Raw genomic sequence first — 66,938 nt, 5'->3', positions numbered from 1 at the left:
TTTCTTCCCTAAATATCAATATTTACATGAACTGAACAGATCACGTTTGAAGTTGATCATACTTGACTCCAATTCTGAAAGAGGAAACATCATACCAACTAAGTTGCGTTCGTATTATGTTATCCATGGTTTCTTTTCTCAGTGTATACATGTTTTGAATTCATAATTAGAAAACCATGGCTCTGGTCCAATATATGACAAGTCTAACCACAAATTTTATTCTTCAACTAATCAAACACTCCTAATATCACAAATTTACACAATGAGGACTCAAACAAGGCTATATATCTTGCATCTTCAACACTTGCTCAGGGTTATTGAAAAGATGTTACCTGCATTCCATTTTGGCCGAAAACTCAGACCGAGATTGTATGTGACTCATCGACATAGATCACAGCTCATCGTGGCGGTGTCCATTACCAGTTGGATTTCCCGTCTGGCTCTCAAGAAGGTACCTAACAGCCAGTGATGCATGTAGGGCAGCGCCAACAGGAAGCGCGTCCTCGTTGAAATTGTAGTAAGGCGAGTGCAGCAGAGCTGGCCGTTCCTGTGCTGCCTCGTCTTTTGTTCCGAGTATAAAGAAGTAACCAGGTATCCTCTCCTGGTAAAAGGAGAAATCCTCTGCTCCCATCACAGGATTGTAATCTGTAACTTCGGAAATGCCAAGCATGTCGACTGCAACTCGTTGGAAGTGTTTGTGGAGCTCTTTGTCATTCACGGTAGGGGGATACATGGGCACGTCTTCGTTGTTGAAGGTGACGGTCGCGTTGCATCTTTGCACAGCAGCTTGCCCGACAATGACCTGCAATTTCAGACACGAACAATGACCGTGGAACGGATGGAGACAAAAAGAAATGCCTGACAGGTTACCTCCTCGATTCTCTGCTTCAGATACAGTAAGCTCTTCACTGTAAAGGCACGAAACGTGCCACCAATGGCAACTGAGTCCGGAATGACATTAAATGCGCCTCCTCCTTGGAATTTAGCAACTGTAACCACCTGTTGAAACGACTCTTGTGTTAAACGGGATCATAGAATCTGAAGCTGGCGTTTGAGAATGTTGGAAGCTGAAACCAAACATTCTATTCACGCACGTAGGAATCAGCTAGAGAGTACCTGAGAGTCGAGAGGATCAGATTCCCGGGAGACAAGCTGTTGTAAGCTGACTATCACATTCGAAGCAGCTAGTATGGGGTCGATTGCCTGCTGGGGAATGGCTGCGTGGCCGCCTTTTCCACTTATCTCAGCTTGAAACCTGCCACTGCCAGCAGCGATCGGACCAGGCCTGCACGCCACCTGACCGAGAGGCACAAGAGGGTCGTTATGCAGGCCGAATATTGCCTGGACATTATCGATAGATCCAGATTCGATCATCTTCTTTGCTCCTCCACCTCCTTCTTCAGCTGGTTGGAAAACAAGAACAACGGTTCCCTGTCGCCTCCAAGTAGATCAACAGAACGAATGAACATCAGAATGCCAGAAGCAAGAATTCGAGCTCAATTCATATACAGATACTAAAGTTCTTTACTCGATTAACCTTCAACTCATTACTCTCTTTCTATGTTATACAGATCATCTTAAGAACATGCAATAGCAAATGAACAAAGACGAGATATACATGGTTCGGTCAAAACCTACGTCCACGGGAAGAAGGTGACAATATATACTGATTCACACTCCAAGACTTTACAAGAAGAAAACAATCCACAAGATCAAGAAAGTAGAACTCTCAATATCTAACATACAAACCCCTCAAAATCTGACTGATGTCTCACGCTTATAGCTCACTGATCTAAGCTCGGTATATCGACGTTTCTATGTCTATTTGAACCACATCACAGTTCATAGATATAGATGTACATATAAGCTCTCTTAATTCACCACATCGAAAAGATGCATCCATAATTGATAGATTATAACAACTATCACAAAATGCATCCATAATTGATAGATTCAATTCATCTAGAAATAGATTCTTTTGACCTAATAAATACCCCACATAACAGAGAAAACCATTAAACTTCTAAATTCTAATCAGTCAAGGGGCAAAAACCTTCAACAAATGGTGATGCTCTTGTAGAATCCTCGCAGCTCCAAGAAGCATTGTAACATGACCATCATGCCCACAAGCATGCATCTTCCCATCATTTTTACTCTTATACTCAGATTCCACCATTTCCTACAAAAACAAATTACCAAAAATCCAATCTTTACCTGTGTGATCTCCCAAAAATTCAATTTACCAATTCAACCTAACATAATCCACCAAAAAAAAGTCAACCTGCAGAGCAAGTGCATCCATGTCTGCCCTAATTGCAACAAAAGGGGGCTGCCCTGAACCGACAAATCCAAGCAAACCAGTTCCAGCAACAGGGTGCTTACATGAAATCCCCATCTTCTCAAGCTCTTGCTTGATTAGATTACTGGTCTCGAATTCTTGATAGGCAAGCTCCGGATTCTGGTGTATTTTTCTCCTAATTCTCACCATCCAATCAAAGGTCTCGGCTTTTTTGGCGAGGTTGAGGAAATTTTGGGGGATTTCGGAGAGTTCTTTTGGAGTTGGATTCGAGTCTGCTGAAATGGGTTTGTAGTAAAACAAGGAAGCAATGCAAATCAAGAAAACCCATCTGGAGTAACTCATGGCTGTTTGATTCTTGTTTACGCCGTTTAACAATATGTAGAGAAGATAGGAGTGTGGAGTGCTCAACCGAACTTAAAATTGCTTGATTAAGCATTACCTGATGTTTTTTACTCTTCTTTCTTTCTGCCACTCCATCTTTGGCAACAAATCAATAAATATTGCACTACAGTGCGGTGTTGTAGCTTTCATCACTTTTTAAAATTAAAATATTTATTAAAACTCGTGTATATTTTGTACAGGGAACAAATATTTAATACTCAAATGTAATTTAATAATTTTAATTGAACAGTCTCAACAAAATCATGTGCATATATAGCTTTGCACGACAATTTATGCACGTGCGCCAAATAGTTCAATAAATTTAGAACCTAAAAAATTAGGCTAAGATTTGACTTAATTAACACTCCCTCTTTTCTTTGTTGATGACCACATATTAGAGTTATTTTTCATGTACATAATTAGTACTCCCTCTATTTCTTGTTAATAAATTATTTTTCTATTTCAGAAAATTCCAAGATAATTAACTATCAATCAAAAATTCCATTTTCCATTTTATCATTTGGAGTGCCCTCAATAAAAGTCTCACTTTTTTAAATAGAATTCACATTCCACAAAATCATTCAACTCACATTTTGTTACTACTATAGAAATAACTCATAATTCAACTAAATATGAGAAAATGTGATTTTAAAAGAATTTGTAAATTTGATAATCTTGAATCACACACTTATCTCAAGAATCAAGTATAGAGCATTAACGAAACAAATACTATTGAAATAAACACCATGATACAAATGACATACTTTTGGGGGGTTCAAAACTAGTAGGGCCTCTTAAAATATGTCGATACATAGTTCTAGTAACAGAAAAAACCACTCTCTTCACGTACCAAGTCGTGTCGTGTAGGCTTTGATCGAGACAAGTATAATTGTGCGGTAGGCCAAGGTTCCATCTCTTGCCAAGGCTAAAAACCATCTTTGTAGATTAGTTGCACGTTTAACGAGTTCAAGAAGCAAAGCCATTCATGCCAATCGAACCGTCTTTAGCTTAATTTTGTATCCTCTAAGATTCTGTTTTGTCAGCCAAGTAGTGCTCGATCAAATCATCTTCATCCACTGCAATCGTAAAATGCATGTCAAACCATTTTATAGAGGGATGGGAGATGGGGAGAATGATTAAAAGGATGACTCACCTTCGAAGTCATCATCATCAAAGTCAATATCTTCGTCGATATCTTCATCTTCTTCAGCAGCAGCTGCAGCACCTTTCTGGATGCAGCCAATTGATCCAAGAACAACTTGTTATTAATTCAATCTATGCATATGCCAACTAAAATGTATGCTTTACTGGTATTGTCTAGAACAAAAAATGCACACAAATACACTCACAGGTATAAATGTCTCGCATGTTTAGATAAATAAAAAAGTTGCATTGTTATATGATGTTGTCTGCAGAATATAGACAAATGTAATGGGCTGGAAGGAGAAAATACCGCGGATGCCCTTCCACTTTCAAACCACTGTCTGCCTGTAAGTCTCTTCTCCTTCGGGGCAGCAAGTGCAGAATCCGGGATTAGCCTAAAATGGTAAAAGGAAGAAAACATATTTACATAGCACGAATATCCTTCTTTTATGAGTGACTGCATTAGCAAATTACTAATTCCTCCGTCTTAAGTTATCTTGTGATCGAAGTTATAGCCTAAGGCCCCACCAACATCTTGCATCTGTATTTTCCTCTTAGGTGCAAGCATAGCGTACAAAAGTACAGCCTATTCACAGCCTTTATTAAATACTAAGCTAAACTAAAATCAAGAGATAATCATGTCTTGGTAGCTTGCCCTAGAAGGCATTCACAGGATTCGAACTCATGATCCAATCATGAGATTGACCATCCACCGACTAGACCACCCCAGTGGGGTCCCAAAATTCATGTTTTCATGGGATTAAAGATGTCAGATTATTAAACTCACTTGGCTCTTTCAAGAGCTAATTCTGCTTCAAATTTCTCCCGCCACACCAAAAATGAGTCAACAGTAACAGGTTCTCCATGAGGTATAATAACCTGAAAAGAATCAGCACTTAAATGTAAATCAAATTTAGTAAGCAGGAGCGGTTTGATAAAAATTCCCATGAGGTTATTATTTTTCAAATTTCGACAAATAATGATCCCTCTAACAAGAAATCCAACATATCCCTACTACATCAATTTTAAATGGTTTCTGTAGTCAACAGAAGATTATGTAATTTATGTCAATCCTCGAAACTGACACTATCGTGCTCAAAGAGCACAGAATGAACCGCCAGCTAGTGTAAATCCATTATTTCGACTTGTAGTTCCCTTTTGATGGAAGATGCAAAAATCTTTAGAAAATACAGAATGCATGAGACCACCCTTGCAGTATGGCATGGGGAAGTATGAATCATGAAAAATAATACGGCATGAATGGCATAAGTTTCTGAAAAGTAGAGCTGTTTACAGACACATTTAGCTCAGAAAACAAGAGTACCTCATCTTTTGCTGCCTCATCCTCCCCATCATCATCATCCCCAGCATCTTGGGCAAATCTTTCAGAAAGCCATTCCTTAGCTGACGTAACCAAAGTGTAAACCATTGCCATACCAAGATTTTCTGCCGCCTGTGAAATAAGCATTATAAAATACCTTGAGGTGTAGCCATGATGGGTAAGCGCAAGAGCTAAGACTCCAAAATATATGGAGATCAAGATAGCAGTTTTCATAATCGAATAGAGTAGAAACATTGTCACGTTAAATTCTTGCATTCACCCAGCACAGAGCTTCCACCTTTACTTTCATATAATCCATCTTGTCAAGTTCTATGCATAATACTTAAACTCATCCAGTCACTCGTAGCTGAATTGAATGAAACTCCAGAGAGCCATCTTGACATGTAATATTTTGTGACAAAAACATATCATAAACATACATTCAATGATGTTAAATGCAAGTTTAGGTCTCACCTCTTGTTCAAGCTTCTCTTTCAGAGCTCTAAGATCTGATGTTTGAATTCCTTTCAAACTGAAAAAATATCATTAGACTCTTCAGATATAGAGAATTTCATCAGAAATTGTTGGAAGTTTTGACAAAGTATGTCGATGTTGAAGGTATAGACTTAAGTTCTACCAAAATCTGAAATATGATTGGGCATTTACTGCTAAACAAGTGAATCAACACAGACATAAAAAAAACCACAAAATCAGATATAAGTGACCTTTTACAATTGAGAAGTGGAGGTTCATCAGGATAGTTTTCTGTGTGTGAGAAAATCAAGGCCAGCCGTACTGCCAAAAAAATGCCGGGAGTGTTTAGTTTCTAATGAAAAAGTAATCATCGAGTTACGAACACTAGCAAATCATCTTAACAAGAACAAAGTTGGCAAGGAAGTTTTAGAACCTGATGGGATATTTGAATCATCTGCCTCGTCATCCTGTTGAAATAAAGTAGCAAATAAGACCAAAGCAATGAGCGATACAACTTAAAGGTTGACTCATTAAGGTTAGCCAATCATTATGAATTATGATCTAGTGCATGCAAAGATATGTTTACCTGAGGACAGATGGTTATCTCAAAGCAACGATTTGAAGTGTTCAGACCACTTTCACTTGAATGAATTTCTGGTAGAAGCAATTCACTAGAACTGATTAAGTTATACTCCCTCCGTTCCATAGTAATAGAGTCATTTTGGTACGTTCCATAGTAATAGAATCATTTTCCTTTTTAGTAAAAGTCAACACATTTTTCCACACCTAATTTACCCTCTCTTACTTTTTTCTCTCTTCATCTCTCTACATTTTTCATTTTCTACTTTATTCTCCCTTTACTTAACTCACCTAACATAATTTTTCTTAATCTCCGTGCCGAAAAGAAACGTCTCCATTACTATGAAATGGAGGGAGTAGGATTTAGGTGCACTGGCTTACACATAACAAAAGGGAAATGAAAAGGACAGCACGAAAAAAGACCTTTAAACTCATCCATAAGGATTGCTTCCAAGGCTTCAATTTCCATGTCCTGCTCCTGCTTATAGTCTGCTAAAAACATTGCCAAAAATTAAACCAGAAAATTAGATGTTTTGCAAAGAAAAACAATCATGTTCACAAAACACAAAATCAGAAGCCTTTCTTCGGATGCATTGCTTTAGCTGTAAATATATATACACATATATGGATACATTTATTCCAACACAAGCACCATAACAGAGTAATAAACATATTCCATCAGAATCTACTGAAACCGATTCATATTTCACTATTTGATATTTTCTCCTCTATCGATGGCATTTACAGCATTTGTACCAGCTATCCATACCTCAAAAATTGGACAAATTCTGAAGTTTCGAATTCTCACGAAAGAGAAAACATTCAAAATTGAACAATAACGTATCCTGTCAGCTCGCTCCTCGACATAGAATGGATAGAACTATTAGCTAAAAGCCATTCCAAAACCTCATTGTATAAGAAAAAGTTGAAATCTTGGAAAACAAAAACTATGCCCGTAACATAGCGAGAAATCAGGGAGTGACTCGGTGCAGAAATCAGGACGAACCCTAACATTCAATCTCTGTAAGCAACAAAAGTTCGATTCAATTTCGACGAACAGTACCTGTCATGACTTCGTTGATAATTGCCCTTCCAATTGCTTCAATCACATAGAAAAATAACGAATAAAACTTCACGCACACAAAAATTTTGAGAGAGAGAAAAAAACCCTAATCAGAACAGGGGAAGGGAGGGGGCGGGACCCACACACTATCTTTCTAATCTGCTGTGGTCAGCTTCACAAAACCACGTACCAAATTCACCTGAAATCAATCACAGCCGTCCAAAAATATCTTGATGAGACAAATTTCTTGCATGTAAGACAGGTGTAGCGGAAGTAATATACAACTTGCCGTGCCTGATTACACCACTTCTCCTTTTCCTACTCCAAAATTAAAAATGTAAAAAAGTTTTTATTAGGATTTTCATCAAACACACTCTCTCTCTCTCGTCATGAGCACTGCTCTGTTTCATTGTACAAAGATACTAAAAAGGTAGCTGGCTGCGATTCCATTTTTCAAAACAGCACAAGTATCTTCTCTCTCTCTCCGCTATTGCATGTTTCATCACCCACGCTGCCGTCACACACAGAGAGACACACACTTCTCTCCCTTTTCCGGTTGTTTCTCAGCTTCTACAAAGCTAATTGTTTGATGATAAAATCCGAATCGCTTCGGAAAAGGAACAGCAGAGCTTTCTCTTTGAATGTGAGCTGAAACAGTTAATTGATTCCGGTTTTCCATGAAAACGAGTGAACAAACTTTTTTCCGGCGAATTTCCATCACCAGATCTAGCGCTCTCTTTCCTCTCCCGATTAGCCTGCGTTGTCGCTCTAATTATTGATTTAATTTTACCCAAATAGCCCTTCCAATCTTTTCTAGCTTTCATCTAATTTTTTGTTTCTGGTTCTGTTTTTCTCCCTTTAGTATTCTAGATATTAGAAGGGAATCGGGGTTTGAGATTACTCGAGGGCTTTTTTTATGGTGTTTTGCTAGTTTTTCAATTGGGTTTGAGTTGTGTAATTGTGTTGGGTATTGGTTTCTGAATGGGGAGCTCCAGCGAGGACCCTAGTAAGGCCATTGATATATCTGTGGGAGGGTTGGTTTGGGTTCGCCGGAGGAACGGTTCGTGGTGGCCTGGGCGTATTCTCGGCCCCGAAGAACTCCTCGAGGGCTGTGTGCCGACGCCCAGATCAGGGACCCCTGTAAAGCTCCTTGGTAGGGAGGATGCTAGTGTGTAAGTATCAAGTTGAACCCTAATTTATATTTCCTTGATTGAATTTTATGATATATTGAATGCTAATTGTGTGTTCAATCACATAAATGGTTCAGTCGTATAAAAGGGTCTCAAGAATGGCACATGGTTGGGATGATAGTTCGAGTTCTGGTGAAGTGATTTTATATGTGGCTTACTATTTCTGTTGATAATGGCAACCATGAAAGTTCCAAACTTTTTATTGACTGAGAAACAGACATTTTTCTCCATTTTCTCCAGAAATGGAAAAGAAAGAAAATTGGGTTATATATGATGTGGATTTCTCCCATTTGTTATTTTGTAAGTGTAGTTGAGGTATATTTATTCATGTGTCAATTCACATTGTTGTCTCTTTGGTTATTTGTTGCTACATCCTCATGTTTTCGGAGGGTATCTTAGCTAATGTGTTGTTAGAATTCTTGATTCAGTCACCAAAAGGTAATACTGTTCTTTAATGATTGTTTCACTCTATAATGAAGAAGATTATCTCGTGCTGTGTTAGTAGAGTTTTGGTCCCACAGATACATCCGTCGCTTTCATTTTATATAGCTTATATTATTAGATGGTCTGTTGTTAATGTTTTTGTTACTAACCACTAATTGAGAATTTAGAATGGACTATCTGTGCTACAATTTGCATGACTTATAAAGCACTGATTTTGCATTTCACAAACTCTCTAGTGTGTGCAAGTTCTTACATCAAACTTTTTCTTTGTGTGTTCAACGGTGCCAAAATTTGTTGTTCGCAACTTTTAATCAGAAACTGTAATTATCTTCATGTCTTTCATGCTGATTGTATATTGATCTAAATTCTTGTCAATTCTCTTGCAGGGATTGGTATAATCTAGAGAAATCAAAACGAGTGAAAGCTTTTCGATGTGGGGAGTATGATGATTGCATTGAGAAAGCTAAGGCGTCTGCTTCTCAGCTTTCCAAAAAGGCAGTCAAATATGCTCGAAGAGAAGATGCTATCTTGCACGCACTTGAACTGGAAAGTGCTCGTCTTGGGCAAAGTTTGCCTTATGAACAAAATTCACAAGCTGGGGAACAACCTCATGCTGAGGAATCTCCTTCTTCATCCCATCATGTTGAGGAAGATGTCAATGGGAATTTAAGTATTCCTGGAGATGATCCAGATTCAGCCCCAGAACTATCACATTCCGGGGTTTCGTTTGAGGAACCATATCATGCAGGTGCAATTAAGGAAGAGCGGAAGCGGTGGAGAACTCCAAATGATTCAGACGATGGAAGCGAAGGAGTAAAGCGCATGAAAGGGCTCGAGGACTTGGGGATGAGTGTGTCGTCTTCAACAAGAAGAAAGAGATCTCAGGTTGCACACGTCTCTGAATCCCTGAAAAAGAAAAACCGACGCCGCCCACTCTCAAAAGTTCTGGAATGTACTGAAATGGTATCTGCTCCTGTTGTTCCTGATCAACAGTCTAGTCCTGCTGGGTCAATAGTTCCTGAAGCACCCGAGAGCAAAATTTCTGAACTAGAATCGAATGAATCAAAGATAAACAACTCTCTTGCAATGAATAACAATTCAGATAGTACTGGTGTTTCATGTGAGAATGCGATGTCGTTGAGTACACATAGACATGCAGATGCAGATGTAGATGCTTCCCTTCAATCCAAACCGAAGGAGAATGAAATTTCCAGCATACTAGGGGCTCCAGATAATGGATCTTCGAACAGGTTGTTCGATGTGCCTCTCGTTGCTGAAGAAAAGCTATCTGCAGGTGTAGTATATGTGCTTTGTGTATAGCTATTGGTTTTGTTTGTCATTAGATATATTCAACTACATGGGGATTGGTGACTTATATATCTTTAGCTGTGGATTCTTTGCGTTATCTATGGTTCTTAACGCTTGAGGGTATTTCGCTTTACTTCTGCAGGTTTATCCACTACTGATAACGGTGCATTACAAAAGGCTCAGGTTGGCGCTGGAGCCCAGTTGAGCCAAAGTAGTCATGTTGAGACTATGTCTTTGGGAAATGAGGAGCGCAATGAGACGGGTTCTACTAGTTCAGGGACCGTTGATGTTCATGACGTCAGCCAGAGGATGGAGAAAGGTACCTCAGAGTGGCAGTTGAAAGGGAAGAGGAATTCTCGTTCGAGGAAAGTGGATGATGAGGCTGATACGGAGGTGGCTGGTCTCAGGCGGGATAGCTTTGTACCCAGCTGTAGCCGGAAAGTAGACCCTAACTGGGTTGGTGGATCCCTCATATCAGATATACAGCTTGAAGAATTTCGTGGGTGGAGCCGGAACACTCCTCATAAAGACTCTCATACAAGAGGATCAACGGCTGACCTGGCCGCGCCCCAGAGGCTGCTCCCCTATCGTCAGTCTCGTTCGACAGTTAACCCGAAGTATGACTCTTCCGATTTTTCTCTCAGGCACCATACTGCAGGTTCCGGCTTGTATGATGTGAATGTGGAGGTGAAAACCAGCTACAGGCAGCAGGGCGTCCCCTATATCTCCCTGATGAGCAAATTACGCGGCCAGCCCATCATCGGCCATCCATTGTCGGTCGAGGTGTTGGACGATGGCTTTTGTGATGACATACTTTGTGTTTCTGAATGTCACAGCAGCAGCTCTGAGCTGGACGGCAAACTGAGTAACGGCCACTCTTTTCTTCACAGTGACGACACGGCCTATGATCAGAATCCACGCGGGAGGCTGCCCATCAACTGCCGCTCAGGGACAAAGTGTCCAAAAGCAAGGAGGAGGAATGGGCTCTCGTCGAAGAAGATCAGGACGCTGTCTTCGTTAACTAGTGCTCACAGACAAAGCCAAGCACAGAAGAAGCCGGGGGCCGGGAAGCTCAAGGCTCCTTCTATAGCATGTGTTCCGTTAAATGTAGTTTTCAGTAGAATAAATGCAGCCTTGAACAGCTCGATGCAGCCTGCGCCTCGTCTGGCCGCAACGTGCGGTGTCTGAAAATCATCGGGCGTGGCTGGTTGGTTGGGAATGTAGCAATGGGGTTTGTACGATAAAGCTCTATGCATTGGTTTTTAATATGGAAATATACAAGGCTTTGGCTGTGTATAGTGTATTAATTAGTTTCAGCTTGTAAGAGCATTCAGAATTATGGATTATTAACTGACTTTTTAATTTCTGCATTTCTTTCTGTAAATCATATTCCACTCTTAAAAATAGCATGTTTTTATAGCGACCAATGAGCTAGAGCCTTATTATCTTACATCTTATAATTATTTCACTATTGCACTCCTTATTGAAGTACTATATTATTGATTGATATAATTGAATCAATTGATGTCAATCTTATCTTCAAAATTGTGTTAAATTGACTTATGATATGAAAACATTAAAGAGGGAATAAGTGGATCGATTTTAATGTTTTTTATAACAACATTTATTCACATATAATAGAATTTTGACCATAAAAAAAAAACTCATTGTTCCTCATTTAACTCGAGATATTTTATTCATCTGTGTCTATTAACCAATAACCCCTACATATAGATTGATACAATTGATGTCAATCTTATCTTCAAAATTATGTTAGCCTGGTTGATTTATAAAAATCAACTTTTAAAGGGCCAATTCTTTAACTAAATAAATGAGTCCAAAAATTCATTACTATTAGACGAAGAAGAGGCGTGCACCCAACTAATACGATTTTTACTATGGCTTTAAGAATTTTGGTTTTGATTTTATTTCGATTTTATGTAGGTCGGTTTGATTCATATTTGAGTTTATCCTTTTTGTATTGGAGTAAAAATTGCCAATGACTAATAAAAATCGTGGTTTTACACTTAATCTTGATTATGCAAATTACAAGAACTAAGGTATTTTCTTCAAAAAGTACATATGTATATATTTATACTAACTTTTCAAATCATAGGCAAACAACACAGACAGATACACTATCTTTGCTACATAACACATCTAGTGGCATACAAAATTCTAAATTAACAATCAACATGTTATTTGATTTTTTTCTTCACAAATTTGCACAATATTCTTTAACTAACAAGAGCATTGATTTACCCCTCTAATTAACATAAGCTATACTACAAAACAGTCCGTTCCGTCGCACCGGGCACTCTTACCTTTTCAGGGCAGATCCTCCGAGTCGGATCGTTTGAACGAAGAGGTCTCAGAACAGAATCGTTCTCCCACGAGCCGGTTCTGGCGATTCTTCCTTCCTAGGCATCCTTTTTGGATTCCTGAGACCTTACTTCCGCGAACCATTTATCGTCTCCGGAAAGGCTTTTCAAGAGTTGTCTAGTACACACCTGTTCCGCTTGACTGGCATTTTTCATCCGAGCGGCTTTCACCCATGCGGGCTCCTGAATTCAAGCAAAAACGAGTTAGTGCAATCGGGAGGGAGAATGCACGTTTAGAAGTAGAAACCATCAGCCTACTTCTGGGACAATGCGCGAAAATCCAAATTTGATAAACAATAGAACGTGTTCCATGGCTAGGATTGCAGCAAGCCCGGGCGACAATTTCCAGTTCCCTTCGCGGTCATACATGCACACTAGAAGCGCGCTATTAGTGCAGATCGACATCACTATCAGAAACTGAAAATGGAATACAACCCGAGTTCAGAAACAAAAGCCGATAAGATGATAGAAAATGAAACATGTCATGATTCGGGTTGGCAAAGAAAAGAGTATTATACCTGAAAAATATTCAACCACGCCCCAAGCGTTTCTTCAGCGCGAGGAATGGGCCGTCTCATCATTGAAAGCAACTTCAGAGCATCTGCTCTAATTTCTGTGATGTTATTCTGAGAATCAACGCGAAAATAAGAGATCATAAGCAACACTTTTGTTATTTCTTCACACTTTTACACAAAAAATGCTAAATTAATAACTACCATTGCTGCGAAGGCGAATGCAAGAGGAAATGCACAAGCAAACATCATGATCATTCCGAACTGCAGCACCAACTCGAGAAAATCTGCCAGAAGTCACTGATTTTTTAGTATCCGAAACAACTCAATCAAACTCGGGGATGTTCAAATAGCCAGTAACATAATATATAGATATTATGCATTACCGTCAAAAAGTCCATCTTCGATTTCCTGGCCTATACTGGCGTTATAAGAAGGTTTAAGATATTCCTTCTCGACCCGAGTAAAGGTGCGTGACTTGCCGGTTGAAGACCCTTTGTCTCGCTTTACCTTGTTCCTTCAAGTGGTGCATGCAGCTCACTTGTTTCAGATACAAACTTGATTATCTCGGAGGTGGACTAGAAGGTTAGTATAACATTAAGAAGGTGAACATACCTGACAGCTCTGTATTTCCTGAAGCTGTACGACAAATACGGAATAGAATTTTCCAGTAGATTCTCAATCACCTGAAACACGGCCAGCACAAGAATAAGAAATCGAAAATGACTAAATGAAGCAAAATTCGCAGAAAGAAAAATGCCGATTATTCGATTTTTACCTCATACATAACCAGACGTTGGATTAGAACTTGCCGGAGAGTTGTTATATTACGATGCAGTAGAGCATGATAAAATACTCCAATATATGATTGCATGAAATAGAGGCCAAATACCTGCGTAGGACAAAAATTAAGTATCGAATAGCTTTCAGACGACAAAGACTGTGGCCATCTCTTTATCTACCTTGTATACTAAGCTGTTTGTTTTGTTCTCTGGAGTGTCGATTTTTTCGCATTTGATAAGTTTCACGGCGATCTTGCCACCCATTCTTGTGAAGTACTGGATCACGAAGAGGTAAACTGCTGTTAAACCAAACCTGGGGAATAGCAAGAAAGGAGAACGTTAATAATAAAATCTGAATTCGAGGAAATTGGAGACGAGAGGGAACAAAAATTAGGGCAATATGAAAAGAAAATTTACTAATGATCGAGTGTTCTTCATTCAACAACCTAAGTTTCCTTTCTATGAGGAATGAAAAAATGCCAGGAGTTATAAAATAAAGCAATGAAGAAGCAATTTGATCAAGTGCTTACTTTAGACCATCTGCTCCAAGAACCTCGTAGAGATGAGCATAAGCTAACTCGAATGGTAGCTGGAGACATATGATGCTCAGTATAATGAAGGCGTCGTTCCTTACTCTTAGCAGCCAACTAATCCACTCATCCCTCTGGAAATTCGCCTTCTCTTTTATTCTGTCTGCGTTTCGTTTCCTCATGTGTTCCGAGGCAAACCGAGACAAGCTTGGCTCAGTTTTCATAGATCTATATTCAGATTCCGAAGAGTATGAATTATATATCTGCAGCCTGAACCACACAAACAAGAAGATATAATACGGGAAAGGAGAGATAATATGATGTCATTCAAGCAATACAGTATACACACCTGGCTGAAACAGCGGCGTTCTTACGTTTCCAGAATTGGAAAAACAGGACAACCCATGATATCAGGGACATGAAGAAAAACGGAAGAACAGCAAATTGCAACGATCTAAATAAACAGAGGGAGGGGATTTGAGCTTCTCGCAGTTGATTTAAGTCGACATAAGTTCACGTACAGCACAAAGTTCCAGAGTTTACCCGAAATCAAACAACTGCACAGCAAGGCCCAACGATGCCGGAAAAAGTAACCACCTTGTATACATTCCAAGGAACGTAAAATAGGTGGCGATCTACACGATATTCATTCCTTATTAATAAATTCTGATAGGACGAGCCTCTTTGTATGATAAAGCAAAGTTAGAATAATCCCTTAACAGTTATGTTTAACAACTGGGAATTAGCATTTACTAATTACCTTCATCCCGTAATATGCACATATATCATCGATTGGCTGGTGCGTGACGTCTGACCAGTTCATTGCCCAACTTCTTAGAAGTTGCTTCCGCTTTTTTTCATCTAGGAAGAACATAAATAACAGTTGTTTGCAATATCTGAAATGTACTCGAACTGTCGAACAACTATAAACTTATAAGATATAATAGTACCATGCAATGGAAATACTTCTTTGACGATGCCTATTGCCTCTAATTTCCGGACTAGAGATTCACCCGGTTTCCAGTGTTCTTCTTTAGAGTCATATCTCAGCACTACAACCGACTCTCCGGTGTTCACCTGCCACATTCTGCTTTAATCAGCATAGAATCAGAAGGGGATTACAACTAGATTGAATCGATTTACACCAGAATTCAACCCTCTAACTTTTAGAACAAAAGGGGAAGGAGCTCAACGGAAGAGGCAAACCACACGGAATTACTATATGCACAATAGATAACCCCTTCACTCAACCACTGTAACATTGATATAAATGAGTTAAGTAGATAAGGCATGTGTGACTTACAATCCCATATATCATGTGATTGTAGCAATGGAATCGTTCACACCAACTGAACAAGGAGCCATCTGGTAGCCTAATGAAAGCTGCAGCCTCCTCCCATTCAAAAGGAAGATCCATCCCTGGAGGCAGCAAGGGTTATTGCAACAATAAAAGCCACGGGATATATGCTAAAATGAGAGCTAACCAATTCAATCACCTATACAAGTTGGCTTTCTGAACTGCAAAGCAGCTGCAGCCCTTCCAATGACATCATCCCGTGCTGCCAACTGCAAATCAGGGTAAAATCAATGTCACTTTGTATCACAACATGCAATTTAGGCAGACAATCACGGAGCCAAGAATTCCCGACTCATACAAACCAACGATGAAGCTGTTTTGTATCACAACATGCAATTTTCGCAGACAATCACAAAGCCAGGAACTCTCAACTTTTACAAATCAACAATGCAGCAAAATTTGGCAGATTCCATATCTTCATTTCCAGCCAAGAAATACTCATAAATCAAGCAAAATATGACTAATTAAGAACTACCAAGTTATATAAATCAACAATGCAGCAAAAATTGACAAAAACAATCTGCATTTCCAGACATGCAATACTCATAAATTAGGCTTTATGTGACTAATTAAGAACCATCAACATATGTAAATGAAGAATGCAGCAAGATATGAGAAATGTTGGGAACATCTACAGGCATGCAATACTCATAAATCAGGCAAAATGTGAGTGAATTCATACAATAGCTGATGAAAAGATGAAACTTGGCAAATTATATAAATCCCCAACATCATGAAAGCTTAAAAAATAGTACCTTGATGAATTCATTTTGAAGGCCAACATCTCTTTCAACGATGAACCCTTTTCGCCTGAGCTCATCAACAAGAATATCAACGCAATGAGCTCCCTCTCTCTCATCCTCTCTGTTCTCACCCCATCTGGGAACCACCAGTGCTATCTCAAACACACACCCTTCTTGTTCCCTATCATTATCGGTCATTTCCAACACCCCAACCAAGAAAAAAGCACCTCCGAATAAAAATATTAAATTCCCTTCAATAAATCAACATACAAGCAAAAGGCCCCCCCCCCCCTCTTTCTCCTCCTTCCCTCTCATAACTACGCATACTCCCTCCCCCAGAAATGTCAAAACCTACAGGAATCTTGAGCAGCAGGCCTCCTTGTTTTTGTCAAAACAGAAGAGATGAACAATGAGAAAAAAATGGGAAACAAACAGAAACCAGGTGTCTGTGCTACCGGAAACCAAGAAAATAGGTGTACTTGTAATAGACACACGAGCTCAGGGAGGGACAGGCCTACACGTGGCAATCAAGACTGCTAATTTTTGCCTCTTATCAGGAAAATAAATAAAACCCAAATAACCAATTTGAGCCTTGAGGCGAAGCTAACAATGCAAAAAAGGGGGAGAATTGGATTTCAACACCATACCTCTTTCTTCCTCAGTATTGCAGAATGTGAGAATGGCAAATTGGCAATGGAAAAATGAAACTTTTGGAATAAAAAAATGTTCTATTACAAGTGGCCCTTTTCGCATCTCGCTCCATGCAATTGTGGGCAGAATATTTGTTCAACCATTAAATTTGGGAATACGAATGTTATTAAAGCCGCCGCCTATTTTTTCATGCAACCCTTTTTCAAAGATCGTTTTTAAAATTTTGGAGTCTTTTCTAATTTTCAAGAAACTAAAATTATGGTATATTCAGAAATTTCCAATCATTCAGAAATCCGAACTAGTATGAAGGTAAGGCAAAAAAAATGAATGATTGATTGTGCTAGATTTCACGATTTCAAAAATTCAAATATTTTGTCCACACTTTCTTTTTTTTTTTCTGGTATTACTACTATTTAAATAATCATACTTTTGTTAATCATTTGGAATTTGGACTTTGTAGAATGAAATAAGGATATTTTACGAGTCACGTCAAAGATTGAAAATTTTAGATAGCAAAAAACAGAAAATTAAAATTTAAAAGCTGGCTAATGAGGTTCATCTATACATTAGGTTATGCGTAGGTTAATAAATTGATGTGGCTGATAATAGAGCAACGTAGTAATATGATGAAAAAAGATGCTACATTAACATCAAAATTTAATGGAAATTAATATCCAATTAAATCGTGCTAATTTTAATTGCACGCATCGTTTTATTGATTAATAATATTCCGCTCTATACCACCGTTATTTTAATTGTCAGTAATGAAATAGTATTGCAAAAAGAATGTATTTACTCCATCATATTTTTTTAATATATTTATTCTGAAAGATATTTAGAATAATTTTACATTGTGTATAAAAAGATGCATTAAAAATTCTGAGAGAGAGTAATGAACGCAGAGTATTTATTTGGCCTAGTAATTTAGAAATAAGTTGACACGCTTTGGAGAAAGCGTAACCGGAAACAACTCACCAATTCAAATTTCAAAACACGCAGTTAGCCGACAATCCATCCAATCAGAGCGCAAAATTCCATGACCCATTCCATCATAATCTGGATCCGACATATCCCCCTAATTGGATGACAATATATCTTCCGCTGCATCCGTCGCACCCGATCTCAACTCCAAAACCCCTCCCCAAATTCAGAAATCCATCTTTTCCAAATTTCCAATTCAAACCCCTATTTTTTTCAAATTCTCTCTAAAAATCGCCATGGGTAACGCCGAGAAGCTGATGCAGCAGATCATGGAGCTGAAATTCACGTCGAAGAGCCTGCAGCGGCAGGCGCGGAAGTGCGAGAAGGAGGAGAAGGCGGAGAAATTGAAGGTGAAGAAGGCGATCGAGAAGGGAAACACTACGCCGAGAACTCCATCCGCAAGCGCAACGAGCAGATGAATTACCTCCGCCTCTGTTGCAACCTTTTTCTGGTATCAGAGTAATAACCACAATAAGAGCTCCAATCGATCACTACCTCCATGATTTGATTCAACTTACACTAAAATGAAATACACAAATCGACTAAACGAATGAATAGGAACTGCATTGATGATGAGTATTACACAAATGGAACTTCAAATGTAAATAGAAACGAAAGATACAATGATAAGATGAACACGATACATTCAACGGAGAATCACCTGATTCTCACGATGACAAGCTCACACACTATTTTCATGAAAGCAATTGAAGAAGAATAGAAGATGGTCTCCGTATTTATACTCCTCAGATCTGCCTCTCCTCCCGCCTCGGCACGCAGGCGAAGATGACCTCCATCAGCAAGTCCATGGGAAGCATCGTCGTGCGAAGATGACCTCCATCAGCAAGTCCATGGGCAGCATCGTCAAATCGCTCGAGTCAACCCTCCCCACCGGAAACCTGCAGAAGATGTCAGAGACGATGGATCAGTTCGAGCGCCAGTTCGTCAACATGGAGGTGCAGGCCGAATTCATGGAGAGCTCCATGGCCGGCAGCACCTCGCTCTCCACCCCCGAGGGCGACGTCAACAGCCTTATGCAGCAGGTGGCCGACGACTACGGCCTCGAGGTGTCGGTCGGCCTCCCCCAGCCGGCAGCGCACGCCGTCACCGTCAAAAACAGCGAGAAGGTCGACGAGGACGATCTCACCAGGCGCCTCGCCGAACTTAAGGCGCGCGGCTAGGGTTTTGAGCTGGTTTGGGGATTATTTGGCACCTAGGCTGTTTCTACATAGCTTAGGTTTGATGTTTATATACAATCAATGCGTGGATTTCTCAAAATTATCTGATAGTATAATGCGTATAATTTTCAAGTGACAATGAGTTTCTGTTGTGTGTTTTTGTTCTAATCAAATGTCTGCTGCTGATTTATCAATGGCTGATGATTGATTTGATATCATGTGTATAACTTGATCATCTGCCTTTTCAAAAATTTGTTTTTGGGCTTCAACATATGTTAAATTTATTTTTTGGCTGTGAGATTGTGGGTGATGTGAAAGGATTTTCCAGATTTTGATAAACTAGGAATTTATTGATTTTGATTGATGACTTGGGTTAAAATGGTCCCTTTTAACATTATTGATGCAGTTTTGAATTCTGTTCTGACGCATTGATGAATTTGATAACTTGATTTTATATGCTTTTTTCAAAAGTCTCCAACATTGGCTCTTGATTTATTTTTTGGCTTTCAGATTGATGAAACTGAAAACAAAAGATCTTCAAACTTGAAACAAGATTAAATTTAAAAAGAACCAAACTTGGAACCAGTTTTAGTTTCTGTAATGTTTGTACAATTCTTCTTCATCTATAAGAATGAAGAAACCACAACTACTCTTCATGGCTTTTTGATGGTGGAGCAGGAGAAATAGATGAAGCTTCATTACCACCTTCAACTGGCTCATTGCAACGATCTTCCTGACTTAGCATATAAAATAGTTCGATCGACGACCATGCGAAATTATCACACGTTGCATTTGCATCCATTAGTTGCCTCAGCCAAGGCCTGCTCACCCGCATCTGCACCATTTTGCACCAAATATTGTGCTTCAATTGGGCCATGATGGAATTTTGGTCGGCAGCTACCCGGAGGAGGAATGAAGGGGACAAACGTATCGCTGCGTTCATAGAGGTGCTGATCAGTAACAACAGAGGAGTTCTGACTTGATGATTGGTCGACATATGTTGAGGTAGGAGCAACAACAGGGTTCTGGCTCGATTGGCACACAAATGTTGGCTCATTGTGTTGATAAAGTCGTTGATCAGGAACGACAAGAGGATGGTTCTGTCTTGATGATTCGACAAATGTGGGGGCAGGAACAGCAAGTGGGTTCTGACTCGATGAGGCCACAGATGTTGGCTTACTGTTGACAGCCATATCATTGTATTGGGAAAGTCGTTGATCAAGATCAAGAGGGTGGTCCTGTCTTGATGAATCGACAAATGTTGGCTCATTGTTGATTCGATTCCCGTTGACACCATTGCATGATGCTACAAGAGAATATATTTGGGATTAGTATAATAACGGTTGAAATAGCCAAAAACTAGTACTAACATATACATATATAGATAGTTACTATACCTGATGCTGCTATGATGTTAGAATTTAGAGAATGGTGAAACTGTTGTTTTGGGATGTGTTGTAATGGCGAAACCGATGGGGAGAGCTGCGGTTGTGGGATCTGTTGCAAGGGAAAAACAGATTCATTGGTCGGGAAGGGCCTGCGGCTGAGCTCAGCAAGACGCCCATCGCTTATCAGAAGCTTCTCGTAGTGCTTATCAAGTGCTCCAGGAGGGAACGTAGCTTCATGCTTCCTGCTATATTCAATCCATTAGTGAAATGAAATACGAGATTGAAATATGTAAATACATACCTGCAAAATTGGGCTTGACCATTAGTGAAATCATCAGCCGGCTCCCAAGTGGTACGATTTTGTGGTTGAGGAGGGATTTCACGGAAGAAGAGAGGAGGCTTAGCCAACTGCATATTACTTTAGCTAGTCATATTCAAGCCTAATAAAGATGATATATGCGGAAAATGAGACCTCAATTCGAAGACATCCCGATTGATTAGGGATCATAACAGCCTCAATAGCAGTGATATCAGACCAACAAACTTCCATTTTGCACTTCAAAGGCCCATTGAGAAACTCCCACACAAACTTCTTCATGCCATAATAGAATTAGGCAGTCAAGTCGCCTTTGAGGTTAGAATCCCTCTGCCAAGAACAGATGATTTTTTATATTCCAAAATCATAGATTGAAGACATGTTGTATTAGTGTGTACATATATACATATATACCTTCCAGTTTCCTACAGTAAAGGTAGTGATTGGGGATTCGTAAGCCGTCATCATATCCTTATGATGGTAAGATTCTGCAGATCGTAATCTCGGAGGAAGCTTCGAGTTTATCTCCTACAAACATCTTAGTTAGTCGCGCGCCTCACTCGCACAAACAACTGAAAATATATTGAACAATGATGAAAATTTGGTTTGTCTATTTGTAGGTTATCAAACAAACAATTTGAAATTAGATGAACAGTTAATTGTATCAAATAAAAGATCTGAAATAGAATTAGAATTCTCAATTCCAATCGCAATTTAAATTTCAATTCCAATTCAAACTGACACTCGAGAAGAAATGGCTATTCTAATTTGATTCGATTACGATTACGATTTTTCGACCGTGAGTTTCAAAAGGGTGTGAAATCATAGGCAAGAAAACACATACAACAATTCCTCTTTTCCCTTTCTATTCAAGATTAAACCCTGATCAATCCAACTCCAAATTCCAGTAAAGATGGAGATAGAACTACAACATATCCACAACATATTCAGAAATCAAATAGGAAAAACCCTAAAAATCACGATTCATTCACCTGAACTCACTCACACACACACACACACACACTCGTATATATATAGAGAGAGAGAGACCTCCAAAGTATAGGGATATTTAGTGCATTGAGAGTAGTCCTCCTCCATGCTGAATTGACGATTGTATGCGTGAATTGGTGATCGTCAGCTCGTGAAGTAGAAGAAAGGCGAAGGAGAGCTTTGGGTTACTTGATTCTTGAGAGAGAGAAATGCGCAGGAGAGAGAGGATGATAAGTAGTTGTACTTATATCTACACTTATCGCCATTTTAATGATGGCGGGAAATATTTATTTAGTTCGTTATGAGAAGCAGGAGTCATTAATTAGTTGTTTTAATTACCCTTGCCCCAAAAATTTGTCGCTTATTTCTATTTCCATTCGTCTTTAAAAATTTATCACCCCACTTTTACCATTTTTTATAGTGGATTTTATGTTCTACTAACTCATTCTCGCTCTCATTATATTGTCTATGATTTCACACCCTTTTGGAACCTAACAGTCCAAAAATCGAAATTGAAATCGAATTATGATAGGCTTCCAATTCGGGATCTCGCCGTGATAAGCGATATCACTGCCATTGAGGCTGTTATGAACCCTAATCAACTCGGAATTCTTCGAATCCAGGTCCCATTTTCCACATATTTCATCTTTAATTATTAGCTTTGTGATGGAATTGAACCAATATGAGTAATTAATATGCAGTTGGCTAAGCCTCCTCTCTTCTTCCAAGAAATCCCACCTCCACCAAGACATCATCCCAACTGGAAGAAGGCAGATGATTTCACTAATGGCCAAGCCCTTATTTACAGGGTGCATGAAGCTACGTTCGTTTTCCCTTCCCGGCCCTTGAATAAGCACTACGAGAAGCTTCTCTTAAAGGATGAGCGTCTCGCTGAGCTCAGTCGCATGCCCTTCCCGGCCCTTGAATCAGGTATAGTAACTATATCTTTATATATATTAGTACTAGTTTTTATATGTATACTAATCCCAACTATATATATTCTCTTGTAGCATCAAGCAATGCTGTTGTCATGGGGAATCAAATCAACAACGAGCCAGCACTTATCGGTTCATCAGGACAGAACCGCCTACACAACGATATGGCTGTCAACAGTGAGCCAGCATTTGTCGGCGGATCAGCAAGTGAAGCACAAAATTTGGAGCAAAATTGTGCAAGTGTTGATGAGGAGGCCTTGGCTGAGGCACTAGTAAGGGAGGCGGACGCAGCGTGTGATGATGACTTGTGGTCGATGATTGACGAATGTATGAAGCAAACTCAGGAAGATCATGGCAATGTGGCAGTTGTTGTGCTTTCTCCACCATCAAAGCCATGAAGAGTTGTTGTGCTTTCTTATAATTGATGATGATTGGTACAAACTACAAACTAAAACTAGTTCCAACTTTTTGATTCTATCTGTTTAAAGTCAATCTTGTTTCAAGTTTGAAGATCCTTTGTTTTCTGTTTTTGGCCTTTATTTTCTTCTCTTTTGCTAAAACAGATAAAATAGTTTTTGTCAATTTAATTCACTATGGTGTTAAACATGAACTCATGAAGATGTCTTCATAGAAAACTTTGTCAAAAAGAAAACAAACAAATGTGAGCTTTTCTTTTTATTAATACTCGAAAACATGTGAGATGAAAATCTTATGCAAGATAGAGTGAGAATTTTATTTGGTTTTGTCGATGCTTTTCATAAATTTCAACGAAAACAAAGTTCAATGAATTATGATTCTTTCCTGATTCCTCTAAATATCGTTAGCCTGCTTCTTTTTTAAAATTCCAGTTATTTTTTATTTTGTTTTTTATGTTAACTATAGAATGTAATATTATGATTTTAATTATATAATAGTATTAATATTGGTTTCCGTCAAAACTTAGAGTAAAAATTCCATGGTCAATCCACACCAAGATGGCATAATGATTTGGTGTACCTCACCAATAAATACTTGACAAATGGAAATAAAAAAAAAAACCACATGCCACGTTAAGCACCTATTGACTAAACTAACGGTTAAGTTAAGCCATCCATTAATTGTTTTATGGAAGGTGGGAAAAAATATTAAATATGATGATCACAATTTACGTTCCATATACTACAATTTATATGTAATTGGCCTTATAATATAGTAATATTTTATACATAAAAAAGTAATCATATACATTACTTTTCATGTTAAGAAAAAATATTGTACCGTCCTATTACAACTCTCTCTTTGATATTACTACAATTTTGGAATTTTATGGGTATTATTTTTTTCTTGTCTATAACTTATATTTGTTAGCATATTAAGTTATAGTTTTCAATATGTTTTAAAAGAATGTTAAAACATCAAAAAATAAATAAATAAAACAGGAAAATAAAAATATCAAAAATAAAATATTCTTATATTATTTGAAATAGAATAGCTTAAAGATGACCAAAAAGTATAATCCTATCAAACTTACTCGGTAGCTAGTACATAACAAATTTCTCACTTTCATAAACAAAAAAAAAACAATTACTAGTTCAAAATTAAGCTATCACAAAAATCTCTTGAAAATTATTTCTTCATATTCTAGCAACCAGCAAATTTCTCACTTTTCATAAACAAAAAGAAACATTTACTAGTTCAAAATTAAAGCTATCACAAAAATCTCTCAAAAATTATTTCTTCACATTCTAACAACCAGCTCAAAATAAGTTTCTTCAATCCAAATTACTTTTCTCAACTTTAGATAAAATCAAGGGGAACAATCACTCGAAAACATGATTTGAGGTACATTTGAATCACCTTGATAACCCTGCAAAGCCAAAAAATAAAATAAAATAAATGTATACCTAATTACAAATGAAGAACATAATAAAAATTAAAAAATATATCATCTTATGAGTGAAAAAAGAACGAATTAAAATTCAATACACATAAGAATATTTTTATATTATGAGAGAGATACGTTATATAGACATATAGAAAATTTGATACGCATAAGAATATTTTTATATCATAAGAGAGATACTCCTATATATGTTATATACATATATATGGCACGTAAATTCTTCCATTTGGTGATTACCACCATATTTAATATTTTTGCCCACTTTCCATAAAACAATTAACGGGTGGCTTAATTTGACCGTTAGTTTAGTCAATAGGTGTTTAATTGATGTGGCATATGGGTCCTTTTATTTCTATTTGTCAAACATTTATTAGCGAGGTACACGTCATTATGCCACCTTGACGTGGATTGACCATGGAATTTTTATGACTCCAAGTCCTTGTCACAATAGAAATTAATAATATTTCCCGCCATCATACACGTGCATATATAAGTAGCACTACTTATCAATCCTCTCACAATCCAGATAGGATTCTCGCCGTCCATAAACTTTAAATATCCCGCGCTTCTCTTTCTCCCTCTCAAGATTCAAAATCTGGTAACCCAGAGCTCTCCTTCGCCTTTCTTCTCCTTCAAGAGCTGATCGTCACCAATTTACGCATACAATCGCAAACTTCTTATGGCGGACGACGAGTCTAAATCCACATATCTCTCTCTCTCTCTATTATAGGTCTATATAAAGAAACGAGTGTGTGTGTGAGTTAAGGTGAATGAATCATTATTTTTAGGGTTTTTTCCAATTTGATTTCTATATGTGGAAATAGTTTGTATCTCCATGAATTTGAAGTTGGGTTTAATCAGTTTTTACCTTGCATGGAAAAGGGAATTTACACAAAATTAATGTGTTATATTACCTACAAGGGTTGTTTGAATTTACTTTAGGATCCGTTTAGTACAATGCTGCAATATTATAGAATTCAAAACTTTTTTTTTGTAAATTTAAGTACTTTAAGGAGTAGTACTATAAAATTGTATTCTACCAAATCTTAAATTTTTAGCACTGATTTCAACTGAATTTTTTTAGTCTTTTCTCAGTTCATCTATTAACTAAGATGTTTGTAGGAGATAATGTCGATGCCTCCTCTGGGATTCCGGTCGGTAGCCACCGAGCCTTTTCACAAATTGGTTGAATCAACACTGTCAAAAGCAGCAGCAGACAATGTGGGTGTGGGATCTCACCATGATAAGGATAAGATGAAGGCTTCCAATTTCCCAATCACTACCTTTACCGTAGGAAACTGGAAGGTATATATGTATATATTTACACACAAATACAACATTTCTTCAATCTATGATTTTGGGATATAAAAAGTCATCTGTTCTTGGCAGAGGGATACTACTCGCAAAGTCGACTTGACTGCCAAAATCTACTATGCCAAGAAGAAGTTGTTGTGGGAGTTTCTCAATGGGCCTTTGAAGTGGAAAATGGAAATTTGTTGGTCTGATATCACTGCTATTGAGGCTGTTATGAACCCTAATCAACCCGGATGCCTTCGAATTGAGGTCTCATTTTTCCCATATTTCATCTTTATTACCTTTGTGGTGGCTTGAATATGACTAGTTAAAGTAATATGCAGTTGGCTAAGCCTCCTCGCTTCTTCCGTGAAATCCCTCCTCAGCCGAAAAAGCATAGTAATTGGGAGCCGGTAGATGATTTCACCGGTCGCCAAGCCCAACTTTACAGGTATGTATATACATATTTCAATCTCGTATTTCATTCCACAATCCGCGCATATATATGTTAATATTGAATAAATATAACAGGAGACATGAAGCTACTTTCCCTCCCGGGGTACTTGATAAACACTACGAGAAGCTTCTGGTACACGATGAGCGTTTAGCTGTCCTCAGTCGCAGGCTCTTCCCGACCCATGAATCGCTTTTTCCATCACAACAAATCCCACAGCAGCAGCAGCTTCACCATTCTCTATCTATAGCAGGGCGGGGGAATCAAATCAACAATGAGCCAACATGTTGGAACCCTATAGTTGTTTCGGATCAGCAGCAACAACTTCACCATTCTCTATATAATGCACCATCAGGTATACTATGAGTAGTTTTTAACTATTTCTACTGTTATTATATATACTAATCCCAACTATATACACTCTTTTAGCATCAAGCAATGGTGGCTTGGCAACATTTGTAGGCTCATCAAGTCAGAACCCTCTTGTCATCAACAATGAGCCAACATTCACGGGCTCATCGAGTTATAACAACTCTCTTGTTGTCAGCAATGAACCAACATTCATGGGCTCATCGAGTTTTGTTCGTGATCAACGACTTTATCAATACAATGACATGGTTGTCAACAATCAGCCAACATTCGCGGGCTCATCAAGTATTGTTCGTGATCAACAACTTTATCAATACAATGACATGGCTCTCAACAATCAGCCAACATTTGTGGCCTCATCGAGTCAGAACCCCGTTGCTCTTCCTGCCTCAACATTTGTCGATTCATCAAGACAGAACCGCCCTCTTGTTATATGTGATCAACCACTTTATCAATACAATGAGCCAGCATTTGTCGACCGATCATCAAGTGGGAACTCCTCTGTTGTTACTGATGAGCAGCAACTCTCTCCTCGGAGTAGATGCCTACCATGGTGCATGCGACGGACATGATAAAGGACAATATTTGGGGCAAAATGGTCCAACCGGTGATGAGCTGGCCTTGTCTGAGGCAATACTAAGGGAGGCGAACGCAAACTGTGATGATGGCGCATGGTCGTTGCTTGACCTATATACAAGGCAAAGTCAGGAAGATCAATGCAATCAGCCAGTTGGAGGTGGTAGTGCAAATGAAGCCATGAAGATATGGTCAAAACTTGCAATGTGATCAAGTTTGACATTTCTTTAGGGCCATTGATGATGAAGGTTGGTACAAACATAACAGGAACTAAAAGTGGTTCCAAGTTTTATTCTTGTTGAATTTAATCTTAAGTTTCAAGTTTGAACATCCTTTGCGTTCAGTTTTTTGCCTTTATTTTCTCTTTTTAGAAATAAATATTTGAATAATTATCCATGTTATAATCTTTTTAATCTTGCATGGAAAGGTGACGAAAGGAATTTATATAAATGTGTTTATTACCTAATTAGAACATACACCCTAAACCTATTATCAAAATCGAGATCAAATTATGATTGTCATATCTCGGAGTGTTGATTGAATTTACTTTAGGTTATGCTTAATACCATGAAATTGGAATTGAGATACACGCCTCACTTTTCTCGGCACACATTTTAAGAAATATGAATACAATGGAATCTGAATCTAAAATAGTACTACAAGGTCTATCTATTAAAAATAATGAAAAGTAAATAAGATATAATGACATGAAATTTTTTTATAAAAATGAATGAGATATATATTGATAGATGAAAAGAGTATCTTTAAATTAATCTGAGCATATATGCAAATCAGTGATGTCCTTTTTCAAATAGACAAATAAATTTTACTCCATGAATTTAAAGTCAATCTAGCATGCCTACTCACACACATTTCTAACTATGAGTAACTTTAATTGTGGTTAGGCTTACTCTCAAAACTTAAGTAAGTTTTGCTTATTTACATTAATGAAACATTAATTAAAAGAAAGCCTATTTAATGACTCCTACTCCTCACATTAATATTTCCCGCCATCATTAAAAGGGCGATAAGCATATATATAAGTAGAGCTACTTATCATCCTCTCTCTCCTGCGCTTTTCTCTATCTTTCAAAAATCAAGTAACCCCAAAGCTCTCCTTCGCCTTTCTTCTCTTCAGGAGCTGATCGATCACCGATTTACGCATACAATCGCCAGTTCAAGCATGGAGGAGAACTCTCAAGACAACCCTCCCTTTCCACCACAAGATCTGGAGGTTTCCCTCTCCCTCTATTTATATATACACGAGTGTGTGTGTGTGTGTGTGTGTGTGTGTGTGTGTGTGTGAATCAGATGAATGAATCATGATTTTTAGGGTTTTTCTGATTTGATTTCTGAAAATGTTGTAGTTTCTATCTCCATCTATCTTTAGTGGAATTTGGAGTTGGTTTAATCTTGAATGGAAAGGGAAATGGGAATCTATGTATGTGTTTACTTGCCTATGATTTCACACCCTTTTGAATCTCACAGTAGAAAAATCGAAATGAATCAGGTTAACATAGCCATTTCTCCGAGTGTGAGTTTGAATTGTTATTGGAATTGGGAATTTTATTTCAATTTCAAATCAAAAGGGAAGTATTGATAATTCTAATTGCAAATTGTTTGTTTGATAACCTAAAAATAGATCAACATTGATTTTAAATGATTATATTCTTTTCTTTATATCCATAATGTATCTCTACATTATTGTTCAATATATTTTCAGCTGTTTTTGCTATTGTTTGCAGTTTATGTGCTGTGCGCGTGTATGTGTTGTGTGCGCTCGACTAACTAAGATGTTTGTAGAAAATAAAATCGATGCCGATGCCGATGCCGCCTATCGGATTGAAACTGGAAATAACCGAGTCTTTTCTCAATGAGTTGGAAGCAGGTATCAAGAGTAGCACCAGACAAAGTGGATGTGAGATATAGCCGTGATAAGGTTAAGGCTTCCCATGTTGAAATCACCACCTTTACTGTAGGAAACTGGAAGGTATTTATTTATATATACACACATAAATGCATATCTTAAATCTATGATTTTGGAATATAAAGAATCATCTGTTGTTGGCAGAGGGAGGCTATTTACAGAGGCACCTTGACTGCCAAATTCTACTATGCCCATAAGAAGCTAGTGTGGGAGTTTCTTTATGGGCTACGGAAGAGCAAAATTGAAGTTTCTTGGTCTGATATCATTGCTATTGAGGCTGTTACAAACCCTGATCAACCCGGATTTCTTCGAATTCAGGTCTCATTTTCCACATATCTCAATCTTTATTAGCTTTGTAATGAATTGAGTATGACTAGTTGAACTGATATGCAGTTGGCTAAGCCTCCTCTCTTCTTCCGAGAGATCACACCTCAGCCGCGAAAGCCAACTAAATGGAAGCCGGCAGATGATTTCACTGGTGGCCAATCCCTACTTTGCAGGTATGTATACACACATATTTCAATCTCGTATTTCATCATGCATAGAATGAGATATGTATATATTAAGGTTTGATAAATATAACAGCACACATGAAGCAACGTTCCCACCTGGAGAACTTTATAAACACTACGAGATGCTTCTGATAAAAGATGAGCATCTGGCTGAGCTCAGTCGCAGGCGCTTCCCGACAAATGATCATCTAGCTGAGCTCAGTCGCTGGCCCTTCCCAACAAATGATAATAATGATAAGCCGAAGGCTTCCAATGTCACAATCACCAGCTTTCTTGTAGGAAACTGGAAGGTACATATATAAATATATACACAGATAGACACTGCAATTACATATACAAATCCATTTATCTCACTTCTATCTATGATTCCGGAATAAAGAAATCCATCTGTTCTTGGCAGAGGGTGTCTAACTACCAAGGCGACTTGACTGCCAAATTCCACTATGCCAAGAAGAAGCTGGTGTGGAATTTTTTTGATGGGCCACGGAAGATCAAGATGGAAGTTTCGTGGTCCGATATCACTGCCATCGAGGCTGTTATGAACCCTAATCAACTCGGATGTCTTCGAATTGATGTTTCATTTTCCCCATATTTCATCTTTATTAGATATATGTAATGTATTGGATATGAGTAGTTGAACTAATATGCAGTTGGCTAGCACTCCTCTCTTCTTCCGAGAAATCTCACCTCAACCGGGAAAGCATAGCACTTGGGAGCCTACTGATGATTTCACTAATGGTCAAGCCCATCTTTACATGTATGTATATACATATTTCCTTCTCGTATTTCATTCCGCGAATATATTAAGGCTTAATGTATTTTCTAACAGGACACATGAAGCTATGTTCCTACCTGGAGTGCTCGATAAGTACTACGAGGAGCTGCTGATATACGATAAGTATCTAGCTGAGCTCAGTCGCAGGCCCTTCCCGAACCAGGACAAGCATATGAATGAGCTCAGGCTCTTATCAGGATCTGCCGATTTTTCAAGTCAGAAGGCTCTTGTTGCTCACCACGATCAACGAGTTGATGACCCCATTGTTGTTTCTGCCTCAACATACGTTGACTCATCATCAAGTCAGAACTCCTCTGTTGTTCCTGATCAGCACCTCTATGAACGCAACGATATGATTGGAGGTGGTAATGAAGCTTCGTCTATTTCTCCTGCTCCACCAGCAAGGCCATGGAGAGAGGGGGATGAGTGAAGAGGTGGGTTAAAACTTGTATACATTGCTGTACAATACAGATATTATTTTCTTCTTGTTAGTACATATATTCATCTGGTCTCTTGAAGCTGAATTAGATATAGCAAATGTGATCAAGTTTGACATTTCTATAGTGTTACAGATGATGAATGTTGGTACAGATATAACAGGAGCTAAAAGTGGTTCCAAGTTTGAATCTTTTTACATTCAATCTTCTTTCAAGTTTGAAGATCCTTTGCTTTCGTTTTTCGGCCTTTATTTTCTCTTTTTAGAAATAATATTTGAATAATTATCTATGTTCAAAGTATTTTTTTATCGGTTACATTACATTGGATGGTTTCACTCAACTGCATGAATTATAGTATTTCTTGAATTATGTCCGGCATTCAAATTTGTTGGCATCTATTAAGAGATGTCTCAACTAACAGAGAGGATATAAATACTTCGATGTTTTGCATAATTATTTCTACTCCTTTTCCAGTGTAGTTGGTCTCAAGTAGTTGATCTCAACATGATTGAAGCATTTCTTTTGGCACGGAGATTAAGGAATGAGTGTTTATTAAGATCAGCAAAGAGAGAAATAAAGTGAGAAAAAGAATAAACTAGATAATTAGAGAGGGAGTAAAGTAGAAGAGAAATAAATGAAGAGTGATTAAATGTGTTATTTTTGTCAGAAAGGGAAATGCCTCATCTACATTGGGATTCGGATTGAGATGCCCAAAAAAACAGAGCTTCACATAGTTCTTTAAGTTCTTTCTTACCTAGAAGCCAAGTATACCCGTTCAAGCACCATCAGTAAAAGTATCCGACAACTTGGCCACCAACATTTTGTCGAATAGCCTCCTCGTGATCTAGAACTCCGTTTGGTGTTGTGACCACTACATAGCCCCACTGCATGCGGAATAAGGTATGAATCATCACCATAAGGCCGTTTACTTGTAGCTTCATATCCATCAAAGTTGGGAACATATCATAGAAAATGTGACACTATCCTTCTCAAGTAGCATGAAATGACACATATGGCCGATGAACAGAGATAAAACCAGATGGTGAACTCTTCAAAACGATTGTTTTGGATGTCAAAACCAATTACATGTGTAGTCGATCAATGTCTTAAGAAGTGGTGTCTATTAATTATCATCCATAAAAAAAACAAAACTATGAATTCAGTTCCCTAACCAAACAAGCCTCTCGCTGAAGTTTACCAAATTATCGGGTCTCCAATTTCATAAAAGAACAATGAGCTAAGAACAAGCATTAATTCATTAATTAGATCATATTGCCAAATTCAAGAAGTCCTCAAATGACAAAAGATGTGGTTTTGAACAAGATCCACATCATTCAACCATCGAAGCCTAGATGCAACAGCAGATAAAATAGGATTCAAATCACCAACAAATAGGTTTGTCTAGGAAACAACCAAACCTGGCGCGTAGGAAGCATTCGAGTTTTATAGCTCTCAATGTACTGAGCCTTGATGTCTTGTCGATAAGTGAGAGCCCGACAATCATTCACCCTCCCCTGCAGCTGCACGGTTATCTTCCCCACCCTATGTGGATCATGAACTTCAAAATCCTTAATGTACCCTGTCATTTCACCATCATTCTAAGCTTAATCACACTATGTTACATTTCTAAAACACAGCTAAACCCAGGAAAACGGAACCAAACTAGTAAATACATCGAAAAAAATCCCACCTTTACAGATACCCACATTCTCAAAGCTATTCATCAAACCAAAACAAACCATACTGTGTTTAGTAGCATCTACAATACATGCGATTCTTCTTTAAATGCATTATTTACCCTCGATTTACACACAATTACACAATATGTATATGTGCAAGTAAACTACAGAAACTGGCTAATGTATTCCACAAAACCTTAAAAATCCAAATTTTCGAAATGGGCATCGCATACGCACACGATCAGAAAATTGTTAATGTGATTCACATAGATTTTCATACCTCTGTATTTCATGATTTGGAGGAAAGAGGCAACGACATTAGAGATGGGCTTAAGCTCAGCGGAAGCAAATCCCCTCTTTTCAGCATTGACAATGGTTCTCAACGCATCGTTTAGAATTCTTCTTCCCATGATTCTGCGAAACCTAAATTACTCTAACATGGTTATAACTATTTCAATTAAGAAATTCACGAGTCGCCCATGAGTAAAAATAAGTATAAATTGGACAAAATATATACTTTGATTTCACAAATGATAACTCAAATGTGTGTCCTCAAAGAAAAATTAAATACACAGAGAGAGATATAATTTGGAAAGCTTATAACCTCGAGCTTAGAATTGATATTGCGGCGGACGGCGGAATAGGCTGGTGGAAGGCGGCTAGCGGCGCCGGAGGAGGGAAGCGGCAGGTGGAGCTGTGACTGATAGAATTTGCCAAATTTAATTTAATTTAGATTTAAGATTTGTACTAGTATTATTTTATTTATTTAATGGGCTTAGTAATTGTTTTGGGCTCTAGGGAGATTTTGAATTTGGGCCTGGGCTTAACAAAATACTACTCCAAATTGCCGGAAAAAATATATCAAATTTTGGACAATATTTGATCAATTCCGCAAGTTTAAAATAGTTGATTATATCATAACTTTGACATATTTTTTCCAATTATCTCATCATAAATTAAAAATGTGGCTTACTAAGTGATCATCATATCATGAGGTGTATTGAATGACATCATTTGAATAATCAAATATTTTGTCTGCATAATATTTTTCATATGCTATAATTTCTCCTTTAAAATCATGGGACAATTAGTTATGGAAATAAAGTACTCCACAAGAATAACACGATGGAGAACTATCTAAATAGTACTAGTATTTATTTCTGAAAAGGGAATAAAGGCCAAAAACTGAAAGCAATCCAAACTAGTAACCAGATTAAATTTACAAAGAACAAAACTTGGAACCAATTTTGGCTCCTGTTTCTACCAGCATCAACTATGATACTAACTAAAGAAATTTACATGTAATTCAGCTAGAACATCTCCCTCAAGAAATCATAAGAATAGTTGTATCAGTAAGAACTAAAAATAATTAATAGTTATTATACATTCATATATACAAGTTTTATCCCACAAAACTGTCCCATAACTATTTTCCACTTCACTCGTCCACACTTCATGGGGTTGCAGCAAGAGCTGTCGCGACTGACCTTTCGGAATACAAACTGGAGCGTGGGAAACCTCGTTAACAATGGAGGATGGTGACAAGGAGCAGATCTGCTGATGTATATACTTCCAAAGTAGAATAGTCTTTGATGCATAACAGAATCAGTCCTTTTTATATGATGTAGAATAGTCTTTGATCATCTGTTTCAAGTGCTGCAATGAACATAGACGAGAGTCGTGTTAATCTAGAACAAGCGGCAAAATCAAGCACCAGAGTTGATGAGAAAAAAGACGAAGAGGTTAGCTACCTTCAATTCTTCATAAAGAACAACGAATATATTCTTCAGGCGTTTATGTTTCTGCAAAACATCAGGTGTTAGTCTAAGATGAACCGGAACTCACATTAAATGGCTACAGCAACCAAATTATAATTTAGAAGACAGTTATCAAAAAATAATAACATAAACAACCACAAGCATAAAGCAAAGATTGCAGCATACTACATTACGATTTTTCTGATTAGGAAAATAACTAAATAAGATTTTTAAAGGAAACTCCATAACATAAACAATGAAGTGTACCTCCCCACATTGACGAAATGATGACCTCATCCGCTCCAAGATGTCATTGTATTTCTTCATATCCCTACCTTTGTAAGCGTCGAGATCGTTACCAAGTTTACGAAATTCATCCCTACAGAACAGGAAATATGAAAGTCAGCTGACACAATTAGTTCAGAACTAAGACTCGGAACTAGTATGGCTCAACATACCTGTACGACTCCAAGATTTTGTTCAAGGAGCAATAGCTGTCGTACTTTTCTTGATATTCCTTCACATATTCTTTGTACCTGAAAAGTAGAATTGCATTTATAACAGAGCCAGAAATATGAAGGAACACATAAATTAAGTTTCATGCCATGAAAATTCTTCATCTATTCCAGGAAAACCATAAGATCACTGTTTATACTTACTGAGAAATATCTCTTATCGGACCCTTCAGCTCAGGCTGCTCCTTCTCAAATTTAGTGAATGAACAACTGGTATCATCTGAAGAAGACAATTTCTTTTGATGGCTATCATTGCTCCCAATCACTGTCCGTCTATCATTTGAGACATTTGTCCTATTAGGCTTCAGTTTCTTGCATTGCTTTGTGGCACGGGGTTCAACTCTTCGTATTGGATCAGGCTGCTGTTCTCCATAGGGTTCAATGTTAGCAGCTCTTCCCATCCCAGCTTCCATAAATCTAGTCTTACCACTCACTTCTGGTATTGTATTTTGCTGGGAGTTGAGATCCACTCGTGGCAGATGAGGTGGATCAAGAGGTTGAGTGCTTCTGTGATGAGGTCTTGTACGGTCGTTAACATTATTTTCTTGGGCCTTCCTCCTATCAGGAACAGCATCTGAATTTGGTGAGGACATTTTTCCCAGATCTGCTGGGATCTTATTAGATGTTTTTCCTCCGCTGAAATCTGAGATCCAGTATTCAGCATCCTTTTGTTTGTTTTCCGAATGTTTAAAAGAATTTTTCCTCTCAAATTGCTTCTTAGATGGAGGTGTTTCCTCATGGAAAGGTTCTCGAAATTCACCCAACTCTAAGTCTGAAGGCTCTCTTCGAAGTACAGCAGTCCTGCCATTCATCATTGGAGATCTATCGGCAGTACCAAGATTGTTACTCTTGGGAGAATAACCCCAGTATGAGTTGGAAGTAGGGCCAGTCTCCTTCGCCTTCCCTGTCATTTCAGATTTTCTGGTATTGGGTTCATGCTTGTCGCCAACTCCTCCTGTGGGAAATTGTAAATGCTGTTGCCCGTTAAGTAAACCATCTTCACTTTGTGCATCTGTATTAAATCTTTTCTGTATCTGAGGACCCTCTTCGATTTGAAGGTTTCTCTTGGAGTACTTAACACCACGATCCAAACGGTTATGTTTACCAGGTCTTTTTCCTCCAGAAGGAGCCTCAGTCCATCCACGAGCTTCAGAAGATCTTTGAGCTGGCTGCTGAAAATCGGAAACAGGTCTGTGTGATATTGCTTGGTGATTATGACCTGTTTGTGGATCAGCATAATTTGTATCATTTCTATAGGTTCTGTCGTCCTTTAGGTCAACGGGCTGCGTGTCTGTGCCTTGCAGAGGCCTGTCAGGGGACGAGTTGTAAGGGCTCTCACCGAAAAGAGAGTTTATAGTCCCTGAAACTGGTTCGATTGAGTTTTTACTCTTTGACTTCTTTTTGCTGCGTGCCCTGCCTTCCAAATGCTTGTCATCAGAGCGTCTTTTAGAATTTCCCTTTGATGATCTTCCCTGAGCACCAAACTCACCATATTTGTAGTCATCATTGACCATGCCACCTGATTCATCATATCCTTCTCTCTCAGAGACTCGTCTTTCTTGTTGTTCATATTGATCGGGTGAAGAAGGTTTGAGATCTTCACCAGGTTCTTCGCCTTCTTTACTGGCAAATAAATTATCAGCAGGGGGGATTTTGTGGCCATGGTTGTATTCAGGAGAGTCTTTCTCAATGTCAATCTCAATCTCACCAAAGGGATCCTGAATATCTGAATCCCCGGTATCAACAGGGTCATTATCTATGTTATTCCACTGACCGGGACCTCTTGATGCAGCCGGGTGAGGATCTTGCATGTTGTGTTTGGATTCTTTCTCATCATCACATGTCATAATATCTAAATCCTCATCAGATGCCTGCTTGCTGCTGGAAGATGAATCGGTATCACTGTCACTACTACTACCACTCCGACTTCCTACTGGGCTTATGCTTTTACTTTTGCCACTATCACTACCACTGTCACTACTATCAGTGTCACTGTCACTTCCACTATCACTGGAGCATCCTGCCACACCTTCGCTGTTGTTAGAAACGTTTTTGTCACTTAAATTGTCAGGTGAATTCTGACTACCTATGATCTCTACAATGTCTTCTGTATGAGCAGGTGTAAGATTCAATTCACCCAGTTCTTCATTGTTGACATCTGTACTCATGTGACGTTCGCCAGGAAGTTGGTCAAACTTTTGAGGTGTAGGTGATTGATCAAGATTAATTTCTGGAGAACTGAAGACGTGTATAATATTTAGATCCCCGCGAGCAACCAATAATCACACAAAAAAACATAACAAAAAAGAGACTAGTAAGCACACCTTCCGCTTTGAGGTAGCTTCTTGAAGCTTTCCATCTCTACTCCTGCTTTTAGGAAATATCTCCCAGGTGCTTGACAACTCGCAATCTGTCGCCAAAAATTAGATAAGCATAAACATTTACAAGTCTCTCTAACCATTGTTATCAAGTTTATCATTCACGTACTTGATTCAGTATGGGCTCAATTTTCCAAGCTGAGTTGGGTATAGCATTTTCGACAGCCCTCTCCAAGGCCTGACAAAGAAAAGACATCAAGAGGGTACTCCGCCAAAAAGGTGGAAGGAAACTATGAATTGGAAATTAATTTTGAATTTCTATATTAAGTGCATACTCCTCTAGTATTTTGTGGCTCCCTACTTCAACGTGTCTTTTGAGTTTTGGTTTGGGGGGGGGGGGGGATTGGAGTAACATAATAGTGACGAAAAGTTGTTTAAACGTCAGCATACCTTTAGGCTCATTCCTGAAGACTGATTCTCCAGGAGTAGAGAAGTAATCAGACTTCTCAAATCAGCAGGTTTGGCTTCATCATTCCAATTAAACTTAGATTTGTCGCCGATGGTACTATTCCTTCTGTTGGCTATGTTATTTTCAGAGCTCAAAGCTTTATTCAGATTTTGAGTTGCTGCAAAATCTGAGACACCAGTTTGTCCCTTCACAGGGTCACCAATTCCTACTGGAGACGTTGAAGGGCCACATTGCTCTGGTTGGGAAGATAAAGGTGAGCTAGAAGAGAGCCTGCCCTTAGAAAGGTTTGATACAGGTAAACCAGGCTTGAAAACAGATTTCGGAGGTCCAACAGCTGTTACCATGAATATGGTTTAAGGTAAACATATTAACAGTAACAAAGCCAAATAATGAAATCTCTCAAAGTTACATTCTACAATTTACCTGGTGTTGGTTCACATTTTGGCTTCTTGAAAGGAGGTTCTTTCCAATTTTTGAAACTTTTCCATTGAGTAGCTGGAACAGAAATGCACAGTGTAAACACAAAGCTGGTAACAATCAGTCATAAAGCTGCAGAATACTGTTCTTCCACACTCCTTTCATCCCATATACCCATCTCATGACTCTCATCTATCAACTTTTACTAATTATAGTCTTACAGAGGCGCAGAAAAGAAGTTTTAGATACGAGCAGATTACTGCCTCAAATTAGTAGCTGGTTGGTCTTACATCATTATTTTTAGCGAAGATGAATTCTAAAGGGGAAACCCCTGATTAGGCAATTAGCCTTATCAAAAGTCCAGAATTGTGACTGTTTACTGAAAACAATATTAATTTCAATAGGAAGAGTCTGAGTAACTGACAACCAAACCTAAAAAGCAAAAATTGTGGAGAAGCTTACAAAGAAAACTTGCATTATATAAAACCACTTACATTCAGAAGCAGCAAATGCCTTCATTTGATTCTTCATAGCTGGATTTTGATGATCTAACACAATTGCTCTGTTATCACCAAAAGAAAGGATTAAAGAAGCAAACTGATAAAAATAAGACCAGCTATCAGGGGGTCTATTAGAAGTGGCATCCATCACAAATATGTAGATTCACTCATTTTAGTACCAAAATCACACACATCATGTATGCATTGTATCCCAGTCGACCAAAGCTCACCAGCTATCTCTCCCCCCAACAAAAAAAATCATTTTTCTCAGAGAAGCATGAATTTTTTATGATAACAGCCCACTAATATCATCAGGTAAGTGAGCAGCAGGATTGTGTCAGGTTACACAGAATCTCCATTTTACCTCCCATTAATGCAAATCATCATATAATAAGTAAAAACTACTAAAAGTTATGTCCATCTGAGAAGTTACTGAAGGTTGAGCCCATTCTGACAGCATGAAAAATTCCAAGGAATAATACTTACTTTCGTGCTTTCATCTTGCGCTCGGCTTCTTCTGACAGCCTTTTGACATGATTTTTAGTTGATTCGTCTAATTCTCGCTCTACATTAACCTTACGCCAAGTTTCTCCTGACTCTACAAGCAAGCCATTTCCACCATCGCCACTCTGACGTTCTTCATATATATCACATAAGTCCCCTGGCTCCCTGGACCAAGTGAATTTGATGGTTTTGTCCCCTACTTGAATCACCTGTTGGGAGAAAAATATAAGAACACTAAGCATTTAAATGCTGTGTTGTAATAAAAGTTAAAAGTCCAAACTTTGTAATCTCATATCTCTCTTGTGAAATCAACTTCAGATAATAGTAGTATATCTTATGCTGTTATGCAGCAGTGTCAAAGTGTCAATAACAAAACTGTATCATCCTACGTAGCATTATAAACGTATAAATTCTACTTCCTCTATATTAGATGAATGGGGGGGGGTACGAATCATATACTCAGAGTCATCAAAGACACTTCCTTTCTTCCTTCTTTTCTTCCATTACCAAATTCACTGTGTTTCACAAATCTACTAAGCTCAAAACTAAGAAATTTATGCTTAACTGATACCTATCAAACGAGAGCCAGCAATCTTGCATGTTGACGGCATAAGAAATCACCAAACCGAATCAAAAGAAATTCAGAAATTTTATATGCTAACCACCTAATTCCAACATGACATGGATCTCAAAACACATTCAAAGCTCAAATTTGCAGCTAAACCCTATCCCATGCTTCAATGTAGGTGGCCACCAGCCCAAAGCAAAAATCCAACACAAAACTAGAGCAATTGATCACAAAACAAAACTAGAGCAATTAATCACAAAACATCCCCTTTCCGATTCAAATCACTCTTAATTTTCAGCTAAAACCTCTTCCCCAAAAACAATCAACCACAAATTCAACCAGAATGCCGCAAATTAAATCCAAAAAACTCACATTCCCACTAGCATTGGCGCCGAACTTGATGCACGCGGCACCACCCTGCGCCTCCACGCGCTTGATCTCCTCCACAAGGTCAGTCGTCAGCTTTATCGCCATCCCAAAATTCAAAGGTTTCTCCCTAACAAGGCTGAAGCTCTCCTCCACCTGCAGCGAGGAGGTCGACGGGGACGACGCCGGCGGTCCGCCGCGTCCGCGTAGACCTCCGCCCATGGAGAGGCGGCCGCTGGGGGTAGGGCGGCCGGTTGGCGGCGCGTGAATGTTCCTCTTCCCGCCGCCGCCGCGGCGGCCCATTTTTCCTGATGCTCCGTACATTGGTTCGAGGCTTCCGCTCGATTTTTGCGGCGTTGGTGAGATTTTAATCAAGGCGGAATTGTAAAGATTGAATTTTTTTTAACAGTGTTCAACTAGGCCATGGAACTCTCGACCAACAATGGTTGAATTTGGGTTTTTGTTTCTTTAAGCAGTTTCTTTAAGCTAATTAAATACACATGTTTTAGATTGGAAGTCATAATAATAGTATAATAATTGAAATCTAATGCAATTTCAACAAAACAAAAGATGTACTTTCAATATTTAATTAATTCGATTAACATTACAATTGTCTAGTATTGCAATGTGTCTATTCAAACCTATAATTAATTTTTTACAATTTTTTGTTCTAATAGAATTGAACTACCTAAATTGTGGGGTCTCAAAAGTCAAAATTTTTTTTTTCTAAATTCTTGTTAATAAAAACATTCCATTGTAAAGCTCACTTTTTTTTATTTTTGTCACTAAATCTAATTGAATAATTGTAATTCTAAATTAAAATCCTAAACGGGCAAACACAATTTTTTTTGACTATATATATCCATCTCAAGAATCAGTTGCCCTTCAGCGCAAGCTAAAGAAACACACACGACACACGGTAAAGCTTCGATCTTTTCCTCACCCAACTTATCCGCAGCCATGTTGAAAGGTACGATCAACATGTTTATTCATTCTCAGTTTAATTGCAATTTCGATTTGTATTCGCCAATGCTTTCTTCTCCGGTTAGTTTTGGGATTTTGAATTGGCGCCACTGTCGAGAATGGCTGTTCAAGTTTTAGGTTTTGATAGTGCTCGTAGTTGGAATGTGTTTGTGTTAAGATGAAGATTTGATTGTTAAATTAATTGATTCATGATTGATAAGCTAGGTAAAATTTAATTTTTGAGCTTCCGGGATTAGTTAACTCTCTCTCGATTTGATGTGGAGTGAAAAGAATACTAATTTTTTATAGACCCTGGGATACTGCCTGTTCTGAATGGGGCAGAAATATTGGGAGATTATTGAGCGTCGAACTAAAGGTTGAGCTGGATGCTCGTGTTCTGGAATTCAATATCTATAGTTTAATCTTTATAGTTATACTAACGATGGATGGTAGCAAAACTGGCATTTATGCAGTGTCTCAATATCATAGTGTAAAACATATAAATGATGCAGTTGCAATCTGTATGTTAAATGATTGTAGGTTGCAAATTTAGGAACTTTTACATTTTGAACTTGGTATGCTTATCGTGGAAGGAACTTCACTATCTCGGACTGCTTACTTGGGATTGTGTTTTGTGTTTTCTTTTTTTTGCTTTATGTTGCTGCTCCTAAGCCCTAACAATTTATAATGATTTTTCAGTAAATGTGAAGTGGCAAAAGGAAATGTTTTCCAATATGGAAGTAGACACTACCCAGCCCCCATACGTTTTCAAGTGCCAGCTATATGACTTAACAGGAGTTCCACCCGAAAGACAAAAGATTATGGTCAAAGGTGGTTTATTGAAGGTATAGAAGTGATTGTTTATTGTGTAAGGCGTCTTATTGACCTTTCAATGATTTTCATTCTTTTATTATAATTTCATACAATAACAATATTGTTTATTCTGAATCTGATGTGGGAGAAATGTTGAGAATTTCAATATAGTGGGAGTTCATAAAATTGATGAATTACTTTTTGACTGTATAGGATGATTCAGATTGGTCAAAAGTAGGAATCAAAGAGGTAATTGATTTAATAATTGAATAAGACTCTTTTAGTTGTAGTATAACCTGAGTCAAACTAACTCTGTTTGTTTAGGGCCAAAAACTAATGATGATGGGAACTGCGGATGAGATTGTAAAGGCTCCAGAGAAAGGACCTATTTTTGCAGAAGACATGCCAGAAGAAGAACAAGCGGTTGCTGTTGTAAGTCACTTTATATTTCCTCAACTTTAATGAAATAGTACCCAAAACAAGGGCTAGCCCTCTCCAGGATTTACACAGACTGAGATCTCTGGCTAGTTAGAGTTGTGCATGCTTTCTTGAGAGATGTTTAGTTAGTTGGCACCAAAACATACTTTTGTGAATTTAAGAAGTTGTTTATTGGATATGTTCATTGTGGATTCAGGGTCATTCTGCCGGATTAGTAAATCTTGGAAACACCTGTTATATGAACTCCACGTTGCAATGTTTGCATTCAGTCCCAGAATTGAAATCTGCCTTGATACAGTGAGTTGTCTCATGAACTAAAAAAAAGGATTACCAAAAAAGCACAACTCTACTACTTTTGTTATAACATGTTATCTTGTCGTTATTCAGGTATCCTCCTCCTGTAAGAAGCAATGCTGTGGATCAGTCTTCCCATTCATTGACTGTTGCAACAAGGGAATTATTCAGTGAACTTGATAAAAATGTCAGGCCAGTGGCACCTGGGCGATTTTTAACGGTATGATTTGGTTCAGTTTTTACGGTATTATTTTAATTTTGGATTAGATCTTCTTGAAATACATGGTAACCGGTTAGAACTTGTCCTCATCCGAATGTGCATGGGATCATTCTAAATATGGAATCATATTGTCATGGGCTTTTTTAATATTGTGCATGTTGTATGAGATGAAAGGCTGTTGCTTCTTATTGTCAAAAGTAAGGGTTGTTTCCCTTACTTTTGTGGTGACAGGCTGCTTGGTATTTCTTGACTTCTGCAGTTTTTTTCTTTATCATAAAAACAACACATGAATAATATGTAAGCATATACCAATGCCAATTATACGTCATGCATATTATCTGATTAACTATCTACGAGGAAGGAGAGAGAGTGTTGGACTGATACGTGGTGGACAGCTTTTGTGAAAGCTCAACTGAACTGTTATTGTCAGATGTAATTGCACAATGACTCCATTAACATTATCTTGCTACTCACATGAGCTTTGATAATGCAGATCTGCTTTTTTTCCTTTAATATCATTGATTTAGTTCATACTCTAGACTTTTCTCTTACCTATGATTTGATTTTGTAGGCTTTGCGGAGTAAGTATCCTCAATTTGCGCAGCTTCACAATGGAATTTACATGCAGCAGGTATGCTAACAAGGATTTCAAATTTATAAAATTCTCCTCTCTTATGGATATTTAATGTTGGAAACTTCTCTCTAGGATGCTGAAGAGTGTTGGACACAACTTTTGTTCACCCTTTCGTTGGCACTCAGATCCTCTAGTTCCAGGTAACCCATGTGAGCTATGTCATAGTCAAACACTTGCTGGATGTTTCTGTTCTAAGTATTAACAAACAAGTAGTTAAGTTTTAGAAAGTCACTTTGTCTTCCTGATTCAAGTCACTATAGTCAACCATGTCTCATTACACTATTTTTACTCTTATGAGGTTTTACACTGTTCATCCCTCTTATTATATCAAATTTCTTCTCATTGACATTGCATAAAAATGTATTTACTTTTTATTCATTTCTTTTGCAGTGAAGATGTTGATGCATTGAAGAAATTTTTTGGTATCGACCTTGTTAGCAGGTCTGCTGAGTGTCTTCTACTATTATTATCCTTTGTTAGCAATTTGACACGTCATGTGCTTTAAGTTGAGGATAGGTGCTTCTAGAACCTGATAGAAGCTTGGAATTGATATTAAGTGATCGATGATCATTATAAAAAAGTTAGTGTTCTATGTGAATTCAACGTTTTCAAGAGCTTCTGCCCGAAGACTCTTAGTTTCAGAATTCTAGCACTCCGCTTTGTAGCACAGTGAGAAATTGTTTGGAAATAGTTACTACATTATATCAACTGGCGATTGTCGCATAACTAATCTCTTTTTTGTTATATGTAACACTCACGATACTGCATGGCATCATGACTCAATCGCATCCAGCATCCTTATGAATTAAATAGGATACACATGGAATAAATCATAGGAGTAATATACTTGTTAGCAAAATCTACTGCCGTTAATGATCATGGGACGTGGTGCACAATTCCACTCTAAGATACTCATGGAACAAGTCATACACATTTTTATGCGAAAAATTCACACCCAGTTCACAGAAAATTGTTAAAATTTTCACGAGCTATTAATTCAGATTGCCAATTATTGTTATTTGTGACCAGGATCCACTGTGCTGAAAGTGGTGAAGAAAGTACGGAGACAGAATCTGTTTATTCGCTTAAATGCCATATTTCACAGGAAGTGAACCATCTACATGAAGGTTTAAAACGTGTAAGTTTGTTGTCTAGTAAAAAGATCTTACATTAATATATGCAGTCCCTTCTTTTTGTCTACTTTCTTCTCTAAGGATTTCTACAACTTTTTGGCAGATTTAATTCAATTATAGCGTTGTATATTTCCCTTGTTTCGATAACCGTACATCATGTCCCTGTGGTATGATAACCATTGTCAAATTGTATATGTTCAGGCCCTGAAATCTGAATTGGAGAAGTCTTCACCTTCTCTTGGTCGGACTGCTGTATACACTAAAGATTCTCACGTAAATGACTTGCCAAGGTAGTAAGAACTCATAAATTCGCTTTTAATTTTCTGATCACCTGCTATGCTATGCACATTTTTGCTCTCGACACACACACACACACACAAATGCATATATATATATGTGTGTATTACCTTTTTATTGGAAAGTTCTGAGTTTTGAAAATTGACTTATCTTTTGCTGTCTATAACAGATACCTGACCGTTCAATTTGTCCGTTTTTTCTGGAAAAGAGAAACAAACCAAAAGGCCAAGATTCTGAGGGTAGTATTCTTAGTCCTTTCTTGTTAAATCCTCTGATGGTGAAATCCATGATTGAACTTTAAAAGATATAAAAACGCAAAATCATAACCACAACCTATAGTCTATTTAATTTTTGTATACAAATATATTTTTTAAAAACTATATTCTATTTAATCGGTCGTATAAATCAGGTACACTAAGCCGATCCATAACATATATGCATAATGAGTAAACTATCAAACGTAAGGTGTATCCTCTCTAGATTGCATAGGAACATTTCAAAATATTCGTTACTTAATGAATTACTGTCACTTCTTTTCTAGATCATTCTATGTATCATGGAAATCCAAATTTGATTTTTACTCAGATTTGTTAGTAGATTTAATTACTCTGAATTATAGATGATACAAATCTCAGCTCATGCCAAATTAACTGTTTTTGCAGAAAGTGGACTACCCATTGTCGTTAGATGTGTATGGTTTGTGTTCTGATGATCTTCGCAAGAGATTGGAACTTCCTAGGCGGGTAATAGTTTATGCACTAAGTAACACGGCCATACTATTTTTCTCTCTAGTTCTCTGTTATGTTTTCCGGTGATTGTATGCTTGCTCATCGCAAACCCCACCATGTAGGTTCTACGAGACGAAGAAGGGAAGAAGGCTGGTCTGAAAACTAATGAAAGTAGCTCGACAAAGGACAGCGATGTTAAGATGACTGATGCCGAGGTAAGCAATCTATCTGGCTAGGGAGTAAAACCTGATGCAATAGAAAAAGAGCTACTATCATATGCACACATACTTATTTTAAGGTTCAGATTGAGTTTTTATTTCCTATGCAGGGATCATCAAATGCTAGTGGGGATTCCTCTGTGTCTGCACCTGGAGAAGGTACTCATCAAATTTCCTTGTAACCTGGAAAACATCAATTAAAAACACATACTTATAATTTGAGGGTTGCATTAGAACAAGCCACAGTTGCGGCATTCTGTGTTTAAATTGTGTGGGAATCTTAAATGGCCTGTTTATAGAACAATATAATGCGCTTAACTTGAACTGATTTCTCGACTGCTCCTGCATCTGTTGACGTGCTTTCTCCTTGTAGGTGCTCCCCCTGAGAAAGAGAAGCACTTGACAGGAATATACGATTTGGTTGCTGTGCTCACACATAAGGGTAGAAGTGCTGATTCTGGGCATTACGTTGCCTGGGTTAAACAAGAAAATGGTTCGTTTTTCGATAGACCTTTGTTTACTTATAGTATCATATTATTCTCTATCAGATTATTTAACTATACATCTCTGTGCAACCACAGGAAAATGGATTCAATTTGATGATGATAATCCAATTCCACAACGAGAGGAAGACATCACCAGACTATCTGGAGGCGGTAAGCACGTTGCACATATCTTTTCTTTCCCTACACATGCGTTTACTAACGTAAACATTTTCCTCGATTTCAGGTGATTGGCATATGGCTTATATCTGTATGTACAAGGCCCGCGACATCGCCATGTAGCTTTAGGCCGATCTAATTATTCGCTGTTCGAATTGAAATTAATCCTTTCTATTTGATATCATAGTATAGGTTTTCTACATCCAACACTACATTTGTTCAGTTGCTGAGACATTGAAATTTTCTAATTCCACAGATCATGCTTGTAGACTGCTTCACCTTTTTATGCTCAAAATGCATTGATTGTAACTTTTCTTCATTTAATGTGTGGTATTCTGCAACTTTCATTCCTTAACTCACTCACCGCCCATCTACAACATCAAACAGTTTTTCTGGTGCTTGGTCTTATCCCATTACGCCTCATCGATCGTTGACACGATGAAGTTAACTAGATTGATACATATACGACCTGAGATAGTGGCTTGTGTGTACGATTCAATAGAAAAGTAATCGGATTCATAAATTTTAAGTTTTTATAAATTATTTTATGATTACTTATATCATGAAAGTATTTGAACTAGCTTTGATGCAAGATTACAGACAAAAATTTAGAGTTTAAAAATATTTTTAATCCGAAATAAAATACTGTATGATTTTTTCAAGTATCGACTTTTATATATAGAATTGGTATCTTGTTCTACCCAAGGAGAGATTTGCAGGCAATGGGGGAAAATATATAAAAAGAGAGAGAAATGTACTTATTTCATGTAGAGGGAGAAAGCATAGTGCCTCTGTGAATAAAAGAAAAACGGTAAATTATTGAAAGAGGAAAAACATTTTCCCACTCTCTATACGTACAAATCATTACATCTACACATAGAGAGAGAAAATCTGCATCCTCGTTTCTGTTTTGTACTAATCGATGTTGTATTTGCGTATACACCCTCCGGCGAAAAATGTCCGAATCTGAATCCAACATTCCGTTGCTGCTCCGATCTCCGTTTGATTCCTAAACCTAAATCGGATTTCTTTTTTCAATGAAGTGAAAACAGGAACCGGAATAGCAAAATTAGTTGTTGTTTTGTGAGGTTTCTTCTTATCATATTGCTGTTGCTTTCATTTCTGATTCCCCGAGTGTTGGAGAAAAATGGACGGTGGTGGCGGTGGCGGTGGTGGAGAGGTGGCATCAGCTGCGGCGGGTCCACCTGCGCCGCTCGACTGGAAATTCTCTCAGGTCTTCGGCGAGAGGACGGCCGGCGAAGAAGTACAAGAAGGTAAATGATGAATTAGGGATATTGTTTGCTCTGAGTTTGGATCTGTTGGGTTTCTGTGGATTTGATCTGTTTTTGGATCGGTAATGGCTTTTTTGGGAATAAATTAATGGGGATTGATTGGTAATTTCAGTGTATGATTTGCATGTCAGTGTTGAGAGATGATCCAGAGGTGTAAACCGGATCGACTTCATTGTTTAATTTTCATGTCACTTTCATATTGTGATTTCTGGTGTTGCTAGTTTTAGAGTTTCCTTCAACTTCAATGTCTATGCGTATTGTTGTCTTTGCCATGGCTTTGAACCTTACTGTTAATCACGAGTCTTGATTTATTAAGATTATGGCTTGAACTACAAGCTTCAATTTTTATGTTGATAGAGTCATATTTGCTTATTAGCTCACTGCATGCAGCAGCTGAGGTACTGTTGAAGCTGCGTCTGTAAGCTTGCTCCCTTCGTTTCATGTAGCATGTCAGTTTGGTTGATTATTGATCAATCAACTAGCGTATGCTCATCTGAGAAGTCGCAGTAGTAGATATGGTCTCCTTATCATTTATTCATTTTTGTAGTATTGAGTAATTCGATAGAGGATGCGTCATAAGATGGTACATGGCTTCCTTAAAGTTCATATCTTTGTGGTAAGAGTATTTGTCAGAATATGATGACTCTTGATCTTGGGGAGACTCATAAGATGCATTAACTGTACAGTATGTTATGCAACAGTAGGATCAATGCACATTTTGGGATTACGGCATTCTCTGATATATGCGGAAAGAACCTTGAGCACAAACTAGTTCCGTTTAAAAGGAAATTATTTGTCCAATCTCATCGTTACAGCATTGATTGCTCCTGCCTGATATCGTCCCCTCTATATTATTAAAGAAAAAGAACACAAATACTAAAAAGGACTAGTGTAGCGGTGATGGTCAAATGAGTGAGCACATAATCATTTTTCAGGTGCTAGGTTTTTTAAAAATCAATTTGATTTTGCTATTGAGATTCTGGATTATGAGATGAACATACTTCTGTTGTCTCATGTGTATTAATAATTAGTTTGGATGTCTTCTTGGGCGGGGGTGGGGGGGAGACCTTTCTTGTGTGAGTGTATGTAAGTAATAGTAAGAATTAAAAAATTGAATCTTTTTATTGAGTTTGCACTTTGCAGACAACCCATCCGGGCACTACCTGAACAGTGCTTCTCTCTACTCTTTTGGCTATCTGAAGAGAATATGGAGAATTTACAGTTACTGAAACGTGTGTGAATCTTAGTGTAGCTACATGCTGTGCATACATGTTGTAAACTTGTGCCTGTATTATAACTTCTAAGTATCTTGGAAGATTTGGCTGCAACTTACTTTGGGTCTTTCACGTGATGGTTATTCCTTATTATTGTTCTAGTAGTCTGCTTCGGTTAAATTGACTCGGCATCAGCAAAGATTCCAAGATTGCTGAACAGTACAGAACTGAGTTTTCACCTTTATTTTTCTTTCAACATCTGCAGTTGATGTCATATCAGCAATTGAGTTCGATAAAACAGGTGACCATCTAGCCACTGGTGACCGTGGTGGAAGGGTTGTGTTATTTGAAAGGACTGATTCAAAAGAGGTGAAAGTCCAACTCCCCAAAAATCATCCATTTTATGTGTACTCTGCTATATGTTTCCGGACATTTTAGCTTTCAAAAATTTGTTTGCAGCATGGGCGGAATCGTAGAGACTTAGAGAGGATGGACTGTTCAGTTGGTCGACATCCTGAGTTCCGCTACAAAACCGAATTCCAGAGCCATGAACCTGAGGTATTTTCTTGGCAGTTGCTTATCTGCTGCTGTTTTTTTGCTTTCTGTGCCATGGTATTTGCATATAAAATATATTTCAGATATATGAGCCTTGTTTCGATGAGTATCTGTGTTCCTATTAATTAAGTTCCTTAAAGTCTTTTACTTTTCTTTTTGTCCTATTTTCTTAGTGAAAAGTTGAATAGAAGGCCTAGTCATTCTGATGATGCTTGTGTGTTTCCTTATCAGTTTGATTATCTCAAAAGTTTAGAGATCGAGGAGAAAATCAACAATATTCGCTGGTGTCAGGCAGCTAATGGTGCTCTGTTTCTTTTGTCTACTAATGACAAAACCATCAAGTTTTGGAAGGTGAAATGGTTTGAGTTTCCATTACAAAAATCCACTCATGGCCAAGCACATGGTCTGTGAAAGAAATCAAATCCAATTGGAGATATGTTATTTTTCGAGAAATATAATGATAACTACTACGAAGATGTTCATTGTTTTGTTCTGTTTCGTCGTTTCCTCCTCTCTGCATTACTCTCATCTTGTGCTGTCAACAGGTCCAAGAGAAGAAAGTCAAAAAGATTTCTGATATGAATGCGGACACATTTAAAGGTTCTGGAAATGGTAGCATTGCAAGTTCCAGTGTTTCTTCTGGTCCGAAGCAGGGTGTTGCTAATGGAAGCTATCCTGACCGATCTAACAAATCATTGGGCAATGACTTGTCCTTTCCACCTGGGGGCATCTCCTCACTGCGGTTGCCAGTGGTATTTGTACTTAACCAAACCAAGCTAGAGTTTCACATTTTCATTAAAGTGAACTAGCAAAGTGTTCCTCCAAATATTGTGTTCATTTTTAGAAAAAGAATTTGGGTGCCCTTTAACTTGGGTGTTTACTGTTTATATTGTCTTTGTGTTTAATTCCCACTGAATTCTACTTCTCACTCACTATTCTTTTTCTAATTCTTGCTTGTGCAATTTGTAGGTCTCAAGCTATGAGACAAATCTTGTTGCACGATGTAGGAGAGTATATGCTCATGCACATGATTACCACATTAATTCTATCTCAAATAACAGGTGAAGATTCATATTATTTTACCTTGTTATATCTGTCAACGCCTTTTTGGTGTAGAAATTAGTATTTTTTTTCAAAATGCAGAGTTTTGAATAGAAGTTCGATTGTTCAGTTATCTTATACCCCTTAATGTCTGTCACCTGGACCTTAGGTGGAATGGCCAGATCAAATTTAATTGTTCCAGAAACTGATGTCTGCTTATGTTTCATAGTTTAGTTGAGTATTTTCGAACAACAGATGGAGGAAAAGAAATGCTTCTTTTTGTTCATTGAGTTGATTAGACTCGTCAAAGAACATTAGTAAGTAGCAATGTAGCATGAGCAATTCGATGCATTTATCTTTCCTATTTCTGCTTATTTACCCCCGCACACTGATGTGCTTTGAGAAATGTTATCTGTACAGTTTCCGTAAAAGTTTTATGCTATTGAACTTGATTTGACCAAGGGATAAAATATAAAATAGCTAATTTGATTTCTTGGAAATGTTTCTTTAAATTATTGGATTTGCTCTTGGGTATATTCTTGAAATTAGTATAATCAGACTCAATGATCCATACTGTAGTAAATCAATTCCTACTTTATACTGTGGAGACACTTATTACTAAAACAATGTTGCCGGCATTAGATTAGGAAAAAGTTGAGCAACTGCTTTTGTCCTACATAAAAATACATTTCATGCTTGAAAACCTCCACACATAAAGGGTAGAGACAGGATTTTGACATGTTAAGCATTCTGCAATATTTCAATATTGTTAGCACCTTTATGCTCTATATCTTTCTGATAAATATTTTTCTTGATTTCTGGTCTAATTCTTTATCTTCTAATTCTCTGCAGTGATGGTGAAACATTTATATCAGCTGATGACCTGCGGGTTAATCTTTGGAACTTGGAAATAAGCAATCAAAGTTTCAATATTGTTGATGTGAAACCCTCAAATATGGAAGACTTAACTGGTAAGTCATTCTGCTGTTTCTGTTGAGTAGGATATAGGATCACAATTGATTGACCATTACCATTACTCATTGCAGAGGTGATCACATCAGCAGAGTTTCATCCTACTCATTGCAACACGTTAGCATATAGTAGTTCAAAAGGGTCAATTCGACTGATTGATCTGCGGCAATCTGCCTTGTGTGATTCACATTCTAAGCTGTAAGTTTCATTCTAGCGATTTGTATTTTTGTTACATGATCTCGTTGTTTTATCTGTTCAGCAACTTTTATAGCAATCTGATCAAATATTGGATGGTTGTGACTTCTGAGACTTTTAAAGTTATTTTCTTGTCGAAACAGTGTTCTTCAACTTTGTTCTGCCTTGCTTAGGAATGTGCTATTTATTTTTGAGACGTTGACATTCCATCAATAAACAGATTTGAGGAACATGAGGCACCTGGCTCAAGATCCTTTTTCACTGAGATAATTGCTTCAATATCAGATATTAAATTTGCAAAGGATGGCAGATACATACTCAGTCGTGATTACATGACCCTTAAGGTATGCTTCTTAAGCCAGTTATGTTATAATTATTTCAGGTTTCTTAATTGTTATCGTTTGATTTACTTCACCTTCTATTTACCCGGTGAAGGTGAAGGAATAAGTTTGCCAAATGACTAATGCTTGCATGCTGGCAGGAATTGTAAATTTGTTACACTGTAGTTTTTGGTGCTGGATATTATATAATAGTGAATCTATTATATACATAGATAGATACATAGTTCTAGAAGTTGGCTTCTCTAGCTCGCTGCAGGTTTCTGCATTTTAACATTAGCATCAATAGTCTTATTTAATGATAACCATCATCCTCTATTCATGTTACTGTTTCACATTTTGCTTCAGTTATGGGATATTAATATGGATTCTGGTCCAGTGTCGACTTTCCAGGTTCATGAATATTTGAGACCAAAGGTAGGCTACTCTATTTAGAAAAAAAAAATTATCCAACGGTTTTCAACAAATGTAGTTGGAACTGATCAAATTTTACTCTGCTGATGTCCAGTTATGTGACCTGTATGAAAATGATTCCATTTTTGATAAATTTGAGTGCTGCTTGAGTGGTGACGGCCTTCGAGTGGCGACTGGTTCTTACAGGTATCCTAAATATCTAATTAGTTGTTTTCATTTTCATGTTCTGTAAGTAAGAAAATGCAAGTAAACTTATTTATTTTTTCAGCAATCTTTTCCGTGTATTTGGTTGTGCTCCTGGGAGTACGGAGGCTACAACACTGGAAGCAAGCAAAAACCCGATGAGGTTCTTATTAGAATATTAGATGTGGTTATCATACTTTGATAAATCATACTTGGAGTAGTATTTTTCTTATTGCTGAAAATCATTCTTCATTTTGTACCCCAGAAGGCAGGTCCAGACCCCATCAAGGCCTTCCCGATCGCTGAGCAGTAGCATCACCCGTGTTGTCCGAAGAGGTAACCTTTTCCATTACCAAACTGTGCATGTTATTTTTCCGTTTTTTTCCAAAACCAAAACAACATTGGTTTATATCCTGCAGGTGCAGAGAGTCCGGGAGTTGAGGCCAACGGGAACTCCTTGGATTTCACCACAAAGCTACTCCACTTGGCGTGGCATCCCTCTGAAAACTCAATCGCCTGTGCTGCTGCAAATAGCCTGTACATGTACTATGCATAAAACTAAGCTCCTCCGCCACATGTTCGTCGTTCTCAGAATGCTTCATACACGGATTGAGGCTCTTCCATTTTCTCACGCCTATCGCTGTCAGGGTCCCAAAGTGGTTATACGTAGAATTTCACAAGAGAGCAGATATGTCGTACCTCCGCAAAAAAACTGCTTCCTTCTCCATCTTTTCCTACTTTCACCTTCTAAATTTCTTTTATTTTTTACCCCCCTCTCAAAGAGAAAGATGCAGCAATCGTCTCACCACCGGTGCTGGATAGAAGTCGGGAAGGAATGCGATTGTAGCTCTCCTCAAACAGGAAGGTGTTATATTGCCTCTAGTTTTTTAAGGTAAATGTAGTTTTTACTTGAAATCTTGCTGGAGAGGAGCAGTTGATGCTAAATTTCAGGGAAGTTCTATTAACTTGGATGGATCTCTCTTTTGTAGGATATTTCCCTTTTTTGGATATAGAATTTTTATTGAAATTTCTTTTGTAAAAGTATTGAACATCTGGGTTCTATTAATTTGTACAATATTTTTCATGTGCATTGAGATTGAACCAAGTTAGAATTATGGCTTTGTTATAATAAAATAGCTATTCAACTAGCTAAAGCAATCTTAGCTTCTTGCTCGATAACATTAGATATTGCATTTTTTTGGATTAATGATTGAATCTTTCATATCTTAATTAAGTAGTTTTATCAATATTATCCAAATTTTGAAATTTATTAATTTTGTTTATCGTATAACCGTAATATATTATCTTATTGTTTTCACCTTGTATCAGTTTTTATTACCATAATTTTACTTCAATAGTGGAATTAGGATCAAATGATGGCTTATTATTTTTCTACAAAAATTAAATTGTGCATGTGAATATTAATATTTTATTTTATTTTATATAAAATGGTTTAAAATCCGTCGTAATCTTGGTTATAAATAAGAGTTAATTACATAATTAATGCTACTCCATATTTATATTTATATCCGAGTTAGCTCATGAGCATATTAATGAATTTGACTAAATTAAATATGTGTTTATCATATCACAAGTATTTCACCCTTTAAAGTGATATTATGGAGTAGCATTAATTATGTAAATCGAGATGTAACATAAGTCGGCTAAGATTCAAAGTGAACAATCGCAAATTATTATTTCATCAAATTTGTCAAACTATAAACAAAAATTTCAACCCTAGTCTCGGGCTACATGTGTCCTCTCAAATTTAATTTGTCGAGCATTTCATTTCCACAAAATTTTATTGCAGAATAGTGTTTTGTCTTGGACACCTTGACTATACAAACTTCCTCCTACGGATTAAAATGTCACATTTGTTAAATATGTTGACGGAAGGAGAGAAAGATAATTAAATTATTAATGATGAGAAAAAAAATAGTGGAATGTATTAATAACAATAATTTACTTTTTAAAATGAAAGTTTGATATCTTTATTACGACGGATTAAAAAAATAGACATTTATTATGAGTGCGATAGAGTAAACATTTCCACCGCATGTACTAAAAAAATTATCTAAATCATAAGTAGATGGATATGAATTAATTGTGTGTGTTAAGTAATGCCTAAAATGTTATTCAATATTATTGTTGTAGCGATAATGGAGTATTTTACAATTTTATTAAACGGCTGACTGACTAGTTCACATATATTAACTACATTTACTTTATTTTCATTTTGATCAATGTTTTTAACTACTCATAAACTAATTTTTTTTTAGTTTTACTATATTCAATCAACCTTGTTAAAATATTAAGATTAGAAAGAAGTGGTGAAACATCATTATGTAGCATGTTTGAGGTTGTATAGGGAGTTGGATCCCCCGATATGCTCCAACCACAGCAGGGGCAGTTGTACCTCACTCATCACTATTATTTTAATATAAATTTTTTTAAGTAAAATATATGTTTGTGTGTGCACAACAATTCATGTTGTGGTTGGAGCATAGCAGTGGATCCAAATCCGATTAGGAGTTGGATCTCTTATTGTGCTCCAACCACAGCAGGGGTTAATGTACCTCACCTATCACTATTGTTTTAATATTAAATTTTTTTTATTTTTTCTTATTAGTAAAATATATGTTTGTGCGTGCACAGCAGCCCCTGCTGTGGTTGGAGCACAGCAAGGGATCCAAGTCCGGACTTGGATCCCCTGCTATGTTCCAACCACTTGGATCCCCTGCTATGTTCCAACCATAGCAGGAGCTGTTGTACCTCACCCATTACTATTATTTTAATATTAAAATTTTACCTGACTTGGATCCCTTGTTGAGCTCCAACCACAGGGGTTGTACCTCACCATTACTATTATTTTAATATTAAATTTTTTTTTTATTAGTATAGTGAGTATATGGGACAAGAAAATGCATAATTCAATGATAAATTAAACATTGACCTAATGGAGTTTTGTCCGCTAGCGGCATGCGACTTTCACACAAAAGCGAAAAGGCGTGCTATAAGTTGTAGGCCTAATAATCCTAATGCCGTTTCATCCTAGGAACCAAACTTTATTCATTTTTAGCTCCACATCATGTGCTTGATTTCCCTTTTTGTAATTAATACTTCCAACTTTTATTAATTCTTTTTTAATCTTGGAAATTTTCTTAGTCATGGTTGGATTTATACAAGAGTCTCCTACTCCGACTTATCCAGAGCTTCCGGTGGCACAGCCGAGACAACGACAAGTTCTTATCACCGGCGGTGGGGTGGAGGAAGTTCCAAAAATTCAATAAAATGGATATTATTCAACTATAATTTGACTTTTCATATTCGAGTTGAATAAAAATCAATTCATGTGCTAATGGTTCAATAAAAGATATTTCTAAATCATCGTTTCTCCATCTAATATGAAAAAGAATAATAATGAAAAGAGTTTAAGCATTAAATATATTAAATTATTACTGTATTATTTTTTATTATAATTATTAAACCGAAATAAATTGTTGATCTAATAATTGTGGTTCCATGCCTCTATGAACATGTCCTCGTAGAAAACTTTTCCATAGAGAAATAAAACAATATGAGGTTTTCTTTTATATTCATACAATTAGTGTGAAAAAAAAATGAAATTAAGGAATGTTTGCAACTCCAATCCCCCACGCCAAATGTCGTTTTTCTCCCAACTTCAACCACTCATCGATGCTTGCATTCAATTGAGAATCATGTAAATTTCTATGAAGACACAAGTTAGATTAAAATAATATTAAAATATTATATTCAACTTTATAATCCAAACATGCTATATTCATCCATGTTAATCCAATTGGTTTTGGTGTCCCAATGTGCATCATATAATATATATAGTAGTACAATATATATATATATATATATATAGGATTGTATTCAAATCCTTTTCCCCTAATTAATCCAATCTCCTTCTCAATCTCGGTCATCCATTTTCAAGATCCTAAGGCCGAAAATAGAGCCTGATTATTTCTTTTTTATTCATTGAAAAAATAGAAAAGGGCTTTTATGGTATACATATTAACGTCGGTTATGGAAAGTGCTTGATTATCTCCATCTAAAGATTGCAGCGGTTTTATTCAACGATTCCAGAATCATTTCTTCTCTGTCACCGGTTATTCTCCCATCATTCTCCATTGAAGACAATTGGTGTTCTAAATTTTTTGGCGAAATTTGCATTGGTTTTTATTTCGCGTTCAAATTCTATTTTCTTGGAGCACACCCGCATCGTTTTCGGCATATTATTGTTTTCGTTTTCTTCAACAATGGAAGAATGTAATCTAAGTAGAATTTATGCTGAGATTAAATGGATTAGAGAACTTGAAAACCGTTTGGTTGTAGGTTTCGTTCATTGCAAAAAGGTTTTCCCACGTTTTGAAGTCTATGATTATTTTTCCCACGTTTCATTTATTCCCAAGGTGTTTAACAATTCTGGGGGCTAGGGTTGTAGTATATTGTGTGAAACACAAACTCTACGTAGGACCGCGAGTATGATGCATTCCTTTAGGTCTTAGTTTTCGTCGTGGCTAGGTTAGTAGTTTAAACGGCTTCAAATAATGCACCAAATGTGAATATGCAATGGATGATATTGCCTATATAATGCATGATATGTATACGACAATGATTAGGTTTAATGAGCCGGTAGTCATGTCTCAATATATTTATATGGAAACATGATTCCAGGTTTTGATAAGGTGGGGTTTAGGTTTTCTTCATTCCCCTAGGGTTGCCCAATTCTGGTGGCTAGGGTAGTAGTATATTGGGTGAAACACAACTTGTACGTAGGACCGCGAGTATGACACACGTAATGTACGTATTATATTATATAATGGTTTTTTTAGGATATATAATGCATGATTTGTTATATGTAATGTAAATTTCTTCTACCAGTTTTATTTACAATTGGTCGTGTATGATAGATAGACGCACGTTTCGTCTTTTCCCCTAGGGTTTAAGATTCCTTGGGGGTAGGGTGTAGTATGTACTAAGTTAAGCAAACCGTCGCCAAAGTACACGAGATTCAGTCATTCATTTAGGGTTTATAAATCATATCCGCTAGGTAGTAGTTTTTAACTGATACACATAATGTACATATTATAGTATATAATGGTCATTTTAGGTTCTGTAATGCACGATTTGTGATCTATAATGTACACTTTTACTGACAAATTTAATTAAAGTTTGTCCGTGTTTGATTGTTCGGCGCACGTTTCTTATTTTCCGAAAGGGTTTAGTAGTCCTTGGGGCTAGGGTGTAGTATGTTCTAAGCCTTAAAAACATCGTCAAAGTACACGAGCTGCAGTCATTCATCTAGGGTTTAGAAAGCATAGCGGCTAGGTAGTATTTTGTAACGGATACACATAATGTACATATTTTGTAATATAATGGTTGTTTTAGGTTCTGTAATGCATCATTTGTGATCTATAATGTACATTTTTCATGACCACTTTAATTTAAGTTTTGTCGTGTTTGCTTGTTCGGCGCACGTTTCTTGTTTTCCCAAAGGGTTTAGCAATCCTTGGGGCTAGGGTGTAGTATGTACTAATTGACAAAATCATTACCAAAGTCCACGAGTTTCAGTTATAAAATGAGGGTTTAGATATCATCGCGGCTAGGGAGTAGTTTTGACTTATTTACATAATGTACATATTATACTAAATAATGGTTATTTTAGGTTCAGTAATGGTCGAGACATGAGCTGTCCTACATACAACATCATAACATTATTTAAATGGGAAGCTATTAATATTGTGTCACATTTTCATTAAATAATGCACCATGTCAACCAGCAGCCACATGATGCATGGAACATGGTATATAATTCATTAAAATCACCAAATAATGCACATATTAAATCAAATAATGAACATAACAAATATTCCATTCACTCTTTGACCATATACAAAAGCAGTAACATGTTGCATTAAATAAGGATATATAATGCATTGAATGAGTTACATAATGTAAAGATTTAATCATGTAATGAACATACAAATAATATATTCACTATTTGACCAAAGTACAACTGCAGTTACATGATGCATAACAAAAGGATACATAATGCATAGAACAGGATATTATATCGGGTAGGGAAGTAGTTTTTAGTGACACACATAATGTACATATATTACTCTATAATGGTTATTTTAATTTCTGTAATGGACCATTTATGATATATAACGTAAATGTTGGATGAGATGTTTTTTTTGGTGATTTTGTACAGTGGTGATTGTACTCATGTACACAAGCAGTCAACTAATGCATAATACTTGGTAAATAATGTATAATACTTGATAAATAGTGTACAGAAGTAATGAAATAATGCACAAGGAAATATGACTTTCACCTATTCACCTATGTACACAGCGGTCAAATAATGCATAATATTTGATACATAATGTATACTACTAGTTTAATAATGTACAGATTCGTCTTCATCCATCTGCCTTCACAGTATTTATCTGCGATTTTTTTCACTTCATTGTTCCTGAATCTCAGCTACTTCGCTGCTGTCCTACATACAACATCATAACATTATTTAAATGGGAAGCTATCAATATTGTGTCACATTTTCATTAAATAATGCACCATGTCAACCAGCAACCACATGATGCATGGAACATGGTATATAATTCATTAAAATCACCAAATAATGTACAGATCCGGTCAAAAAATGAACATACAATTATTGCATTCACTCTTTGACCCATGTCAACCAGCAGTCACATGATGCATAAAACACGGTACATAATGCATTAAAATATCAAAATAATGCACAGATTACATCAAGTAATGATCATACAATTAGTACATTCACTCTTTGACCCATGTCCAACAGCAGTCTCATGATGAATAAAACATGGTACATAATGCATTCAAATAGCCAAATAATGCACATATTAAATCAAGTAATGAACATAACAAATATTCCATTCACTCTTTGACCATATACAAAAGCAGTAACATGCTGCATTAAATAAGGATATATAATGCATTGAATGAGTTACATAATGTAAAGATTTAATCATGTAATGAACATACAAATAATACATTCACTATTTGACCACAGTACAACTGCAGTTACATGATGCATAAAACAGGATACATAATGCATAGAAAAAGTAACACAATGAAAAAATTCAATCATATAATGAACATACAAATACTACATTTACCAAGTAATTCATGTACAGAATCAGGCAACTATTCCATTAAATCGACATGCAAATGAGATAGAATGCCCACCTTCAGATTGAGGTTGCTGAGAGGTTGAAGGACGTCCTCTTTTCGTCAATATTAATCTGGGAAAAGTACCAAAAAATCTGAACCCTAGCAGATTTCGTATACAAATTGGGTCACAAAACACTTGTAACCCACCCAATAATTACCATATCAATTAAAGAGCCACCCCTAACCACAATGAATACGAAATAATTATTTAAATGGCAATCGTGTCGAATAAGATTTTGAAAAGATCCCGTTTTTGTGGGTTAAAAGTTGTGAATCCCCGAGTTGGTGTTTTGGTAGGCTGCGAAAAACGAGGATAAAGCGGCGACAATCGGCGAAAATGGCGAAAATCGAGTTGATGGAACCCAGAAATTAAACTTATTCAAACCTACCTCTACGCCGACTTTTGGACCGGGAACCTGGCGACGATCAACGGCTAGGGTTTTTAAAGCGAGAATTGCGTTGAGTGATTGCGTTGGGAGATTGAGTGGAGAAGAAATTGTGGCGGCTAGGGTTTTTTAGTGAGGAATGTGTAGAGAGACTGCGTTGAGAGACGATTTGTGAAGACGATTTTGGAGAGAGAAGCGGGAGTAAATACGGTTTATGATGAATGAGGCGGTAGATGGAAAGTAGTGGGTGTATCACGCTAAAATCGCGGCTCCTCGTTTTCTTCAGATTTGATAACATAAATTTACTGTTTCACCCCCATAATGAATCAAATTAACGAAATAATGAACTACGGAATGCTTATATACTACTTAAATCCGCTTCGTTCATCTAGCATATCCAACGATCAAAATCAAATTGGAACTTAAATCTAAGCATAGAAAAGGACTTTAACATGACCCTATATATATATATATATATATATATATATATATATATATAGGGTTCTGTTAGGTTGAGATTATTTACCTAAATTGAGAAATGAGATGCAATATCAGCCACTAATCCACAAGATTAACTAAATGTCAACAGCTATTACATTATGTCAACACGGGGGTATAACTGTCATTTCAGTAATCAAATGGTGCAAAAAAAATTCTATTTCAAATCATTTTCCAAAACTCTCTAAAACACTCGGTTTCTCTGTGCAAACACAAATTTGCTGAACTTCCTTCAAACATACATTTCTACAATGACGATTGAAGATGAAATTCGAAGAAAATCGGTTGAAGCGCCGATTGTAGCTGAATCGGTTGAAGCGCCGACCGTAGTTGAATCGATTGAAGCGCCAATTGAAGGAAATCGGTGTTCCACATCAGTGGTGGTTCCGCCTTCTTCCGCAGTGGTTCCGTCTTCTTCCGCGGTGGTTCCGACTTCTTCAGGTTTACCAATTGATTCAAATTTGAAATATATTGCTTCGATTTTAGTTTATTAAATTAAATCTGGATTTGTTTTCTTATGAATTTGATTTGTGCTGATTTTTTTGGAAGCATCACCTCCTACCAGTTAGGAATTTGGTTAAATTCTTAAGATTATTGACATTTCATACAATAACTACTGACATAGCTATAATAACAGTATATGCTTGTTTAAATAGATGTTAGGATGACTATAGAGTAAACTAGAAAGAGTTATTGATATAGATTTATTGTGTTTCATTTCATACAATAGCTATTGACATAGCTATAAAACAGAGTATATGCTTATTTGAACAGAGTATGATTTGTTTAACATGGCTATTGACATAGGTATTGACATAGATTCATTAACAGAGTATACTTAATGTTTGAACTTATTATTGATATAGATTAATTGTGATTCATTTTAAACCAGAAAACAGAAAAATATCAAAGCGCAAAAGGCGTACCTCGGTATCACAGAAAGAGTTAATGAATATTGAGAAAAAACAAAAGAAAAGCATAGAGAATGAAAAACAGAGTGAGAATGCTGAAAATGTATCTCAAAGGCTTCTAGTGAAAAGGAAGCCTTTGTTTTTTGTTGAAGCAATAAGCCAATTGAATGAGGCACAGATTAATTCTGTGAAGGAGATTGGTTTTGAGAGTGTCTTGCATTACAAAATTGAATATATTCCTAGTAGATTAGCATTTTCTTTGTTGAAGAGCTTTGATGAAGAAAAGTGTAAGATAAAGCTTTATAATGGGAAAAAAATTCATATCACGGAAGAGGATGTGGAGCTTGTGTATGGATTTCCAAGAGGTAACATTACTTACTATAGAGAGAAGTGGAAAAGTAATGCACCTTTCATGAGGGAGTTAGCAGAACAATGCGATACAAAACCAGGAAATGTGAACCATAAAGCTGTTGAACAACTTATGTTAGCAGATAAGGAAGGAGGACCACAGTTCAAGAGATTGTTCTTGGTCCTATTAGAATCTGCATTGATTGAGCCTTCAACATGTGGAATGATAAAATCTAAGATTGGAGAGATAGTTGATGATTTGGATAATGTTAGAAATATCAACTGGTGCTCATATACAATCTCTGTGCTCAAGTTTGCTATTGATAATTGGTCGAAGACAGAGAAGAACGCCTTTGCAGGACCACTTCCCTTCCTCATGGTATGTTTTACATTTTGCATTACATTACTTATTGAAATGACTTGTATGTGTAGTTGATATAGCTTGTACTATAGTTGACATTAGTTATTTAAGGGGCTTGTGTATTCAGTTGACACTACACACCAGTAATTGACATTAATTTTTTAACACATGCAGCTCTACTACTTAGACAGAGTTACACAAGACACGCGTCCTGTTCCTCACACATTTCCATTAATGAAAGGATGGAAAAGTGAGCATCTACAGGCTAGAGAAGATAGAGAGACAAGTGAAGGAGTTTTTGGTTTAGGACGTATAAAGAAGAGATATGTCCGTACTCTGGAGCCGCACGAGGAAGAGAAGCAGGAGGTTGAGGTGGATGAGCAGATGCCTCAACAACAGATTCCTGATGACTGTGCAGTTGGGTCTTCCCAGAACCTACTCCCAAAAGATTTCATACAGGAGGAGCAGCAGCAAGGGAATGAAGAAAAAAGTGTTGATGTAAATGAAAGTGGAGTTGGATCTTCTTCTCAGAACATACTCCTATCACATATGGTGGCCAATTTAGTAAAATACATCAAGCAGATAAGTGATGGCAGGACGAACCTTGTGAGAGTCCTCAAAGAAGCTTCATCACAGAGCAAGAATAATGATTTATTCGGATTTATTTGTGATATTGCTAGAAGTGCAATTGGAAGCCAAAAATCTCCAGTTGCCTCTGTGAGTGACACTTTTCTCCATTTGTCGCAGTCATATAATATAAACAACGATGTCGTTGTTGATAACTGGAAAGCTATGTTTGATTCAATACGGAATGCTGAAAAAGCAAACGAAACAATTGAAGACTTGAATGAATTTCCAACTTTCAGATTGGAAGATTTCTTTGATAAAGTAAGTACATAAACAACCTATAATGATATTAATACATCATTTTGTTGATATATGTTTCTCTTAGTTGACATTGGATTATTCCTACAGTTTAGAAAGTAACATTGTTGAACTAATTTTTGAACAGGCTGTAGAACAAAGAAACAAAGATAACTTACCTACCTCAACAGTTGGTGATCCTGAAGAGGTCAGACCGTCTGTTGAAGAAGACGAACAAAGAAAGGAGAACATGATTTGTGATGACCATAACGAATCAAACTCTCCTATCTTGACAGCCATACTAGGATCTCCACGGACAGCATCCCCATCTCTCCCACAACAAGAAGTCAATGCTTCAGAGCATGACAACACACTCGCATCACTAATAGGATCTGAGAACAGGGGAAGTGAGTTGACCTCACCAGTTGGTGATCCTGAAGAGGCCAGACCATCTGTTGAAGAAGACAAACAAAGAAAGGAGAACATGATTTGTGATGACCATAACGAATCAAACTCTCCTATCTTGACAGCCATACTAGGATCTCCACGGACATCATCCCCATCTCTCCAACAACAAGAAGTTAATGCTTCAGAGCATGACAACACACTGGCATCACTAATAGGATCTGAGAACAGGGGAAGTGAGTTGGAAATTCAAGAAGATGTTGAAGCTGATAGAGAGTTAAGAACACAAGATGCCTTGCACATATTATCAAAAGTATGTGATGACTATGAAATCAGAAACAATGAAGAAGCAATCAAGGCCACAAACACCATTGTTGATATCATAAATGAACAGGTACAATTTATAATGATTATCTTAAACTCTAGAAGCTTTGTATATAAATTTTATAGATTTTATATAAGTTAGTGACATTGTGGATATCGTATTTGACATTGATAAATACATAATTAACATGGTATAGCATGAAGTTTCAGGAAGATAGGGAGGATGCAGCTGCATGCTCAATTGTTGAATATATGATGCAAGAGGGTCTTGAAACAATGGATGACACACCTCCTGAATGGAACGTGCAAAAACAAGGATATAAATGGATAGAGAAGATGCATGAGGAAAAAGAAAAAACTCCTGAAAACACAGAGAGAAGAATGACTGTCTACCAGGTAAAATAAGTAAAATTAACCTTATTATATTTTTAAAAATGACTTGTATATGTAGTTGACAGAGCATGTAGAGTAGTTGACATAACTTGTATGTGAAGTTTACACGATATCTATTGTAGTTGACATAATTATATTAGTTATTGATATGGTTAGTATAATATAGTTGACATGATTTGTGATGGTAAATAACATTAAATTCACTGACAACAGAACCCTGTTCCTATCTCTGAGATTCCACTGGCTGAAGCTAGAGAGAGACGGACTCATGCTGAAATGCGCCCCAGCCCAGTGCTACGATCACCATTTGAAATACGAGCTGTGCATATGAAACCAACCCTGAACCTGGATGAAAGAGATATCTACTACTACATAGTAGAAACTGAAGGAACAAATGAGTATGTGTAATTTAATTCTTTGAATCACTTCTAAATTTCTATGCAGTTGACATAATTTATGAATGATGTTTAAATGTTGTCTGCATGATTTCATTTCAGTGATACATGTGTAACAACCCAAAATTTTTATAAGGGATTTTTACGAGATCAAATAAAAGCAAGTTGCTGCTAATGTTGTGACATTTCAAAGCGGCACCTAAAATTTTAAGGTATATGATGATGAGTCTAAGAAAATTTAGACAAGACATCCAATAAATGTTGTTTAATGTTTAGCAATTATTTCCAACGACTATCAAAGTAATTTTGAAGAAAAAGTTTAGTGCCCGTTTCACAAACGCCCAACATTACAAAACAAATTGAATCCTAATGTAGCACAATTGAGGAGAAAAGTGCAAGTCCCGTTCAATGGTTGTAGTCTTTTTCCAAGGAGGCCCGATTCACCTATGAGGACCACCCCCATTCTTTACATAGAGATTTTCTTTCCTACATAAGAAGAAAGTTAGAGATAGTGAGATACATTAGTTATAAATGAAATCTACATGTATATATATATTCTTGGGAAAAATCTAATGAAATCCAATAGTAGATATGAATAGAATTAATAGACGGAGGAGATTTATCCCAAATCCAAACACAATATTTGAAAAGATTTTATGCAGTAAACCTCCCACAAGTTAAAACCTCCCACAAGTTAAAACCTTCCCCATGTTAAACCTTCCCCAAGTTTAAACTCCCCACAACTTGCATAGCAACTTGCAAATGAACAAGTATATAAAACCCTCCCACATCTTTGCACTTTCAAGTACCCATCAAACATCCCAAAATTCTCTTCACACACACCAACACGACATAAGATTGACAAGGAATCGAAGGTGAAGAGCTGCAGATAATTGTAGGATCAAGTCCTACAATCCAACAACACTTTTTTTTCACCATAAAAAGGTAAATCCCAAACCTTTCTTTTCTTGCACATACGTACCATATGCATATCTAAAGAGAAAGTAGAATCTGCCCAAATCAGAAATTAACCAATACATAGCAAGTTTAACACCAATCTCCCACAATTAATGCAAATAAACTCTCAATCAACAAGCAAACCTAATTCGAACAATTTCTCATCAATCAATAACGAACACCCACTGCGAAAGAAAATAAGTTGTAAAAGGGACTTACCTTGCGGGGTGGTTCGAGTTGGTTTCGGGGTTGTGCGGTGTCGTTTCGGAGCTGTTCGGGGCGAGTTCGGACAACTGCGCGAACCGGCGGAGAAACCGACAGCGATGGCGACGGCTCTGTGCATTGACGGCAGCGGTGGCTGGGCGCTGCTGACTGCGGCGGTGGCTGGACGCTGCTGACGGCGGCGGTGGCTGGGCGAGTTTGGAGGAGCGACAGATTGGACGACGGCGCGACAGCAGCTCCGTTTCTCCTGGCGAGCAGTGGTCGCCGGCGTGAAGGTCGACGCGACCGGGGAACGACGAAGGGGCAGTCCAACGACGGCGGATCCCCGAAAGCTCCGCGGGGTAGCTACGGGCCGTGGCTGGGAGAGGGAGGCGACGCCTCCTCTCCACCGCTGACTTCACCGAGAGGGGGAGCACTCGCCGGAAGGACGGAGGGAGCAGGCGTGAGGCTCCGGTGCATGTTGTGGAGGCCTCGCGGAGGAAACAACGGCGAACGGCGCGGGACGACGGTAGGAGCTGCTGCTCGCGGCGCGGAGTAGAGGTCGGCGCAAGGACCGCACGACGGCGGACTCCGAGATTTCCGTCGAGGTGGCAGCGTTTTCACCGGAAAAGAGGGAGATGAGCGGCTGGAAGCGTCGTTCCTTCACAACTCAAGGATTTCCAGATCTGGAAACGGAAGGGGGGGCTCGTCCGAAATGGAGGGGACGCTCCGGTCGTGAAATCGCCGGACAAGAATGAGACGAGAAGAAGAGGAAG

The 66,938-nt window shown here is 37.5% G+C and overlaps 11 protein-coding genes and 1 pseudogene across 21 annotated transcripts; 6 read left to right on the top strand and 6 right to left on the bottom strand.

Annotated features, from left to right (window-relative positions):
- Positions 1-92: 92 nt before the first annotated feature.
- Positions 93-2,786, bottom strand: LOC121801267 (IAA-amino acid hydrolase ILR1-like 4). The gene is made up of 5 exons (XM_042200719.1): positions 2,282-2,786; positions 2,054-2,179; positions 1,117-1,431; positions 871-999; positions 93-802 (listed from the first exon to the last, which is right to left on the bottom strand). The coding sequence occupies exons 1-5, from the start codon at positions 2,639-2,641 to the stop codon at positions 392-394; spliced, it is 1,341 nt and encodes a 446-aa protein (XP_042056653.1). The 5' UTR covers positions 2,642-2,786; the 3' UTR covers positions 93-391.
- Positions 2,787-3,326: 540 nt separating this feature from the next.
- Positions 3,327-7,395, bottom strand: LOC121801284 (RWD domain-containing protein 1-like). Of its 3 annotated transcripts, none has more exons than XM_042200746.1 (11): positions 7,261-7,395; positions 6,621-6,686; positions 6,205-6,272; positions 6,052-6,085; positions 5,870-5,939; positions 5,619-5,676; positions 5,148-5,276; positions 4,611-4,702; positions 4,134-4,218; positions 3,834-3,909; positions 3,327-3,756 (listed from the first exon to the last, which is right to left on the bottom strand). In XM_042200746.1, the coding sequence occupies exons 1-11, from the start codon at positions 7,265-7,267 to the stop codon at positions 3,704-3,706; spliced, it is 738 nt and encodes a 245-aa protein (XP_042056680.1). In that variant the 5' UTR covers positions 7,268-7,395; the 3' UTR covers positions 3,327-3,703. The 3 variants fall into 3 exon arrangements, with proteins under 3 accessions (XP_042056680.1, XP_042056682.1, XP_042056681.1); XM_042200748.1 differs by lacking the exon at positions 7,261-7,395 and adding an exon at positions 6,967-7,056; XM_042200747.1 differs by lacking the exons at positions 6,621-6,686; positions 7,261-7,395 and adding an exon at positions 6,489-6,550 and having other exon boundaries at positions 6,205-6,289.
- A 216-nt stretch (positions 7,396-7,611) lies between these two features.
- On the top strand, positions 7,612-11,572 carry LOC121797792 (uncharacterized protein At1g51745-like). Its single transcript, XM_042196512.1, has 3 exons — positions 7,612-8,432; positions 9,281-10,188; positions 10,345-11,572. Exons 1-3 carry the CDS (start codon positions 8,242-8,244, stop codon positions 11,388-11,390), a joined length of 2,145 nt encoding a protein of 714 aa, XP_042052446.1. The 5' UTR covers positions 7,612-8,241; the 3' UTR covers positions 11,391-11,572.
- A 721-nt stretch (positions 11,573-12,293) lies between these two features.
- LOC121801463 (anoctamin-like protein Os01g0706700) lies at positions 12,294-17,476 on the bottom strand. 4 transcript variants are annotated; one of them, XM_042200958.1, is made up of 17 exons: positions 17,155-17,476; positions 16,520-17,056; positions 15,904-15,973; positions 15,711-15,826; positions 15,358-15,484; positions 15,168-15,268; positions 14,951-15,042; positions 14,757-14,861; positions 14,408-14,677; positions 14,058-14,190; positions 13,874-13,987; positions 13,711-13,781; positions 13,482-13,612; positions 13,300-13,382; positions 13,102-13,209; positions 12,842-13,000; positions 12,294-12,766 (listed from the first exon to the last, which is right to left on the bottom strand). In XM_042200958.1, the coding sequence occupies exons 2-17, from the start codon at positions 16,703-16,705 to the stop codon at positions 12,623-12,625; spliced, it is 2,010 nt and encodes a 669-aa protein (XP_042056892.1). In that variant the 5' UTR covers positions 16,706-17,056; positions 17,155-17,476; the 3' UTR covers positions 12,294-12,622. The 4 variants fall into 4 exon arrangements, with proteins under 4 accessions (XP_042056892.1, XP_042056893.1, XP_042056894.1 ...); XM_042200959.1 differs by having other exon boundaries at positions 16,520-17,021; XM_042200960.1 differs by having other exon boundaries at positions 16,520-16,885.
- Positions 17,477-18,298: 822 nt separating this feature from the next.
- Positions 18,299-19,364, top strand: LOC121800035 (annotated as a pseudogene).
- Positions 19,365-19,957: 593 nt separating this feature from the next.
- On the bottom strand, positions 19,958-22,188 carry LOC121800384. Its single transcript, XM_042199955.1, has 6 exons — positions 22,072-22,188; positions 21,436-21,549; positions 21,178-21,351; positions 21,007-21,113; positions 20,715-20,947; positions 19,958-20,623 (listed from the first exon to the last, which is right to left on the bottom strand). The coding sequence occupies exons 3-6, from the start codon at positions 21,301-21,303 to the stop codon at positions 20,097-20,099; spliced, it is 993 nt and encodes a 330-aa protein (XP_042055889.1). The 5' UTR covers positions 21,304-21,351; positions 21,436-21,549; positions 22,072-22,188; the 3' UTR covers positions 19,958-20,096.
- Positions 22,189-28,610: 6,422 nt separating this feature from the next.
- Positions 28,611-31,164, top strand: LOC121800511. Of its 3 annotated transcripts, XM_042200079.1 has the most exons (8): positions 28,611-28,754; positions 29,409-29,510; positions 29,592-29,765; positions 29,841-29,947; positions 30,033-30,249; positions 30,360-30,533; positions 30,610-30,716; positions 30,789-31,164. In XM_042200079.1, exons 1-8 carry the CDS (start codon positions 28,704-28,706, stop codon positions 31,162-31,164), a joined length of 1,308 nt encoding a protein of 435 aa, XP_042056013.1. In that variant the 5' UTR covers positions 28,611-28,703. The 3 variants fall into 3 exon arrangements, with proteins under 3 accessions (XP_042056013.1, XP_042056011.1, XP_042056012.1); XM_042200077.1 differs by having other exon boundaries at positions 30,610-31,164; XM_042200078.1 differs by having other exon boundaries at positions 28,686-28,754; positions 29,324-29,510; positions 30,610-31,164.
- Positions 30,993-33,558, bottom strand: LOC121800512 (40S ribosomal protein S15a-5-like). 4 transcript variants are annotated; one of them, XM_042200083.1, is made up of 5 exons: positions 33,455-33,557; positions 33,131-33,283; positions 32,590-32,750; positions 31,926-32,055; positions 30,993-31,123 (listed from the first exon to the last, which is right to left on the bottom strand). In XM_042200083.1, the coding sequence occupies exons 2-4, from the start codon at positions 33,258-33,260 to the stop codon at positions 31,957-31,959; spliced, it is 390 nt and encodes a 129-aa protein (XP_042056017.1). In that variant the 5' UTR covers positions 33,261-33,283; positions 33,455-33,557; the 3' UTR covers positions 30,993-31,123; positions 31,926-31,956. The 4 variants fall into 4 exon arrangements, with proteins under 4 accessions (XP_042056017.1, XP_042056016.1, XP_042056015.1 ...); XM_042200082.1 differs by having other exon boundaries at positions 31,056-31,192; XM_042200081.1 differs by lacking the exon at positions 30,993-31,123 and having other exon boundaries at positions 31,763-32,055; positions 33,131-33,273; positions 33,455-33,558.
- Positions 33,559-33,984: 426 nt separating this feature from the next.
- On the bottom strand, positions 33,985-40,720 carry LOC121797791. The gene is made up of 12 exons (XM_042196511.1): positions 40,271-40,720; positions 39,313-39,539; positions 38,821-38,888; positions 38,333-38,404; positions 37,891-38,243; positions 37,610-37,678; positions 37,447-37,532; positions 35,267-37,360; positions 35,066-35,143; positions 34,875-34,986; positions 34,602-34,652; positions 33,985-34,506 (listed from the first exon to the last, which is right to left on the bottom strand). Exons 1-12 carry the CDS (start codon positions 40,586-40,588, stop codon positions 34,456-34,458), a joined length of 3,579 nt encoding a protein of 1,192 aa, XP_042052445.1. The 5' UTR covers positions 40,589-40,720; the 3' UTR covers positions 33,985-34,455.
- A 418-nt stretch (positions 40,721-41,138) lies between these two features.
- Positions 41,139-46,983, top strand: LOC121801208 (ubiquitin carboxyl-terminal hydrolase 6-like). The gene is made up of 18 exons (XM_042200660.1): positions 41,139-41,234; positions 41,927-42,072; positions 42,254-42,289; positions 42,365-42,472; positions 42,675-42,775; positions 42,866-42,992; positions 43,564-43,623; positions 43,699-43,766; positions 44,017-44,067; positions 44,656-44,764; positions 44,961-45,049; positions 45,226-45,295; positions 45,719-45,799; positions 45,907-45,999; positions 46,113-46,161; positions 46,376-46,495; positions 46,584-46,658; positions 46,732-46,983. The coding sequence occupies exons 1-18, from the start codon at positions 41,225-41,227 to the stop codon at positions 46,785-46,787; spliced, it is 1,449 nt and encodes a 482-aa protein (XP_042056594.1). The 5' UTR covers positions 41,139-41,224; the 3' UTR covers positions 46,788-46,983.
- A 420-nt stretch (positions 46,984-47,403) lies between these two features.
- Positions 47,404-53,983, top strand: LOC121797790 (serine/threonine protein phosphatase 2A 55 kDa regulatory subunit B beta isoform-like). Its single transcript, XM_042196510.1, has 14 exons — positions 47,404-47,938; positions 49,436-49,539; positions 49,630-49,728; positions 49,957-50,076; positions 50,271-50,477; positions 50,695-50,786; positions 51,619-51,737; positions 51,813-51,936; positions 52,154-52,277; positions 52,620-52,688; positions 52,780-52,871; positions 52,954-53,031; positions 53,134-53,204; positions 53,288-53,983. The coding sequence occupies exons 1-14, from the start codon at positions 47,812-47,814 to the stop codon at positions 53,422-53,424; spliced, it is 1,563 nt and encodes a 520-aa protein (XP_042052444.1). The 5' UTR covers positions 47,404-47,811; the 3' UTR covers positions 53,425-53,983.
- Positions 53,984-61,254: 7,271 nt separating this feature from the next.
- On the top strand, positions 61,255-65,017 carry LOC121799848. The gene is made up of 6 exons (XM_042199355.1): positions 61,255-61,444; positions 61,896-62,641; positions 62,798-63,511; positions 63,636-64,286; positions 64,427-64,612; positions 64,823-65,017. Exons 1-6 carry the CDS (start codon positions 61,255-61,257, stop codon positions 65,015-65,017), a joined length of 2,682 nt encoding a protein of 893 aa, XP_042055289.1.
- Positions 65,018-66,938: the final 1,921 nt, after the last annotated feature.

This window comes from Salvia splendens, chromosome 4 (genome assembly GCF_004379255.2).
Source record: "Salvia splendens isolate huo1 chromosome 4, SspV2, whole genome shotgun sequence".
NCBI lineage: Eukaryota > Viridiplantae > Streptophyta > Magnoliopsida > Lamiales > Lamiaceae > Salvia > Salvia splendens.
This window is presented reverse-complemented; position numbering and strand designations above follow the sequence as displayed.

Excerpts from the sequence above, each read along its gene's own strand:
- LOC121801208 (XM_042200660.1), top strand. Across the intron at positions 45,296-45,718 it reads AAAAGGCCAAGATTCTGAGG|AAAGTGGACTACCCATTGTC; the intron begins GTAGTATTCTTA and ends CTGTTTTTGCAG. Across the intron at positions 45,800-45,906 it reads GATTGGAACTTCCTAGGCGG|GTTCTACGAGACGAAGAAGG; the intron begins GTAATAGTTTAT and ends CCCACCATGTAG.
- LOC121797790 (XM_042196510.1), top strand. The coding sequence starts at position 47,812 with ATGGACGGTGGTGGCGGTGGCGGTGGTGGAGAGGTGGCATCAGCTGCG. Across the intron at positions 49,729-49,956 it reads TCCAGAGCCATGAACCTGAG|TTTGATTATCTCAAAAGTTT; the intron begins GTATTTTCTTGG and ends TTTCCTTATCAG. Across the intron at positions 53,032-53,133 it reads GCAAGCAAAAACCCGATGAG|AAGGCAGGTCCAGACCCCAT; the intron begins GTTCTTATTAGA and ends TTTGTACCCCAG.
- LOC121800512 (XM_042200081.1), bottom strand. The coding sequence starts at position 33,260 with ATGGGAAGAAGAATTCTAAACGATGCGTTGAGAACCATTGTCAATGCT. Across the intron at positions 32,751-33,130 it reads CCAAATCATGAAATACAGAG|GGTACATTAAGGATTTTGAA; the intron begins GTATGAAAATCT and ends GTGAAATGACAG. Across the intron at positions 32,056-32,589 it reads GAATGCTTCCTACGCGCCAG|TGGGGCTATGTAGTGGTCAC; the intron begins GTTTGGTTGTTT and ends TTCCGCATGCAG.
- LOC121800384 (XM_042199955.1), bottom strand. The coding sequence starts at position 21,303 with ATGAAGAAGTTTGTGTGGGAGTTTCTCAATGGGCCTTTGAAGTGCAAA. Across the intron at positions 20,948-21,006 it reads GGTCAAGCCCAATTTTGCAG|GAAGCATGAAGCTACGTTCC; the intron begins GTATGTATTTAC and ends TGAATATAGCAG. Across the intron at positions 20,624-20,714 it reads TAACATCATAGCAGCATCAG|CATCATGCAATGGTGTCAAC; the intron begins GTATAGTAACTA and ends ATTCTCTTGTAG.
- LOC121799848 (XM_042199355.1), top strand. The coding sequence starts at position 61,255 with ATGACGATTGAAGATGAAATTCGAAGAAAATCGGTTGAAGCGCCGATT. Across the intron at positions 62,642-62,797 it reads GACCACTTCCCTTCCTCATG|CTCTACTACTTAGACAGAGT; the intron begins GTATGTTTTACA and ends TAACACATGCAG. Across the intron at positions 64,287-64,426 it reads TTGATATCATAAATGAACAG|GAAGATAGGGAGGATGCAGC; the intron begins GTACAATTTATA and ends ATGAAGTTTCAG.
- LOC121800511 (XM_042200077.1), top strand. The coding sequence starts at position 28,704 with ATGGAGGAGAACTCTCAAGACAACCCTCCCTTTCCACCACAAGATCTG. Across the intron at positions 29,766-29,840 it reads CCGGATTTCTTCGAATTCAG|TTGGCTAAGCCTCCTCTCTT; the intron begins GTCTCATTTTCC and ends ACTGATATGCAG. Across the intron at positions 29,948-30,032 it reads GGCCAATCCCTACTTTGCAG|CACACATGAAGCAACGTTCC; the intron begins GTATGTATACAC and ends TAAATATAACAG.
- LOC121801463 (XM_042200958.1), bottom strand. The coding sequence starts at position 16,705 with ATGACCGATAATGATAGGGAACAAGAAGGGTGTGTGTTTGAGATAGCA. Across the intron at positions 13,383-13,481 it reads CGAAGATGGACTTTTTGACG|ATTTTCTCGAGTTGGTGCTG; the intron begins GTAATGCATAAT and ends GACTTCTGGCAG. Across the intron at positions 12,767-12,841 it reads TTTCGCGCATTGTCCCAGAA|GAGCCCGCATGGGTGAAAGC; the intron begins GTAGGCTGATGG and ends GCTTGAATTCAG.
- LOC121801284 (XM_042200746.1), bottom strand. Across the intron at positions 6,273-6,620 it reads CCTTATGGATGAGTTTAAAG|AAATTCATTCAAGTGAAAGT; the intron begins GTCTTTTTTCGT and ends TGCTTCTACCAG. Across the intron at positions 4,219-4,610 it reads TTAGCTCTTGAAAGAGCCAA|GCTAATCCCGGATTCTGCAC; the intron begins GTGAGTTTAATA and ends TTACCATTTTAG.
- LOC121797791 (XM_042196511.1), bottom strand. The coding sequence starts at position 40,588 with ATGTACGGAGCATCAGGAAAAATGGGCCGCCGCGGCGGCGGCGGGAAG. Across the intron at positions 38,405-38,820 it reads GGCATTTGCTGCTTCTGAAT|CTACTCAATGGAAAAGTTTC; the intron begins GTAAGTGGTTTT and ends TTTCTGTTCCAG. Across the intron at positions 34,653-34,874 it reads CATTTCGTCAATGTGGGGAG|AAACATAAACGCCTGAAGAA; the intron begins GTACACTTCATT and ends GATGTTTTGCAG.
- LOC121797792 (XM_042196512.1), top strand. The coding sequence starts at position 8,242 with ATGGGGAGCTCCAGCGAGGACCCTAGTAAGGCCATTGATATATCTGTG. Across the intron at positions 8,433-9,280 it reads GGTAGGGAGGATGCTAGTGT|GGATTGGTATAATCTAGAGA; the intron begins GTAAGTATCAAG and ends ATTCTCTTGCAG. Across the intron at positions 10,189-10,344 it reads TGAAGAAAAGCTATCTGCAG|GTTTATCCACTACTGATAAC; the intron begins GTGTAGTATATG and ends TTACTTCTGCAG.
- LOC121801267 (XM_042200719.1), bottom strand. The coding sequence starts at position 2,641 with ATGAGTTACTCCAGATGGGTTTTCTTGATTTGCATTGCTTCCTTGTTT. Across the intron at positions 2,180-2,281 it reads TGGATGCACTTGCTCTGCAG|GAAATGGTGGAATCTGAGTA; the intron begins GTTGACTTTTTT and ends TTGTTTTTGTAG. Across the intron at positions 1,432-2,053 it reads AGCATCACCATTTGTTGAAG|GGAACCGTTGTTCTTGTTTT; the intron begins GTTTTTGCCCCT and ends TGGAGGCGACAG.